At 40.8% G+C, this 72,089-nt stretch overlaps 1 long non-coding RNA gene across 2 annotated transcripts; it reads right to left on the reverse strand.

Moving 5' to 3' along the window:
* Positions 1-734: 734 nt before the first annotated feature.
* On the reverse strand, positions 735-54,349 carry LOC140730367 (uncharacterized). Of its 2 annotated transcripts, none has more exons than XR_012099573.1 (3): positions 54,250-54,349; positions 18,948-19,099; positions 735-898 (listed from the first exon to the last, which is right to left on the reverse strand). It is a non-coding gene; the product is annotated as an uncharacterized lncRNA (long non-coding RNA). The 2 variants fall into 2 exon arrangements; XR_012099572.1 differs by lacking the exon at positions 735-898 and adding an exon at positions 14,585-14,810.
* Positions 54,350-72,089: the final 17,740 nt, after the last annotated feature.

The following is a 72,089-nucleotide window of genomic DNA, read 5'->3' on the forward strand; positions in this document are numbered from 1 at the left end:
TGAAATAGGGAATAAATGATCACAGGCACGGTGTATCATTATCAGGATATTACAATAGACAATAGACAGTAGGTGCAGGAGTAGGCCATTCGGCCCTTCTAGCCAGCACCACCATTCACTGTGATCATGGCTGATCATACACAATCAGTACCCTGTTCCTGCCCTCCCCCCATATCCCTTGACCCCGCTACCTATAAGAGCTCTATCTAACTGTCTCTTGAATGCATCCAGAGACTTGGCCTCCACTGCCTTCTGGGGCAGAGCATTCCACATATCCACCACTCTCTGGGTGAAAAAGTTTTCCCGCATCTCAGTTCTAAATGGCCTACCCCTTATTCTTAAACTGTGGCCTCTAGTTTTGGACTCACCCATCAGCGGGAACATGCTTCCTGCCTCCAGTGTGTCCACTCACTTAATAATCTTATATGTTTCAATCAGATCCCCTCTCATCCTTCTAAATTCCAGTGTATACAAGCCCAATCTTTCAATTACTAGTTATTGTACTGGGACTGTCTCAATTCATTTGTGACAAATCCTCCTTACTTTGCAGAGGGCATTCCAAGTTTCTTTGTGCTTGTAAATAAAAGAGCTCTCAAGGGCTAAGTAAATCAAAAGACTTGGAGTCCAACACGTTCACCATGTAAAAGATTAATTGAACATTGTATGATTGATTGGATATTTAAGGACATTTTTTGGAGGAGTATAATATTTGTCTGAGCTCTTTGTCGACAGAGAGGTTGTAAGTATTAGACCCTGCTATTCTGGGTGCTGGATGTGCATTTATTGCATGCAGTGCATGATCTTCTTTGGATTCTTTGGAAGTCAGAATGTGTCAGGGCAGCAGAGTCACTCCTTCATCCCATATGTCCAATTGGAATCCATTCCAGTTATTTCTCTCCTGAAAGAGATGGTGATAAAAATGAAAATAGCCAGTTTCTGAACACAAATTGCCACTGAGATTTGTACTTGAAATCAAGTGATGAATAGTATTAACGACCCAGTATTTGGCTTTAATGGCAGTCAGCTCAGATAAATTGCTGCAGACTTTATGTAAATTGCTTCTATTTTTGCTGATTATACTTCGGAAATAACATATGTTAACAAATACTCTTCCTTTTGAAGTTTCCATCCATTCTTAGGGATGCTAACAGAGCTAATGAAACCATAAGCTTTACCAGGGAAGCAACTGTGACAGGAGTATCTTATTAACATTTTAATATCATAAAATCATTCAAAAGAGATCAAAGCCCTAATAGAAAAGAGTTGAGCTGTGCCACCTATGGTGCTGGAGTTCAGAAGTCCTTCACCAGCAAGTCATTTGGGCTGCTATGTCAGATGACCTTATCCAGAATGATTGCCCAGTGGTGTACTTGACTGGGGAGTGTAAAATGCATTGTTCTAAGAAGCATACAACTTGGCTTCACAGAGGAAAGTTTAGGACCATTTTAATGGCTGCACTATTATTGTGTTGGCTGATGGGGGAAGAGAGAGCTAGTGGCATCCATCATTAAGGACCCTCACCATCTTTGGGAAGGAGGCAAAGGAGCCTGAAGAAGACACTCACTGATTTAGAAAGAGCTTTTTGCCCCTGCCATCAGATATCTGAATGGTTCATAAACCCATGAACACTATGTCACTATTCTCCTTCTGTATTATTTCTTTACTGATGTATTTATTTATTGTAACATAGGAGTTTTTATGTTTTGCACTGTGCTGTGGGCACATGTCTGTGATGTCTGTCAAGGAGGGGGCAAAGAGGAGTGCAGTAGTGATAGGGGATTCCATAGTTAGAGGAGCAGACAGGAGATTCTCTGGCTGTAAAAGTGATGTCTGGATGGTACGTTGCCTCCCAGGTGCCAGGGTCAGGGATGTCCTGGATGAGGTCCATTGCATTCTAAGCAGGGAGAGTCAGCAGCCAGAAATCATGGTGCCTATTGGTACCAATGCTACAGTTAGGAAAAGGGTGGAGGTGCTGAAGAGAGAATAAAGAGAATTAGGTAGAATGTTGAAAAGCAGGACCTCCATGGTGGTAATCTCTGGATTTCTGCCTGTGCCACATGCCAGTGAGGATAAGAATAGAGTGACTTGGCAGATGAATGCGTGGCTGAGTAATTGGTGCAGCAGGCAGGGGTTCAGATTGCTGGATAATTGGGATCTCTTCTGGGAAAGGTATTATCTGTAGAGAGCATAAGACAAAGGAATTCTTAGGATGCAGTGATCATAATATGGTAGAATTCACTCTGCAGTTTGAGAGAGAGATGATCAAGTCAGATCTATCAGTATTACAGTGGGATAAAGCTGTTATGCCTGTGGCCCCCTCCTTTTGAGAATCGCAGGATCACTATTGATTTGAGTCAGGAGACCCAGGAAATGAGAGAGACACACAGATTCCTCAATGTTTGGAATGTTTCCTGGGCCTCCGAGATACAAAGCCACGGAACAGGTCATTGTCTTTTGGAGACGGAATTGTGTATTGAATGCTGTACGATTCATCGAAGCCCCCCCAGGCAATGAACCGAGGGGGGTTGGTGGAGGGATTGCATCATCCCAACCTGATTGACATCTGAGACCCTGTGAGTCAGGATAAAAGAGGGTCTGTGGGAACAGCCCCTCAGACGCACCAGAAGAAACGCTAGAACTCCTGTAACAGCGTACTAGCGAAAGCTGGTGGAAACAGCCCACGAGCGTCCTTTTCCATTTGCCTCGGAATTGGTGGGTCTTGCCACGGAAGAACGGTTTTAGCTAACAACGAAAGAAAATTCAGCCCCCACCGACTCTCGAAGGATTGACCTCATAAAAGGAATGGGCAAGTTTAACTCTCTCTCTTGACTCCAACCAAAGGCTGCAGCCTACAGCTTGAATGAACTAAAGTGACTTTTATATTTCCATCGGACAATACATTATCCCCTAGACAATGATAGAGCTATTTCTTATTGATTATTATTATACCCGCGCTTTTAGATTTAGTATTGATGACGTATATTATCTGTATGTTTGCATTGATATTATTTTTGTGTATTTTATCAATAAATACTGTTAAAAATAGTACCATCAGACTTCAATGGACCTCTCTATCTTTGCTGGTAAGTGACCCAGTTAAGGGGTACGTAACAATTGGGGTTCTCGTCTCAGGATTTAACACCAAATTGGGAGGCCAGTGAATCGGGCTTGTAAGTCCAAACTTGGATCTGGTTACGCGGGTAGCCAGACGGGAAAACAGCAAAGATGGACGTGGGTGAATTTATAGAAAACCCGACTCTGGAGGCGCTAGAGGCGGCCACCAAATCAGACTTGATAAATTTGGCGAAGGGGTTAAACCTCGCAGAGGTGAGGTTGTCAATGAAAAAGCAGGAGGTGCGAAGGGCAATAACTCAGTATTATATTGGGAAGAATGTGTTTGCAGCTGAGGTATTGGAAAATATCCCTGAAAAGGTACCAGCTAGTGGGACGGCTCAGTTAGAGTTGGAGAAATTAAGGTTGGAACATGCAATTAAGTTAAAGCAGCTGGAAGCAGCCGAGAAAGAAAAGGAAAGAGCCGGGAAGGAGAGGGAGGCAGAGAAACAGAGGAAACATGACTTGGAGATGGAGAAGTTAAGGCAGAGCAACGAGTTCAGGGGTCAGACCGAGAGGAGCGGTTTAATGTTAGTTGGGAGTTGAGGTTAGTACCTCCGTTTGAGGAGATGGATGTTGATAGTTATTTCTTGCTTTTTGAGAAGGTGGCAGTGAATCAGAAATGGCCCAAAGAGCAGTGGGTGGCGCTGTTACAAAGTGTGTTAAAAGGGAAGGCACAACGAGCATATGCGGCGTTGTCCATGGAGGAGGAAGAGGCGGAGAGTTATGACAAAGTAAAAGTGGCCATTCTCCGGAGTTACGAATTAGTACCTGAAGCGTATAGACAAAAGTTCAGAAATTTAAAGAAAGGGTGGAATCAGACGTATACCGAGTTTGCCTATGAGAAGGGTGTGCTCTTGCACAGCAGAGATAGTGGAAGAGGATTCTTGGCGTCTCAGGGAGTTAATTCTGATTGAGGAATTTAAAAGTGGTGTTTCGGAGGATATCCGGACGTATTTGAATGAGAAGCCGAATAAGTCCATCTCCGAATTTGCTAGGTTCGCAGATGAATATGCCCTAACCCACAAGACAAAGTTTTCCTCGAATAAAAGTTCCCAGAGAGACCGTGGGAACGATAGAGAAAGCCCGCCGGCTGAGGCAGAGGTCCCGCCGGGAGCTAGTGGTAAGATTGGGGAGGAGAGGCAAGACGGCCAGAGATTTCCGGGCTTGACCTGTTTTAATTGTGGAAAGGGGGGACATATTGCATCTAGGTGCTTTGCTCCGAGGAAGGAGACACGAAAAGGGAAAGCAGCGGTCCCTAAATCAGTAAATCGACAAGAAATCCCTGGGTAGACAGAGTACGAGAAGGGTCTGAGACTTGTATGTCAAATAGAACCGTGTCTGTGAGGGAGGGAGGTACACCAGTTCCAGTACGGATCTGGAGAGACATGGGAGCTGAACTGTCATTGATTAGCAGTAAGGTACTAGATTTTGGTTGCAAGACGGGAATGGTAGCTGTGAAAGGAATAGGCAAAGGGACAGAAACGGTGCCCTTGCATAGGATCATTATGAATTGTGAGCTGGTATCTGGACCAGTTGAAATGGGGGTGCGATCAGAATTCCCGAGAACTGACACGGATGTCCTTCTGGGTAATGATTTAGCCAGTGGTAAGGTTTGGTCAGCAATGAAGCTGACGAGACAGCCGGTGGAGGCCCCGCCCCTAGATTCCAAGATCTATCCCGCATGTGCAATCACTCACAGCATGTCGAGAAAGGCAGCTGAGACAGAGAGCAGTTTAAATCTGGCCAGTATCGATTTGGCCGAGACGTTTTTACCGACCCTGTACCATGAGGGTTTGGAGGGTGGTAAAACAGAGAGTAGTAAAGTGAAAGAGAGTAAGGGAGAGGAGATAGACCTGCCCTTAGCGAGGAATGAAGTGCTAGAGGCACGAAATGAAGATGAGAAACAGGTAAAGCTGTTAAAAGGCCCAGGGTTGGACATGGATGATCTGTCTGGCTTGGCAGAACTGTTAGAAGAAGTGGAAAGTTCTAAAGGTGTTCCCGATAATGAAATGAGGGCAGTCCTAGATGAAAAGGAATCCCTTACCTTGAAGAAGTCTGCTGGGTTGGCAGATGAGGTTGTTTCAGCCCGCGGGGTTGAGTTTACTCCGGAAGGGAGTTGCCCAGAGAGTAGCTGGGAGAATCAGGGGAATTTAGAATTTGGACCGGGTACGGGTATTGAAAGCCTGGACGAGGCAAATGTCCCGTTTGAGTGTGTCCAAGGTGTGGATGCACGTGGTACTGAACCTAGTAATGGAGCTCAGAAAAAGTCTGAGGTATTTGATTCAGTCGAAAAGGAATGCAGTCCTTGTGGGTCAGATAGACTTGGTTCAGTGAAGAAAGGGTTAACCTCGGTAATAGTGGGAAGTGAGAGTTCCCAGGTGTTTGTGCTCGAAGAGGTGTTAAAGGTTCGCGAGGAGATAGCGGGTGGTGAAGTGATCATTATTATTGCAGGAAAAGGGAAAAGTGCGGTTTCCAAATCGAATGAAGAAAATTTAAAGTCTGTATTGATATTAGAAGCAGCCACCAGGCTACAGGGACAAAGGCTTGGTACCGCGGCACCTGTGGATCAATTACAGGTTGAGTTGGAAGGTAAAGGGGCCCCACACGCTATTGTTATTCCAGAGTGTGGTGTGAAACCGCAGAATTCGAAATGCTGTTTGAACAAAGAGGGATCGCTGGTATCGAGACCCAATAGCCTCAGGGGTCCTGAAGAGAAAACTAGCAACTTAAGTAAAATTAGAGAATTGGGTGGAAATTCGGGAAATGGTCTAAGTTTGGAACACATTGTTGATAACATCACTCCTATGGAAGGAACGGACGAAAGCCTGTTTCACCAGGGTGCGCCAGCTTCCCACATTGGAACTAACCGGAAAAGAGGCGAGGGTTAATGGGGACGCCATTTTTAAATAGCAGAAGCTGGTTTTAAGGGATTTCGACAAAGCATGTGAATAATAAAGACAACCCCCATGGAAGCTTGCCTGTTAAGTTTGAAAGTAACATGAAGATTAGTATTTGCATGAACTTTTGTAGTATACACGTAAGCTTAAGATCACAACTCTTTAGTTTTGTTTGCTGAAGGAAAGAAATAAAAAAAAAGGTGGTTACTAAATTGGAGTCTGATGCTACAAGACTTTAGTAAGGTACAAGATGTTAAGATATAAAAGGAAGTGACAATGTAATCGTTACCCATTCAGATGCCGAATTGAATGTATAACTGTATTACTCTGTAGTGAAAAGAAAAGCTTTTGTATTGTGTTAGATTCTAAAATCCTGTAAGACTCTGTATTACTTCATTTTTACCGATGGTAAAAACGCGTTGAAGAAAGGGGGTGTTACGCCTGTGGCCCCCTCCTTTTTGAGAATCGCAGGATTGCTATTGATTCGAGTCAGGAGACCCAGGAAATGAGAGAGAGACACACAGATTCCTCAATGTTTAGAATGTTTCCTGGGCCTCCGAGATACAAAGCCACGGAACAGGTCATTGTCTTTTGGAGACGGAATTGTGTATTGAATGCTGTACGATTCATCGAAGCCCCCCCCCCCCCAGGCAATGAACCGAGGGGGGGTTGGTGGAGGGATTGCATCATCCCAACCTGATTGACATCTGAGACCCTGTGAGTCAGGATAAAAGAGGGTCTGTGGGAACAGCCCCTCAGACGCACCAGAAGAAACGCTAGAACTCCTGTAACAGCGTAATAGCGAAAGCCGGTGGAAACAGCCCACGTGCGTCCTTTTCCACTTGCCTCGGAATTGGTGGGTCTTGCCACGGAAGAACGGTTTTAGCTAACAACAAAGGAAAATTCAGCCCCCACCGGCTCTCGAAGGATTGACCTCATAAAAGGAATAGGCAAGTTTAACTCTCTCTCTTGACTCCAACCAAAGGCTGCAGCCTACAGCTTGAATGAACTAAAGTGACTTTTATATTTCCATCGGACAATACATTATCCCCTAGACAACGATAGAGCTATTTCTTATTGATTATTATTATACCCGCGCTTTTAGATTTAGTATTGACGACGTATATTATCTGTATGTTTGCATTGATATTATTTTTGTGTATTTTATCAATAAATACTGTTAAAAATAGTACCATCAGACTTCCACGGACCTCTCTATCTTTGCTGGTAAGTGACCCAGTTACGGGGTACGTAACAAAGCAAATTACAGAGCCATGAGAGAGGAGCTGCCCAAAGTTGATTGGAAGGGGATACTAGCAGGGATGACAGCAGATCAGCAATGGCTGGAGTTTCCGTGGGCAATTTGGAAGTCGTAGGATAGATATATGCTAAAGATGAACGTGTATTCTAAATGGAGGAGTCGATATTTAAGACTGAGGCTTCGGGGTACGTGGAGGCACATGATAAAATAATCCACAGTCAGCAATGTTTCCTTAAGAGGAATGCTTGCCTGACAAATCCATTGGGATTCTTTGAGAAAATAAGAAGTTGGATAGACAAATGAGAATTGGTGGATGTTGCATACTTGAATTTTGAAAAAGGTGCCACACATAAGAGCTCATGGTATTGGAGGGTGATACTAGAATGGACAAGAAGCAAAGAGTGGGAATAAAGGGGACCTTTTCTGGCTGGCTGCTGCTGACTATAGTGGTGTTCCACAGGGGTCAGTTTTGGGACCACTTCTTTTCATGATACATGTCAATGATTTGGATGATGGAATTGTTGGCTTTGTGGCCAAGTTTGTGGATGAAATGAAGATAGGTAGAGGGACAAGTAGTTTTGAAGAAGCAGAGAGTCTGCAGAATGACTTAGATAAAGGTTCAAAGGTTCATTTTATTGTGAAAGAATGCATGTACAATACAAGTCTGATACTTGTCTTTTCCAGATAGCCATGAAATACAGGAAGATCATGGGAGCTGATGAAAGAACTCATAGTTCATGCTCTAGGTGGCATCAGCTGCCATACTCCCTGTTTCTGCAAGAAACAGAACTCACAGACCCCAAAATCCCCCATCCCTCCCCCGCAGAAAAAAACTGCAACAATGGCATCAAACCCTGCAGAGGAGAACAACATATTGGGAGAATGGGAGAATAAAGGGCAGGCTTCCCTGGTCATGCACTTTGGTAGAAGAATAAAGGCATAGAGGATTTTTCTAAACAGGGAGACAATTAAAAAATCAGAGGTGCAATTAGACTTGGAAACTTGTGCAGGATTCCCTAAAGGTTAACTTGGAGGATGACTGATGGTAAGGAAGGCAAATCCAATGTTAGCATTCATTTCAATAGGACTAGAAAATAAAAGTAAGGATGTAATGCTGAGGCTTTATAAGGCAACAGTCAGACTACATGGAGTATTTGAGCAGTTTTGGACCCCTTATCTAAGAAAGATCTGCTGGTATTGGAGTGGGTCCACAGGAGGCTCACAAGAATGATTCGATGAAAAAAGGGTTTAGATATGAGGAGTGTTTGATGTCTCTGGGCCTGTAGTCACTGGAGACAAGAAGAATGAGAGGGGACCTCATTGAAATCTATCAAATATTGACAAGCCAAGATGGTGTGGATGTAGAGAGGATGGTTCCTATAGTGCGGGAGTCTCACACCAGAGAGTATAGCCACAGAATAGAGGGACACATCCATTTAGAACAGAGATGAGGAGGAATTTCTTTAGCCAGAGGGTGATGAATCTGTGAAATTCATTGCCACAGATGGCTGTGGAGGCCAAGTCATTGTGTATATTTAAAGCAGAGGTTGATAGGTTATTGATTAGTGAGGTTATCAAAGCTTACAGGTAAAAGGCAGGAGAATGGGTTTAGGAGGAGTAATAAATCAGCCATGATGGAATGTAGACACAATCGATTGAATGGCCTAATTCTGCTCCTTTGTCTTATAATAAACCGGAATCTGATCCTTATGGTTTTACAGCAGGGCAATCTTGCTGCAACAAACAACCTGTTGGACTAATGTCGACCACCCCCCCCACACTGTCCCCACCTCAGATGGCCTGAACACTCTGAGTTCGCCCAGCAGAAAATTTGTTTCTCTTCAGATTCCAGTAACTGCAGTCTCTTGTGTCGCCATTGCATAGTTCATGCTCTAGGTGGCAGGCATGAGCCGCATTCAGACCAGGAGATGACAGCAGCTTCGGTGCCTGCAACAGAATTCCTGCTGAAGCCTATCTGCCTGTTGCAGATGGAAGTGGATTTCCAGTATGTCCACAATTAAACACAAGGAAATTCTTTTTTTTAAAATATTTTTTTATTAGTTTTTCTATACATTTTACAAATTAAAACCCCAAATCCCAATGAGGAACATTAATACAGTGCAAAATTAAGCATACAATGACAATATGCTACAGAGGAAGAGAATTTAACAAAAAAGCACCTAAATTGAAGACAAGTAAACTTAGTATCCTCCCCAAGCCCCACAACACAAGAAAAAACAACAACAACTCCAGACCAACCACAACACAATATAGAGAGTATAAATCAGGACAATCAAACTCCCAGACTGTGAATACATTTAGCAACAGAGGATAATAATGCCTACTACCAGAAAAAAAAAGGGAGCTGAAAGCAAGGGACCAAAAAGAAAAAAAAACAAACCCTAGTCAAGAGGAAGGTTATGAAAGTACTCGATAAAAGGTCCCCAGACCTTATGGAACTTTAGATCCGAATTAAGAACTGAATAATGAATTTTTTCGAGGTCCAAGCAAGCCATGATGTCGTTAAGCCATTGAGCATGAGTGGGCGGGGCAACATCTCTCCATCTAAGGAGGATCAAGCGTCTAGCCAGGAGAGAGGCAAAGGATAATATTCGGCATTTGGTCGGACTCAGACGTAAATCTGTCTCGCCCCAGAAACCGAACAAAGCAATTAAGGGGTTTGGTTCTAGGTGCTGATTCAGAATACATGATAACGTAGTGAAGACATCTTTCCAAAATTTCTCCAAGCTAGGACAGAACCAATACATATGGATGAGAGAGGCCACACCCCTCTTGCATTTATCACAGAGCGGACTAATGTTAGGGTAGAATCGAGATAGTTTAGATTTAGACATATGGGCTCTATGAACAATCTTAAACTGTAAAAGGCAATGGCGAACACAAAGAGAGGTTGAGAGGTCCCAGCTCTCATTGGATAAGGAGGTATTTAAATCCTGCTCCCAGGCCATTTTAATTTTATCCACAGGGGCCCGTTGTAAGGCTGCTAATTTATCTCGAATAATTGATATTAAACCTTTACCTAGTGGATTAATGGAAAGAAATAAGTCCATAGCATTTTTCGCAGGCATGTCAGGAAAGTTAGGAATTAAAGGAGCAATAAAGTGTCTAATTTGGAGATATCTAAAAAAATGAGCATTGGGCAGATTGAACTTAACAGAGAGCTGCTGAAAAGAAGCGAAGCGATTATCAATGAAAAGATCTTCAAAATGTCTAATGCCCTTCCTATACCAAACATGGAATGCTGAATCGTACGTAGTAGGTAGAAAAAGGTGATTATGTGCGACAGGGCTGGAAACGGAAAAACCATGGAAACCATAGCATTTCCTAAACTGAGCCCATATACGCAAAGTGTGTCTAACAAGAGGATTAGCTATTAATCTGGACAGACTACTAGGGAGTGCAGAGCCAAGAAGTGCAGAGATAGATAATTCTTTAGTGGAACTCAACTCCATTGCCACCCAATTAGGGCACTCGGGTTGGCCGTGGAAGAAAGACCAAAAGGTAGCACAACGTATATTAGCTGCCCAATAATATAAACGAAAGTTAGGTAAAGCCATGCCACCCTCTTTTTTAGATTTTTGGAGATGGATTTTATTAATTCTAGAGCGCTTATTCTTCCACAGATATGACAAGATAATAGAGTCTAAGGAATCAGAAAAAGATTTAGGAATAAAAATTGGGATAGATTGAAATAAGTATAAAAATTTGGGGAGAACATACATTTTAACAACATTAATATGACCTATCAAAGACATAGATAGAGGTGACCATTGTACCAGACTCTGTTTTATAGTATATGAAAGATTGGCAAAGTTTTCACGAAAGAGATCTTTAAACTTCCTTGTGACTGTAATTCCAAGATAAGTAAATTGATTATGGACTACTTTAAAAGGGAGATCACGAAATGTTAGTTCTTGTGCTTCTTTATTAATTGGGAAAAGTTCACTCTTATGTAAATTAAGTTTATAGCCAGAGATCTGGCTAAACTGGTCAAGAAGTGAAAACATTAGAGGTAAGGATGTAGACGGATTTGAGAGAAAGAGTAATAAGTCATTAGCATAAAGAGAAACTTTATGCTCAACACCCCCTCTCCAAATCCCGGTCAGTTCAGGACATTTTCGAAATGCTATCGCCAGAGGTTCTATAGCCAAATCAAAGAGAAAGGGACTTAAGGGGCATCCCTGATGGGTGCCACGTTTGAGATTAAATACCTGGGATTTCTGAAAATTAGTTAAAACAGAAGCAGTAGGACACAGGTACAGCAATTTGATCCAAGAGATGAAACTTTGACCGAGGTCAAATTTTTCTAAGACTGCAAAAAGGTAGTTCCACTCTATACGATCAAATGCTTTCTCCGCATTGAGGGAAATAACACATTCAGGAATCCCAGTTGGAGGTGAGTATAAGATATTGAATAAACGCTGAATGTTAAAAAAAGGGAGATGGTTTTTAATAAAACCTGATTGGTCATCAGAGATAATGGAGGGAATAACGGTTTCTAATCTATGAGCCAAAACTTTAGCTAAGATCTTTACATCAACATTGAGCAAAGAAATCGGCCTATACGAGGAGCACTCTGTTGGGTCTTTGCCCTTTTTTAATAGAAGAATAATAGATGCCTCATTGAAAGAGGGTGGCAATTTGCCATAATTAAACGAGTCAGATAATACTGAAAGTAACTGAGGAGAAAGAAGTGAGGAGAATGATTTATAAAATTCTACAGGGAACCCATCAGGTCCAGGAGATTTCCCTGAGGAACAGAAGGAAATTCTACAGCAGGTGTGGACCATTGAAAGGAATATCATTGCTATTAGCAGAAAAGGAAGGAATTGTGTATAGGAGTAAAGAGGTCCTTCTGCAGCTGTACAGGGCCCTGGTGAGACCCCACCTGGAATATTGTGTGCAGTTTTGGTCTCCAAATTTGAGGAAGGATATTCTTGCTATTGAGGGAGTGTAGCGTAGGTTCACAAGGTTAATTCCCGGAATGGCAGGACTGTCATATGTTGAAAGATTGGAGCGACTGGGCTTGTATACACTGGAATTTAGAAGGATGAGAGGGGATCTGATTGAAACATATAAGATTATTAAGGGATTGGACACGCTGGAGGTAGGAAGCATGTTCCCGCTGATGGGTGAGTCCAGAACTAGACGCCACAGTTTAGGAATAAGGGGTAGGCCATTTAGAACAGAGATGCGGAAAAACTTTTTCACACAGAGAGTGGTGGATATGTGGAATGCTCTGCCCCAGAAGGCAGTGGAGGCCAAGTCTCTGGATGCATTCAAGAGAGAGTTAGATAGAGCTCTTATAGATAGCGGGGTCAAGGGATATGGGGAGAGGGCAGGAACAGGGTACTGATTGTGTATGATCAGCCATGATCACAGTGAATGGCGGTGCTGGCTAGAAGGGCCGAATGGCCTACTCCTGCACCTACTGTCTATTGTCTATTGTCATATTCGTACATTGGGCTCACCAAACAAGTCCATGTCATTCTTTGCCCCCCAAAAATTTGCAAGTACAGTACTTAAATAGCAGAGATGGTAGACAAGCCTCTCACTTTTGCATATATTTTTTAAGGTTTCCTTGCTTTAAGCCTTGGGTTAAAATAATTACACACTCAGTCATGTTCTAGTAAAATAACTCCCATTCACCTGTCCATCGACCTCCTCCCTCACCTCCACTTAGGGACCGAACCCGTGACTGATGAATATAGAAGACTCTCTCTGATACTGATACAGTCCTTCCAGGTGAGGCAACACTTCACCCGTGAATCTGCTAGGGTCACCTACTGTGTCCAGTTCTCCCAACTTGCCCTCCTTTTCTCTCTCTCTCTCTCTCTCTCTCTCGAAGTGTGATGAATTTTCAGGGCCACTTTTTATCTGATTTGAAAGCACTTCTTCAAACAAAAGAATTAGCCATGGTTACTCGCATGGGTCACACCTATGCCTGCCTTTTTGTTGGTTACGTGAACAGTCAATGTTCCAAGCCTACACTGGTAGCACTCCCTAACTTTTCCTACACTACATTGATGACTGCATTAATGCTGCTTTCTTCAGCCACGTGGAGCTCATTAACTTCATTAACCTTACCTCCATCTTCCACCCTGCCCTCAAATTTACCTGGTCAATTTCCGACACCTCCCTCCCTTTACTCAATCTTTCTGTCTCTGTCTCTGCAGACAGCTTATCTACTGATGTCTTAATAAACCCACTGATTCTCACAGCTACTTGGACTACACCTCTTCCCATCCTATTACTTGTAAAACTGCCATCCCCTTCTCTCAATTCCTCCACCTCCGACACATCTGCTCTCAGGATGCTATTCATTCCAGAACTAGGGAGATGTCCTCCTTCTTCAAAGAAAGGTGCTTCCCTTCCTCGACCATCAATGTTGCCCTCAACTGCATCTCTTCCATTTTGTGCACATGTGCCCTCACCCCATCCACGCGCCGCTCCCCCAGGGATAGTGTTCCTCTTGTTCTCACCTACCACCCTACTAGCCTCCATGTCCAGCACATAATTCTCCGTAACTTCCGTCATCCCCAACAGGATCCCACCACCAAGCACATTTTTTCCCTCCCCCCACCCACTTTCCGCTTTCTGCAGGGATCGCTCCCTACTTGACTCCCTTGTCCATTCGTCCCTCCCCACTGATTTCCCTCCTGGCACTTAACTTTGCAAGCGGAAGAAGTGCTAGACCTGCCCCCTCACCATCATTCAGGAGTCTGATGGGGTCATATACCATGTCCGGTCGGTGCTCCTGGTTTGGGCTCCAGCACACTGGTGAGACCTGACTTAGATTGGGAGACTGCTCCGCTGAGCTCCGTCTGCCAGAAAAAGCAGGATCTCCCAGTGGCCACCCATTTTAATTTCACTTCTCATTCCCACTCCGACATGTCAGTCCTTGGCCTCCCCTACCACTGTGATGGGTCCACACTCTAGTTGGAGGGGAAACACCTTATATTTCATTTGGGTAGCCTCCAACCTGATGGCATGAACACTGATTTCTCAAACCTCCGGTAATGGCCTCTCCCCCTCACTATTTCCCATTCCCATTTCCCCTTCTCACCTTACCTGCTTACCTGCCCATCACCTCCCTCAACTGCTCCTCCAGTTTCCCTCTTCCATGACTTTCTGCCCTCTTCTATCAGATTCCCCCCTTTCCATCCCTTTATCTCTTTCACCAATCATCTTCCCAGCTCTTTACTTCACCCCACCCCTCCCAGTTTCAGCTATCACCTACTAACTTGTATTTCTTCCTCCCCTCCCTCCCACTTTCTTACTCTGACTTCTCATCCTTTGTCTCAAGTTCTGATGAAGGGTCTCGGCCCGAAATGTCGACTGTACTTTTTTCCATAGATGCTGCCTGGCCTGCTGAGTTCCTCAGCATTTTATGTGTGCTGCTTGGATTTCCAGCATCTGCAGATTGTCTCCTGTTTGTTTCTCTTGTTGAAGTCCTGATTGATGAATCCCTGAAACTTCAAGAGCTCCATCCATAAATATGAGGTTGTCTGGGCAATCTGTCAGGGAACAGAAATTCTATGATCTCACTATTTAGTATCTTTTTCCCTTTGGCTAGAATAAAAATATTTCCCTTACAATAAAATGTCAATCATTTTTAAAAAAAAACACAAACAAGCTTATCTGACAGGAGCACTCTGCTGAGATTTGACAAGATCTTGTTGCTAAGAAGCTGATTGACCTTCACAGCAATTATAGCTTTTATTACTATGTACTGCAATGTACTGCTGCTGTAGAACAGCAAATTTCATGACATATGCCAGTGATTCTTGATTTTGACTCTGATTCAACAATGGGAAGAGACAACTCAGTCTGTAAATCAGCCAGCAGCTGGGGAAATAATTAAGTAAGGAGTACACAGAGAGTCAATATGGTTAGAATTCAAAGACAAAGTAAGGGAGGAGGCCCTGAAAAGAGAATATAGGGAGATACGATAGGTAGAAAACTGAAAAGTGAAACCTCCAGGTTAGTAATCCCTGGATTGCTGCCTGCGCCATGTGCCAGTGAGAGTAAGAATAGGATGATTTTGCAGATGAACGTGTGGCTGAGGAATTGGCACAGGGGGCAGGATCTCAGATTTCTGGATCGTTGTGATCTCTTCCGTGGAAGGTATGACCTCCAAGGATACACATTGTATCAAAAGGACAGGCAGGTAGGCAGAAGGTTTGGGGTGGCTCTGTTGGGGAAAAAAAAATGAAATTATATCCTTAGAAAGTGGTGACATAGGATTGGAAGATGTATAATCATTGTGGGATGCTGGGTAAAAAGATGCTGATGGGAGTTATATACAGGCCTCTGAAAATCAGCCTGGATGTGAGATACAAATTATACTGGGAAATAGAAAAGGCATTTTAGGGCAATATTGCGATAGTCATGGGCATTTTAATACGCAGGTGGATTTGCAAAATTGGGTTGGTGCTGAATCCCAAAAGTTACCAGAAGTTTTTTCAGATATATAAAAAGTAACAGAAAGATGAGAGTGGATCTCGGACCATTGGAAAATGATACTGAAGAGGTTGTAATGGAGGACAAAGAATGTGTCGTTCTTCACTGTTGAAAACACTAACAGTTTTTCAGAAAGTCAAGAGTGTCAGGGGATAGAAATGAGTGTAGTTACTATTACTATGGAGAAGGTACTTGGAAAACTGAGAAGTCTGAGGGTAAATAAATCACCTGGACCAGATGGACAACACCCCAGGATTCTGAATGAAGTAGCTGAAGAGATTGTTGAGTCAATAGGAATGATCAAAATCGCAAATGTCACTCCACTCTTGAAGAAGGGAGGGAGGCACAAGAAAGAAAATTATAGGCCATTTACCCTGGCTCAGTGTTTGGGAAACACTGGAGTCCATTAGTAAGGACAACATTTTGGGGTATTTTTTGGGGTAGCTTCCAGTAGAAGTGGTAGAGGCAGGTTTGGTATTGTCATTTAAAGTAAAATTGGATAGGTATATGGACAGGAAAGGAATGGAGGGTTATGGGCTGAGTGCGGGCCACTGGGACTAGGTGAGTGTAAGCGTCGGCACGGACTAGAAGGGCCGAGATGGCCTGTTTCCGTGCTGTAATTGTTATATGGTTATATGGTTACTTGGGAGCACATGGTGAAATAGGCCAGACTCAGTACGGTTTCCTTAAGGAGAATTTTTGCCAGACAAATCAGTTGGAATTATTTGAGGAATAACAGGCAAAATTGAAAAAAGAACTGTTTTTGTCAATCAGGTCAGTGGATGTTATGTACTTGGATTTTCAGAAGGCCTTTTACAAGGTCCCACAGATGAGCCTGCATAACAAGATAAGAAATCACTGTATTACTGTAAAGATACAAGTACAGATCGAAGTCTGGCTGACTGGCATGAGGGAAACTGTGGGAATAAAAGGACCTTTTCTGGTTGGTTGCCGGTGATCCCTGATGCTCCACAGGGGTTGGTGTTGGGAGAACTTCTTTTTACGTTATATGCCAATGGATGACAGAATTGATGGCTTTGTGGCCAAGTTTGCAGATGATACAAAGGTAAGTGGAGGGACAGGTAGTATTGAGGAAGCACGGAGTTTGCAGAAAGCTTACCAGATTAGGAGAATGAGCAAAGATCTGGCAGATACAATATAGTGTAGGGAACTGTATGTTCATGCACTTTGGCAGAAGAAATAAAGGTGTTGACTGTTTTCCATATGAGGAGAAAATTCAAAATTTGGAGGTGCAAAGGGACTTGGGAGTCCTTTTGCATGATTCCCTAAAGGTTAACTTGCAGTTGGAGTCAGTGGTAAAGAAGGCAAATGCAATGTTGGCATTCCTTTTGAGAGGACTAGAATATAAGAGCAAGGATGTCATACTGAGGCCCTATAAGGCATTGATTAGATTGCACTTGGACTATTGTGAACAGTTTTGGGCCCCACCTCGAAGAAAAGATGTGCTGACATTGAAGAGTGTCCAAAGGTGATTCATGAGAATGAAAGGGTTAATATTTGAGAGCTCTGAGCTTGTACATGCTGGAGTTTTGAAGAATGAGGGAAGATCTCATTGAAATCTATCAAATATTGAAAGGCCTAGACAGAGTGGAGGTAAGTCTCCACCACAGGCACTACTTTCCTCGGTTAGCCTGCAAGTCACCCTTGGGCAAGGTTTAGGTTTTGCTTAGTCCCCAGATCAGTGTCACATGAAGCCATGGGAGCAGGTGGAGAATGGTTGTATGAGCAGCTGGTGCATATCACAAGTTCTGGTTATGGGACCACTGACGCCAGGCAGACAATCTCTGAACAGTATTGATAATGGCTGAGGTCACCCATCTTGTGAAGATACTGTCCAAAAGAAAGCAATTGTAAACCACTTCTGTAGAAAAATTTGCCAAGAACAATCATGGTCATGGAGGCCATGATCGCCCATGCCTTACAACATGGTTCACGATGATGATGATGATGATGTGTAAGAATAATTAAATGATTATTTCCAGAGATTTTAATTATCTGCTAGTTGGCAGGCACAGAATGTGAATGAATGGAGAAAGGAGAACTGAATTCCTCAATGTAGTAGGCCTGATATCTTGGATTAAGTCCATATAAATCTGAGCAATCCAAGTTGAAAGTGTCAAAAAGGTCCTATTAAGCCTGTGAACATCAGAATAGGTCAGTAAAATTCTGGAAGGATGCGGAGCAAGGTGCCTGAGCTGAAATAAAGTGGGAAATCAGTATAAATCAGAGGAATGATGGGACATTTTTCACACTGAAAATGACAGCCCACAAGGACTATAAGTATATTAATGAAAATGAAAATACTTCAGCAAATGAAAAACTGAGAGGTTGTCTGGAATAAGAAAGGCTGAGGTAGTCTGGGCGAAATCAAGAAACATTAAACGATACCGTGAAAAGGATTTGTGTTCAGTTTTGGTCAGCCTGCTATAGGAAAGATGTTATTAAACTGGAAATAGTGCACAAATCATTTACAAAGCTGTTGCCAGATGCCGAGGCACTGAGATACAGGGGAAAGTCGAACTTGGAGCATAGCAGATTGAGAAACGATATTACAGAGGTGTGCAAAATCAAGAGGGGCAGGGGTAGATAGATGAATGCACTCTGTCCTTTTCCGAGGGTTGGGAATCCAAGATGGTCTCAGGTGAGAGGGGAAAGATTTAGTGAAAAGTTTGAGGGGCTGTTCTTTTACACAAAGGGTTGTACCTATGTGGAATGAGCTGCCAGAGGAAGTGGGTGAGGTCGGTACATCAACAACTTTTAAAAACACATGTACAGGTACATGGATTGGTAAGTTTTAGAAGCTTATGAGCTAAATGCTGGTAAATGAGACTGTCTTATGTAGCGCTCTCACCGGGGCTCGTACTTGGCTCTGCTGACTCAGCCGTTAAGAGGCTGCCTTGCATTAGCAATATACATCTAGGGTTGGTATTATTTGGCATTCAATCAAACAGGAGCATGGGTATGGTCTGAGTGAAAGAACCTCAATTTGAACAAACGCTGTGTAAATACTGCCCATACACAGTTATCAGTAGCCCAGAAGCGACAGACCATACAACAGCATGAAGTTTGCCAATTTTCAACTTTATCAAACGGTTAACAGAGAAAGAAAAGATAAAAGGGCCAATTGCAGTTAAACTAGTCTAAATGTGTACATAATATTTGGAGCTCACCTCTGTAGTAGCTGGGTGTATCTCATCACCAACCACAGGTAGAACTTCCGTTCTTGGAATCCTCTATCTTGTGAAACACTCCTTGCAATAGGGTCTCCCCTTCGGATGGCATCCTCCAGATGTCTCCCCTGCTGCTCTTCTTCCTGCACCTCCTTCCAAAAGACCCCAAGTCAGACTACTGTCCTTCAGAAATCCCTTCCCACCCAATTCTCTAGACCTTTCTCACACATCCCACAATCTTGATTGGCTGACACAGCACCCTGAGTTGGACAACATGGCTCCTTATCTTTAGCCGAAGCCAAAACACTCTTACCAGTAGGACACACTGCTTTTAGAGAAATTGCTAAAATAAAATATCTCACAGCTTGGCGGTAGAAATCTTAACCACAGCATTACTCTAGGATGGGGCATCTTTGTCTGCATGGGTAGAAGGGCTTGTTTCCCTGTAACATAACTCATGATTCTATAAAACAAATTATTCACAGCAATCAACAAGCAGAGTTAATGACAACTATTAACAAAGGGAGTTAGGCCTAGGCAAGAGTTGATTACACATGTTTAAAGCATGATCAAAAATTGTATTTGATTTTTACTCAATTAAATATCAGAGTGCTCTTCTGGTACACTTGGTATCAACTTTACAGCCCAGCTACAGCTCTAATTGTACAGTATTCTTCCATTGTATCACCAGTTTAATCTTACTGTAATTTATATGCATTGGATATGATCCTCGAATTAACACTGAAAGTATCAATCTGATCTCTCAGATGACACATATTTACAATTGAATAACAGTGTGATCATACAAGCAATTATATCAAATTTAAGTATGATATTACTGTAAACATTATATAAGATACCAATGTTTTCATACAATACAATTGAGTTTTGACAAATATCAATGTGATCTCACAGTCCACCCAGTTATTACAGCTGGTAGTGTGATTTACAGTACTCAGCATATCAAATATCTGCAAAATATCCCTGTGATCCTACAATCACAGGGTTAAGCCAGTGATCAGTGTTATTTTGCAGTGCACAGAAAAAAAACCTAAATAGTTTTATAGCCCAGCTATTTATTGGAGAGGCATTATGTTGTGTCCAGCTCTGGTTATATTAGAAATCTGTGTGATCTTGCAGAACAAGATTAGAACAAAAACTTGCGTTATTTTTCAGTATTCTACTTACATTCTCTATTGCAAGGACAGCATGATCTTACAATCTTACAATACACATTCAGAATTATAACAATTGTACAGCAGAGAAGCAGGCCTCTTGTTCCACCAAGTCCACAGTAGCCACCCCACTTTCCTATTAATTCCATCCATGTTATATCACTCACTTACATACTGTTGATAAGTTACAATGGACAATTAACCTACTATCACATTTCTTCTTTGAAATATGGGAGGAAACCCAAGTATGTGGAGGAAACACGGGGTTACAGAGAAAATGTGTAATCTCCACATAGATTGATGACAGATTTAGACTGAGCTCAGTTAACCGGAATCAGAATCAGAATTAGGTTTATTGTTATGAAAAGTGTTGTCTTGTAGCAGCTGTAGAGTGCAATGCATAAAAATTGCTATAAATTACAATAAGAATTCATTAAAAATAAATAAATATTGCAAAAAGAGAGCAAAATGGTGAGTCTGTCCTCATGAGTTCAAGGACTGCTCAGGAATCTGATCGTGTAGGGAAGGAATCTGTTACTAAAAAATTGAGTGTGCACTTTCAGGCTCTTGGACCTCTTCCCAATGGTCATGATGAGAAAAAGCATGTCCTGGATGGTGTGACCTGAGCTGTGAGCTAATAGCCCAACTATCTGTGCCATTCGGAAGTTGCACAATACAATGAGTCTAATGCTACAGTACACAAGTCAATCAAGTACTTGTGTTACATAACATCCATGCATGATCAACATAATGTTATGGTGCTTTCATATCAGATATTGATGTGATCATGTGACAGATGGGTCAGATACCAGTATGACTTTACAGTAGATACCCTTTCAACTAATTAATGTAATAACAGTAAATGTAGACCCTGAACAAAACAACCCTCTGCATTTTTAGTATGTTTAATCAAACGTTTAGATTGAACACTGCTTGGCCATACCTTTGTCCTGTTTCTTTTCATCTCCTTCTATGTTATCATATATCTAGTAAACTTATTCAAAGTTTTGGTGAAATGAACCTGGCATTTGCTTGTACAAGATGTAAATTATAAGGTTAAAGACTTGAATCTATTGCAGAAAAAACTTTCCACAGCTGATGTAGGCGTAATATATTCTGTTTGGCACAAGCTGGCAGTAGATCTGCACAATGAGCATCTATGTTCATTATTTATTAATCCTGATGAGAATATGAGCACTGATCAGAAATAGATAACTAAGGTATTCATAAGTGGTATATTATAAATATAACATCAAATTTGGGCCTTGGATTGCTGGTGACCTTAATTTCTTTAAAGGATGGTACTTTGAATGACATTTTCTGGGCATCTTTAATCAGTTAAGACTTCGATAAAAATAATGGATAAAAATATAATTCACATCCTTTATACAAAAATTTCATTGGTCCTCTGGAAATTCAGAACATTACTCCATGTGTGGAGCCAAAAGAGATGGGGGAGATCTTAACTGGATTTTTTGCACCTGAATTTATTTCAGGAGGCAGACGCAGAGTCTATAGAATTGAGGCAAAGCAGCATCAAATTCATGGACACCATACAGATTAAAGGGAAGGAGGTGCTTGCTGTCTCGAGGCAAATTAGGATTCCCTCAGACCTTGTGGGAGGCAAGAGCAGAAATTGCAGGGCCTCTAGCAGAGATATTTAAATCATCCTTAGCGACAGTTGAGGAACAGGAGGATTGGGGGATAGCCAGTGTCGTTCTGCTGTTTAAGAAAAGCTCTAAAAATAAACAAGTAAATTATAGTCTGGTAAGCCTGCCATCAGTTGTAGGAAAGTTATTGGAAGGTATTCTAAGGGACTGGATCTATGAGTATTTGGATAGACATGGACTGGTTAAGGACAGTCAGCATAGTAGGTTGTGTGCAACCAATCTTAAAGAGTTTTTCAAGGAAGTTACCAAGAAAGTTGATGAAGGCAAGGCAGTGGATGTGGTAGATGTTGTGAAAGGATTGGTGCTGGGTCCGTTGTTGTTTGTCATCTATATCAATGATCTAGATGATACTGTGGTTAACTAGGTCAGCAAATTTCTGGATGACACCAGGCTTGTGGGTGCAGTGGACAGTGAGGAAGACTATCCGAGCTTGTAGTGAGATCGGGGCCAGATAGAAAAATGGCAGATGGAATTTAATACAGACAAATGTGAGTTGTTGGACTTTAGTAGGACCAACAAGCATAAATCTTACATGGTGAATGGTAGGGCACTGAGGAGTGCGGTAGAACATTGGGAATCTGGGAGTATGGGTTCATACTTCATTGAAAGTGATATCACAGGTAGATAGAGTCGTAAAGAAAGCTTTTGGCACATTAGCCTTCATATGTCGAAGTACTGAGTACAGGAGATAGGATGTTATGTTGAAGTTGAGGCCTAATTTGAAGTATTGTGTTCAGTTTTGGTCACCTACCCACAGGAAGGATGTACATAAGGTTGAAAGAGTACAGAGAAAATTTACAACAATATTTTCAAGAGTGGAGGACCTGAATTATAAGGAAAGATTGATAGGACTTTTTTTACTTGAAACATTGAAGATTGAGGGGACATTTGATAGAGGTACACAAAATTATGAGGGTATAGATAGGGTAAATGCAAGCAGGCTTTTTCCACTGAGATTGGGTGGGACTACAACTGGAGGTCATGGATTAAAGGGGAAAGGTGAAAAGAGGGCTGTGAGAGTGTAGAATGGCCTACCAGTGCAAGTGGTGCATCCAAGTTCCATTTCAACATTTAAGGAAGTTTGGGTAAGTAAGAGTGTGTAAGTAAGAGATGGTAAGAGTGTGGAGGGCTACGGTCCTGGAGCAGGTGGATGGAGGTAGGCAGCTTAAATGGTTTGTCATGGACTAGATGGGCTGAAGCGACTATTTCTGTGTTGTACTTTTCTATGACTCCATGACCTTCCTGTTACTGACCATTTTAATTCCCCATTTTTATTTAATTGTGTATTACAACAGTGCCTCTTTCACCTCAGACAGTTGAGGAAGTTTGGTATGGGCCCCCAAATCCTAAGAACTTTCTACAGGGGCACAATTGAGAGCATCCTGACTGGCTGCATCACTGCCTGGTATGGGAACTGTACTTCCCTTAATCGCAGGATTCTGCAGAGTGATGTGGACAGCCCAGCGCATTTATAGTTGTGAACCTCCCATGATTCAGGACATTTACAAAGACAGCTGTGAAAAAAGGGCCCAGAGGATCATTGGGGACCTGAGTCATCCCAATCATGGTCTATTCCAGCTGCTACCATCCGGAAAACGGTACCACAGCATAAAAGCCAGGACCAACAGGCTCCAGGATAGCTTCTTCCACAAGGCCATCAGACTGATTAACTCACGCTGATTTGAATGTATTTCTATGTTACATTGGCTTTATTAAGTCAATGAGTTAATTTATTATAAATTGCTATTATAATAAATTATTAATATAAATTACTATGATTGCACATTGCAGATTTAGATGGAGACGTAATGTAATGATCTTTATTCCTCATGTATGTGAAGGATGTAAGAAATAAAGTCAATTCAATTCAATTACAAATTCACTGTAGTGGACTGATATATATATATATATATATATATATACCAGCAATAAGCATGACAAGAATAGAAAAATAGAGAGTCTAACAACCTGAAAATTATTCTTTTGTTGTGTATTAGTGAGAATGACCTTTGACTTATGTGTCAAAAACAAAGATTGCTTCCGAAGTACTTACTGAACTGATGTCACACAATTGAACGGCTGGTAGGTGATTATAGCCAAAGGGTAAGGCATAATGAAATATTGACTGAATTTGTCTGGCTATAATTCTTAAAATCTGAGCAGAGGATTAGAAAAGTATCCCTGAGTGCACAATAAGAACCTTGGTCTTTTGGCTTTAGGCCCACAAGATACTCTCAATCACCTCTGCAATTCTCAGAGCTTCACCACACCAGCCTACCGTTAGATAATCTTGTTTAGCAATAAGGTAAAATGAAAGTATTGTCCGTTGTCAAGGATATTAGCAGAGTTAATGAAACCTGATCCCTCTGACTCTGACAAAGGCTGTAGGGTTCACCAGTACACATTGGCTTAAACAGGTGGAACATTCAGTTTGTTCAGAGGGATATAAACATGCTGTGGGATTATGGAAGCTATAGTTTTTGAAGTTCCTTTGAACTTTATAATGCCTTAGTAAATAATTAATAATTAAAGCTCTATTCACTGACTCTTCTAAAAAACCCTAAACTTAAATGTAACATTAATCATCAATAATGAATACAATTCTACATCTTTAGAATAAGAGGGCTGCATTATCATATGAGCATAAGATATTGGTGTTGAAATAAGCATCCAACCCTTAGAGCCTGCCCCTTCATTCATTATGGCTGATAATCTACCTCAGCACCATTTTGGTTTATTATTATCACAAGTACTGAGATACAGAGAAAAACTTTGTTTTGTACACCACCCACATAGATCATCTGTGCATTGAGCTAGTGTGAGGGCAAAGGAATGACAGAATACAGAATAGAGTGTTATGGTTACCAAGAAAGTGCAGTGCAGGAAGTCAATAAGGTGGAAGACCATGATGAGGTAGATTGTGAGGTCAAGAGTTCATCTAGAACTAGTTTTCCAGAACTATCCCAAACCTTTTGATTGCCTTAATCTCCAGAACTCTACTGAGCTCTGTTTTTGAAAATACACAATTCCAAGCCTTCCAAAGTAAAGAATTTCAAAGGTTCCCCTTGAATGAAGAAATTTTTCCTCAATTTAGCTCTAAAGAATCAACATCTAATTCTGAAGCCCTGTCCCTGCTTTGACTCACAGCCTCTGAAAATATCCTCCCTACATCTTCCTCATCTTTGACCTCCTCCATAAGCCACACACTCCTCTCACTAGCTCTCATCTCCACCTCCCTTCCTTTATTCCATGCTCCATTTTTCTCTCATTATCAGATTCCATTACCTTCCGTTCTTTGTCACTTCCTCCATTATAACCATATAACCATATAACAATTACAGCATGGAAACAGGCCATCTCGGCCCTTCTAGTCCATGCCAAACACTTACTCTCACCTAGTCCCACTGACCCACACCCAGCCCACAACCCTCCATTCCTTTCCTGTCCATATACCTATCCAATTTTACTTTAACTGACAATACCGAACCTGCTTCTACCACTTCTACTGGAAGCTCGTTCCACACAGCTACCACTCTCTGAGTAAAGAAATTCCCCCTCGTGTTACCCCTAAACTTTTGCCCCCTAACTCTCAACTCATGTCCTCTTGTTTGAATCTCCCCACTCTCAATGGAAAAAGCCTATCCACGTTAACTCTATCCATCCCCCTCATAATTTTAAATACCTATATCAAGTCTCCCTTCAACCTTCAACACTCCAAGGAATAAAGACTTAACTTGTTCAATCTTTCCCTGTAACTTAGGTGATGAAACCCAGGTAACATTCTAGTAAATCTTCTCTGTACTCTCTCTATTTTGTTGACATCTTTCCTATAATTCAGTGACCAGAACTGTACACAATACTCCAAATTTGGCCTTACCAATGCCTTGTACAATTTTAACATTACATCCCAACTCCTATACTCAATGCTCTGACTTATAAAGGCCAACATACCAAAAGCTTTCTTCACCACCCTATCCACATGAGATTTCACCTTCAGGGAACTATGCACCATTATTCCTAGATCACTCTGTTCTACTGCATTCTTCAATGCCCTACCATTTACCATGTATGTCCTATTTGAATTATTCCTACCAAAATGTAGCACCTCACACTTACCAGCATTAAACTCCATCTGCCATCATTCAGCCCACTCTTCTAACTGGCCTAAATCTCTCTGCAAACTTTGAAAACCTACTTCATTATCCACAACGTCACCTACCTTAGTATCATCTGCATACTTACTAATCCAATTTACCACCCCATCATCCAGATCATTAATGTATATGACAAACAACATTGGACCCAGTACAGATCCCTGAGGCACACCACTAGTCACCGGCCTCCAACCTGACAAACAGTTATCCACCACTACTCTCTGGCATCTCCCATCCAGCCACTGTTGAATTCATTTTACTACTTCAATATTAATACCTAACGATTGAACCTTCCTAACTAACCTTCCGTGTGGAACCTTGTCAAAGGCCTTACTGAAGTCCATATAGACAACATCCACTGCTTTACCCTTGCCAACTTTCATCGAAACCTCTTCAAAAAATTCAATAAGATTTGTCAAACATGACCTTCCACGCACAAATCCATGTTGACTGTTCCTAATCGGAACCCGTCAATCCAGATAATTATATATACCATCTCTAAGAATACTTTCCATTAATTTACCCACCACTGACGTCAAACTGACAGGCCTATAATTGCTAGGTTCCATTTTTAAACAATGGAACCACATGAACAATACGCCAATCCTCCGGCACCATCCCCGTTTCTAATGACATTTGAAATATTTCTGTCAGAGCCCCTGCTATTTCCATTCACCTAAATTCCATTCACCTCCCATCTTCTGGTATCATTCTCAATCTCCCCCTCCATTATCTGCCTATTATTCCCCAGCCTTGCCCCCCATCATCTGGATCCAGCTATCACCTGCCAGCTCTTGCTCACCCCTGCACTTTGCATTTTTATTGTGGCTATCTCGCTATCTCCCCTCTTTCTTTCAATCCAAATGAATGTTCTCAACCTGTCTTTTTCCCTCCATAGATACTACCTGTCCCGCTGAGTTCCTCCAGCACATTGTTGATTTAGCCCATCAAGCCTTCTGAGAATTTTGTATGTCCCATTGACGTTTCTTTGCACTTTCTAAACTCTGGCATATACAGTCCCAGTCTCAGGATCTAGAAGGTCCTTGCTATATTCCTATGGCAAATACATCCATTTTTAATGAAGAGATCTAAATCTCACACAATACCACTGCAGCATCTCAACAAGGCCCTATGCAAACACAGTAAGAACTACATTCAAATCCTTTTGTAATAAAGGCTAGCATTCTATTTGCTGTCATTAATCATTGCCTTTAAGAACAGCCCAGCTCATTCAAGCTTCCAGGTATATCATTGGTTCATTTTCTAGAGAATGGCATTGTTTGTTGACCAGCATTTTCCAACATCAAACTATATTCCCTGCCACAGCTCAGAATGAACTGCAAAGCAAAACATAGGAAATTGGTGAATTGTGAAGTCACCTTTTAACCAAAAGTTTTCGTGTTGCAGTTCTCAGACTTTTCTGTAGGTTATATTGTCTATAGAACTCCTATTTTTAGAAATTGAATTGCTGCATCATCGAGCTGTCAATGACCTTGTTTGTCTAGTTGGCAAGCCTCCACTTGGTGAAGCAAACTTGATCCCGAGGCAGCTTAGCAATGTGGTGTGTTAAAATACTTTCTGGTTATACTGCAGAACAGCAGTACCAGGGTCTTTTTCCATGTGTGCTCATTTAAGAAGTGTGATATCTAGTCTGAACTCTCCAGTGTAACCCAAATCTGGGGTAGATAGTGGACGACAAGTAACTGGGTATATTTAAAGCAGAGGTTGCTAGATTCTTAATCAGTAAGACTATTAGAGGCTAAGGGGAGAAGGCAGGAGAATGGGTTTGAGAGGGAAAATAAACCAGTCATGATCAAATGGCAGAATTGTCTCAATGGACTGAAAGGCCTAGTTCTGCTCCTACGTCTTATCATTTATGTCTTATGAAAAGATCTCAATCTGAGCTAGATAAGGCACCCGAAGAAAATAGCTTCTCTTGTGTTATGAGAGGGAAATGTGGGGTAAATGAATGCTTGTTTCACTTATGAACTCCTTTTGTCTGATGCAAGTACATGATTGCCAGTGGGTTTTATGACTGTCTCCTCTTTTATGGAATGCGGTGCAATGGGAGGAGGCAAAGTGGAAGACAAAGGCCAAAATGTCAAATGGAGGTCACACTTTAGTTCCGGGAATATGAGCCAAGTTGTATAACTACTTTTGAAATATGAGCAGAACTGATATCAGCAACTACTTTGACATTGCCCAAGGCAAAAATAGTATTACTGTCAAAAGCAATGACATGTAACAAAACTGCAGTCAGGATTTAATCTCTGGGGAGGAATGAACTTTACTTGTAACCTCTTCAGCATGCTGTGATTCAACATAAAATCTTACAGTTAAGCACTGAGTTTTAGCTGAAGCAATATTTTCTTTAATACCTTATTTTCTAATTCATTGTCATAGAATCATCCAATTCCATGGAAAGATTAGACCTATTGCATCAATTTGCCCTTGGCAGAGAGTAGAAAGCGTTTATTATTCATAGGATAAGAACGTCACTAACTTAATCACCACCCCAAACTGCCCTTGAAAATGTGGTAGTGAGGACATCCAATATGCTCACTTAACTACCACCTTCTTATCTTGCTACAAAGTGCTGGAGGTTGGAAGCTGTATGTGCAATTCTGAGAGTCTGGGACCAAGGACTGGAGATCAGAGGTCTGGACACAACCTGTCTTGGGGTTGGAGCTTGTCTGTGTGTGAGAAATGATTTATGGGTTGGGGATGGGGGTTTGGGAAAAGGGCTTACAGGTGCCCCCCCCCTTTACAAAGGTAGAGCGTTCCTATGAAACCTTTCTTAAGCCGAAATGATGTAAAGCGAAGAACCATTAATTAATATGGGAAAAATTCTCGTAAAAGTGACAATCCTCTTTTTAATGCGAAAACAGTTTACTAATGTAGGTCTTTTGTAAAAGCGAAGTGGCGTAAATCGAACATTTGTAAAGCAGGGGACACCTGTATTTTGCTGATGTTTTGTTGCACGTGTTGTTCTGTTGAACATAATGGGAATGTGTGGCAACACCTGTGGGCTACCTCCTACACATCCTTAGGTTGCATTGTTTGCTAACACAAATGACGCATTTCTCTGTAAGTTTCAATGTCCACATGATAAATAAATCTGATTCAATGTTACTGGATAGGGAGTTCCAGGATTTAGACCCTGTGATGATGAAGGCCCGGCAATGTATTTCCAAATCAGGATGATGTGTGACTGATGAACTTGTGCATATGTGTGGTAGAGGCTGCATGCTTTGTAGATGCTGACAGAAGAGCCTGGGCTGCCTTACAAAGAAATGTTTAGCCTTTTCAGTGAAGGTATGTCCACCACCCTGTTGGGAAGGGAATCGGAGATTTTAAAAAAGGTCCAGAGGTTAATTTTATTGTCAAAGTGTGCATGTGCAATACAACTCTGATATTTGTCTTCCTTCGATAGCCATAGAATACAGAAAGACCATGGGGGTCGTTGAAAGAAAAGACATTGATTTCTCTCCCACCCACATGAAAAATAATCAAAACTCGCAAACTCCAAATACCCCAGACCCCAAAACCATGAAAGAATGGCAATATTTCAGTGAGGTAAAGTACTTTTGGCAGTGTGCAATACAGCCACAATGCACTAATGAACACTGAGAAAATAAACGTTTAGGGCAATGGATATGGTGCCAGCTGCTATGGAATTGAGATTCCTGCAAACAGCTAAAGTGCCAAAGGAAATTATTTCATCATTCTCTTGACTTGGAGATGGTTGAGAGGAAAGTGTATCAGTATTTGAGTCACTCTTTGCAGTATGCCAAGTGCCTAACCTGGTGATGAAGCCATTGTATTTGAAGAGTTGTTACATGGGGATTGTACATGTGCAAAACACAACTGAGTGGGGTTAGGATCTTGGCAGCGTTTGAAACATAGAAGCATAGAAAACCTACAGCACAATACAGGCCCTTTGGCCCACAATGCTGTGCCAAAAATGTACTTACTTTAGAAATTACCAAGGGATACCCATAGCCCTCTATTTCTCTAAGCTCCGTGTACCTATCCAGGAGTCTCTTAAAAGAATCTATCGTATCCGCCTCCTCCGCCATCGTTGGCAGCCCATTCCATGCACTCACCACTCTCTGCGTTAAAAACTTACCCCGACATCTCCTCTGTACCTACTTCCAAGCACCTTAAAACTGTTAGCCATTTCAGCCCTGGGAAAAAGCCTCTGACTATCCACACGATCAATGCCTCTCATAATCTTATACACTTCTATCAGGTCACCTCTCATCCTCCGTTGCTCCAAGTTAAAAAGGCCGAGTTCACTCAACTTATTCTCATAAGGCATGCTCGCCAATCCAGGCAACATTCTTGTAAATCTCCTCTGCACCCTTTCTATGGTTTCCACATCCTTCCTGTAGTGAGGTGACTAGAACTGAGCACAGTGCTCCAAATGAGGTCTGACAGACAGACTTACTTTATTGATCCTGAGGGAAATTGGGTTTCGTTACAGCCGCACCAACCAAGAATAGTGAAGAAATATAGCAATATAAAACCATAAATAATTAAATAATAATAATAAGTTAATCATGCCAAGTGGAAAAATAAGTCCAGGACCAGCCTATTGGCTCAGGGCGTCTGACACTCCGAGGGAGGAGTTGTAAAGTTTGATGGCCACAGGTAGGAATGGCTTCCTATGACGCTCAGTGTTACATCTCAGTGGAATGAGTCTCTGGCTGAATGTACTCCTGTGCCTAACCAGTACGTTATGGAGTGGATGGGAGACATTGTCCAAGATGGCATGCAACTTGGACAGCATCCTTTTTTCAGACACCACCGTCAGAGAATCCAGTTCCACCCCCACAACATCACTAGCCTTACGAATGAGATTGATGATTCTGTTGGTGTCTGCTACCCTCAGCCTGTTGCCCCAGCACACAACAGCAGACATGATAGCACTGGCCACCACAGACTCGTAGAACATCCTTAGCATCGTCCAGCAGATGTTAAAAGACCTCAGTCTCCTCAAGAAATAGAGACTGCTCTGACCATTCTTGTAGACAGCCTCAGTGTTCTTTGACCAGTCCAGTTTATTGTATCCCCAGGTAATTGTAATCCTCCACCATGTCCACACTGACCCCTTGGATGGAAACAGGGGTCACCAGTGCCTTAGCCCTCCTCAGGTCCACCACCAGCTCCTTAGTCTTTTTCACATTAAGCTGCAGATAATTCTGCTCGCACCATGTGACAAAGTTTCCCACCGTAGCCCTGTACTCAGCCTCATCTCCCTTGCTGATGCATCCAACTATGGCAGAGTCATCAGAAAACTTCTGAAGATGGCAAGACTCTGTGTTGAGTTGAAGTCTGAGGTGTACATGGTGAAGAGACCTGGGCCCTATATAGCTGTAACATTAACTCTCGGCTCCTAAACTCAATTCCATGGTTGACAAAGACCAATGCACCATATGCTTTCTTAACCACAGAGTCAACCTGCGCAGCAGCTTTGAGTGTCCTATGGACTCGGACCCCAAGATCCCTCTGATCCTCCACACTGCCAAGAGTCTTACCATTAATATTATATTCCGCCATCATATTTGACCCACCAAAATGAACCACTGACAGATGATGTAGGCGTGGAGGAGTAAATCACACAGTGTTCACACAAACTGGGGCAGACATCCCAACCTCATGGATCTGGCAGGACCAAAGTTGTATTCATCCTAGACGTATGAAGCCTGAGAAAGGCGAGATTCTCGCCGCGGAGTCCAATGGCTGTTAACGAGGGGCTAACGAGCTGCATTTCCAGAGACTCCCAGTAAAAAGGAGTTTCACAGCTGAATCTCAGACACAGTCCTGAAAAACTAATGCTGTGATGTCCCGAGGTTTGGAACACATTTTCTTCTGTGTGAGTTATGACTCCATTTACAGCAGTTTCCCCTCAATTCTCAGGGACTTCAGTGTTACCAGCGTTCCTGGAGCCACAATTGGTCAGAACCTACCTCTGCAAGTCACTTTCCGGCTTGGGAACTTAGTTCTTTCCATAAATCTGTGATGAGGTGTGGTTTGATAGTGGTGCCACCCAGTATATGGAAGGTGTTCTCAGTGTGAAGACGGGACTTTATCTTCATGGGCTTTATGTCTTATGAAGAGATCTCAATCCGAGCTAGATAAAGCACCCTAAGAAAACAACTGCTCTTGTGAAATACAGTGTGGGGGTCAATTCTACCAATGTTATCACTGGAGAAATGGAGGAGGATGAGGGACCAAGTAGGCTTATCCTTATGCTGATTCACTCACAACCTGCATCAGTCTCTGTCAAACCTCAAATCAGTGGTGATAAACATCGAATTCTCCCACCCAAAATATATTCTGTGCCTCTTCAGCTTTTATATTTTCTATACTGTAATCTGACAGGGAGAAGCATAACTCACATATACCAGTATCTCAATAGAATAAAGGGAATCATGGAGGTATGAGAGAGGAGCTTGCCCAGGTGGATTGGAGGAGGATCTGGCAGGGATGATAGGAGAGCAGATATGGCTGAAGTTTCTGGAAATAGTTCACAAGGCATGGGATAGATGTGTCCCACAGAGGAAGAAGTTCTGAAATGGCAGGGGTAGACAACCATGAGGAAAAGAAGTTAAGGACTGCATAAACGCCAAGGAAAAGGCACAGAGGTAGCCAACGTGAGCGGGAAGTTGGATGATTGGGAAACTTTTAAAATCCAACAAAAGACTACTAAAAAAGCTTTAAGAAGGGAAAAGATGAAATATGATGGCAGACTAGAATAGTATAAAGCAGGATACCAGAAGTTTTTTCAGTTATATAAAGAGTAAAAGGGAGGTGAGAGTTGATATTGGACCACTGGAGTACTTTGCATCTGTCTTCACCGTGGAGGACACTAGTAGTCAGCTAGAGGTCCGTGAGTGTCAGGGAGCAGGAGTGAGTGCCATTGCTATTAAAAAGGAAAAAGTGCTTGGAAAACTCAAAGGTCTTAAGGCGGATAAGTCACCTGGACCAGGTGGACTACACCCCAGAGTCCTGAGAGAGGTTGCTCTTTCAATATTTGTATTAGTTTCTGCATAGAGGAATACAGAGTACAAGAAGATATATAAAGAAAAAATAAAATAGTACCAAATACATTGTATTAAAAATACAGTTACAATCACAAAACCCTGTATTCATTAAAATTAAATTAAATCGTAATATTGAAATATAATAATTTTGTTATACAGAAAAAAATCTAAACCTACTACCAAAGTCAGAGCTGTTAGGAAAAGCAAGAAAAAAGGGGGAAAACACTTATCATATAATAAAATATATTAGCCACCATCTGTACTTTTACAACCAATCAAAGGTTTTGAAAATAACTCAAAAATGGTCCCCACAATGTATAAAAGTCCTGGCTAGATTCAAAAACTGAACAATGGATCTTCTCTAAACTTAAGCCTAACATTCTGTAACCATTGAGCATGAGTAGGTGGAACAGCATCCTTCCATTTAAGCAAGAGCACCCTCCTAACTATAAGAGAACTGAGAGAGGTTGCTGAAGAGATAACGGATGCATTGGTCATATCTTTCAAGAATCACTTGATATTAGCATGGTCCTGGAAGAATGCAAATATATCTCCACTCTTTAAGAAGGGAGGAAGGAAAAAGAAATGAAATTATAGGCCAGTCAGCCTAATCTCAGTGGTTGGGAAAGTGCTGGGATCTATTTTTAAGGATGAAGTTTCGAAGTACTTGGAGGCTAATGATAAGTCAAAATGAGCATGGTTTTTACAAAGCGAGATCTTCTTTGACAAATCTGTTAGAGTTCTTTGAGGAAGTAACAAGGAGGGAGGACAAAGGAGAGGCAGTGGATGTCATCTACTTGAATTTCCAGAAGGCATTTGATAAGGTGCCACACAGGAGGCTGCCTAACAAGATAAAATCCGATAGCAATACAGGAAAGATACTGGCATGGATAGCAGAATGGCTGGCAGACCGGAGGCAGTGACTGGGAATAAAGGGGGCCTTTTCTGCTTGGTTGCCGGTGACTAGTTGTGTTCCTCAGGGGTCAGTGTTGGGACTGCTGCTTTTCACATTGTCAGTGATTTGGATAATGGAATTGATGGCTTTGTGGCAAAGTTTGTGGATGATACTAAAATAGGTGGAAGAGTAGGTTTTTTGCTACAACAAGTGTATGGGACATTGGAAAAAAAATGTTGAATTTCCCCATGGGGATGAATAAAGTATCTATCTATCTATCTATCTATCTATCTAATGCTGAGGAAGCAATGCCATTGCAGCAGGACTTAGACAAATTGGAAGAATGGGCAGAAAAGGGGTGAATGGAATACAGTGTGAAATGTACGATAATGCATTTTGGTAAAAGGAACAATAGTGCAGACTATTATCTAAATGGGGAAAAGGTACAAACATCAGAGGTGCAGAGTCCTCGTACAAGACTCCCAGAATGTTAGTTCACAGGTTGAGTCTGGGGTAAAGAAGGCAAAAGCAATGTTAGCATATATTTTAAGGGGAGTAGAATATAAAAGCAAGGAGATCATGCTGAGCCTTTATAAGGCACTAGTCAGGCCACACTTGGAGTATTGTCAACAGTTTTGGGCTTCATATCTCAGAAAGGATGTGTTATCATTGGAGAGAATCCAGAGGAGGTTCACGAGGATGACTCTGGGAATTAAGGGGTTAACACATGAGAAACATTTGCCAGCTTTGGGCCTGTACTCACTGGAAGTTAGACAAATGTAGGTGGTGGGGGGGGGGGGGGGGATCTCATTGAAACCTACCAAATATTGAAAGGACTAGATAAGGTGGATGTGAAGAGGATGTTTCCTATGGTGGAGATATCCAGAACTAGAGGGCACATCCTCAAATTTGAGAGGCAACCCCTTTGAACAGAGGTAAGGAGGAATTTTTTTAGCTAGAGAGTTGTGAATCTGTGGAATGCTCTGCCACAGACAGTGGTGGAGACCAAAATCCATGGGTATATATAAAGCAGAAGATGATTGTTTCCTGATTGGTCAGGGCATCAAAGGATATGGTGAGAAGGCGGGTGTATGGGCTTGAGTGGGATCCAGGATTAGCTATGATGGAATGGCGGAGGAGGCTCGATGGGCTGAATGGCCTAATTCTGCTCCTGTGTCTAATGGTCTTATCTAAATGTTATTTGTTTTGGGAAAGCACTCATTCATCAGCTGAGGGTGAAGAATGGAATCATTATGGGATTTGGATTCCATGTTGAGGACTCCATGTACATTTTTTCACTTTATACCAACCCTTTCCAGGGGTCTGCCTGCCAGTTGGAAAGGATGTACAGTACATAGCAATTGTGATGTAACCTAGTACTTTGTCCACAAATCTGAATATGTTACTTGCCTAGTCTGTGGAACAACTTTCCCAACTTAGACACTTGGTGTATGTGAGGAGGATTGTGCGATGCTGATGCCAGGTGAACAACTGGGTTATGTTCATTTTTTGTTTCAGCACGATGGTTCTGGTAGAACTGAGTGGGTTGACGGTTTTGGAATCCCACAAAAGGCAGTCCAGGTAATGATGGCAGATGTCCTACTTTGGAGAGAGAACCAGATTTCCTTTTACAATGACTTAGTGGCTTTGTGATTATTGACATTAATAACTAAATTTTCCCTCTCTTCACCAACATCCCTCGCCCCATCATCCTTAATGTTCTATACAGGAGCCTCAGGACTCATACCACCAGGTTCAGGAATAGTTATTACCCCTCAACCATCAGGCTCTTGAATCAGAGGGGATAACCACTCAACTTCACTTGCTTTACCCTTGAACCGTTCCCACAACCTATGGACTCGCTTTCAAGGACTCTTCATCTCATGCTTTCAATATTATTGTTTATTTATTTATTATCATTTTTCTCTCTTATCGTATTTGCACAATTTGTTGTCTTTTGCACATTGATTGTTTGTCTATCCTGTTGCCAACTGTCTTTTATTAATTCTATTGTTTTCCTTGTACTCACTAAAAATCCCTGCAAGAAAATGAATCTCAGGGTTGTATGTGATAACATATACCAGGGTGATTGATAAGTTCGTGGCCCAAGATAGAAGGAGTCAATTTTAGAAAACCTAGCACATTTATTTTTCAAGATAGTCCCCTCCTACATGTACACACTTAGTCCAGTGGTCATGGAGCATATGGATCTCTTCTTTGTAGAAGTGGTCCACAGCAGGGGTGATTGATAAGTTTGTGGCCTAAGGTAGAAGGAGATGAGTTATACAGCTCTCATTACAGGCACGTGCAGTTCAACTCCTTGAGTGAAAATGCAGAAAGTTTTAAGAATAACTCATCTCCTTCTATCCTAGGCCATGAACTTATCAATCACCCCTGCTGTGGACCACTTCTGGAGGTCCAAGACGCCGACTCTACAAAGAAGGGATCCGTATGCTCCACAACTGCTGGACTACGTGTGTAAATGTAGGAAAGATAAATGTGCTAGGTTTTCTAAAATTGACTCCTTCTACCTTAGGCCATGAACTTATCAATCACCACTCGTATGTACATTGGTAATAAATTTACTTTGTATTTTGAACTTTGGGATTTGATTTCATTCCTGGATTATCAGTCCAGATCTCTAGATTACTGATGCTGTGAGTCAGAGGCCTGGACCTGGCCTCTAGATTACTGCAGTGCAGCACCTCCTGGGCATGGGTTAATTAGATACGGCGATGAATCGTTTGGAACAGGTTCAATGGTTCCATTTAATATCAGCGAATGTTTACAATATACAACTTGAATTTCTTACTCTCCGCAGACATCCGTGAAACAGAAGAAAACCCCAAAGAATGAATGACAGAAAAAAAGAACCCCAAAGCTCCCTACCTCCTCTCAAGCACAAGCAGCAGCAATCAGTGTCAACCCTCCTTCCTGCCACTTATTCTAGCAGAAAGCGTCAGCATTCCCATCACCCACCATGCAAGCAACAGCAAAGCCCCAAAGCCAGCCCACGGTCTACAGTATATCAAAACTGACTATTCATCTCAACAGTTTGACATCCCTCAAGCTCTCTCTCTCACTAACAAAGGAAGATAAACATTTGCTGCTTTTGTGTTACAGTCTGTCTGTCATCTGTCTGCTTTTATTTCAAGCTTCCCGAACTCAAGAATCGCCTGCGAGCGAGAGAGAGCGAGAGATCACTCGAGTGCGGGGGCTTCCAACAGATGCACTTGCTGTCTTGATGTTCCGGCTCAATTACACTACGACATTGTAATTTCTTTTGGGATCAATAAAGTTTCTATCTATCTTCTGGCGAGAGGTCAGGTCCACAGAGCAGCATTCGGCGCATCTTCTGAAGGGACCCATCTTCAGGATGCTCCTGGTGATATCAAAACCACAACTGATTGGTCAGCTCCAAGAACCGGAACATGCTGCATGCAGAACCGCAGTTTGAGTGCAGCTGTAGATCAGGGACTCTGACAGGGACCCCAGTCACCTTGAAACAGAAAATAGAAATATTTGAAAAAGAAGAATTTAAACTGTTTCGCTGATGGGCTGGGAGAAGTCACCCTCTGGTGTCATCTTTAGCTCCACCCCCTTAAATGAAAGGGGGAAGTGTTAATGTTGGATCAGACTAATATTGGATCTGAGTAACCTTAAACATTTACATTTGATCCATCTCAAAGGAGTACGTGCTGAGGGACGCACTCAAACTCGGTACAGCCACCGCAAGGGCCCGGTGGGGAAGGACCACAGTCTAGGGTCCTTCTCCCGTGGGAGTTGAGGGGTGGGGAGTTGGGGGTATACCCCCTGAATGTAAATATGAAAGAACAAAGTGCCACGTGGGTGGCAAAACATTAGAACTTTGAAAATGTAAAGACAGTAATGGTACCAACTGTAAAGAATTGAAAGTCTTTGAATGGTTATTGTATATAATTTTATTTTAGAATAAAGTATATTTTGTTTAATAAAAAAAATTAAGTGTTAAAAGTTATCCCCTGATTGCCTGTTTGACAAAAAAGCAACTTTGAAAGTATGGGATGGACTTGGCATCCTCTTTATTTTTACACTCTTGGAAGAAGTGTTGGACAAAAAAGAGCTGAAACAAATATGGTGGAGCCTTAAAGCTGGGGTTGAGCAGCACAAGGGCCTGATAGAAGACAGCAGATGATGTGTTACTCAAAGAAAGCCTTGCTCAGCCAGAGGTTATGTACCCTTGAAGGTCAATGTTATTCTCTTGGATATGACTGAAGAGCACTACATGAGGAAACTGTGGATCACCAAGTTGGTCATCACCTCTCTGTGAAAATACGTCAAAGCCAGCAATTCCCAGGGATACACAGATGAAGATCTACTCCTTGAAAGTTTTGACATCTTGCTAATCTCCATCCCTGGTTGCCCAATTGACACTGAATGATATTTAAAAATTAAATATTCAAGCAGTGATATTTAAATATTTAAGTAATTCTAAATGATAATTTAAAAAATGAAATTAATAAAATGTTCTAAAACATTTAACTCATAAATATTTTTATTCACTCATTTTTTCTTGCAGCCTTGGCAGCATTGACAAGGACAATAGCTGTTACTCATTTCTAATTGCATTTGAAAAATAGGTGGTGAGTCACCTTCTTGAAGCAATGCTGTTTACACATAGCAGTCATGGTACAACTGAGTCACTTGGTATGCTACTTCGGAGACAACCATTGTCACAATTTTGGCGAGAGCAAATTAAAGAATGAAGCTTATCACCAGAACAATATTTTTGTATCAGGTTGTTTTTAGCAATGGACTGTTACTTTTGTGTTGTTATTATTAATGAGGCGTATGGAGTGTCTAGGGAGGGCTAGCATCTCTGGTGAAGAGGCTTGATGTGTCTATTCCGGGGCAGCTCACTCACATTTGGTCCCCACCGGACACTCAGGTCTCACCTGTGGCTCCAAATAGCTGTTTGCATGTGGCAGCGGCCACACCATGGCACACCGTTCAGCAAGTGGGCTAAACCAGGAGAGTGTGGCTTGCGGCCTCATACCCCTGTGAGATAGTGACATGCCGGTCCTAGCATGCAAAGTCACCTCTGGCGGACTGGGCGAATGAGATCTATAGCAAGATCCAACAAATAGGAAGGTATTACTGCAATGTTCCATGGACAGTGAAGGCCATAACAAGGCATAGTAGACAACTTGGTCATCCACTGCAACCAAGGAAAATCCCAGCTTGTTATACCTGTTCATACCACTCAACCCAGACTTCTGCGGTTGAGAGAGTGGAACTGCCCAGTGCAATGGATTTTCTGCTTAAAAAACTCTGCCGCACAGGTTTCGTGTCATTGTCATACAATGGACAACCACCATTAATATTAATAAGTAATATATTTTTGGGTCCAAATTTTATCTGAATCTTAACTTCCACAGGGCTCTGGAAGTTTAATCACTGTGACAACAGCCTGATCATTGTTTTCTTCTGCACAGCCTTACTTTCTAGCCAGAATTCAAGGGCTGTATGCAGAACAATTTGCCACAGGGACCTGCAGAGACAGGTACAATTACAATGTTTAAAATACATTTGAACAGGTACATAGATAGAAGTCATCCAGAGGGATACTGGCAATGCAGGTAAATGGAACTAACTCGGGTAGATCAACACACAAAATATGCCAGACGAACTCTCTATCTAGGTCAGGCAGCATCAATGGAAGGAAATGGACAGTTGACATTTCAGGCCAAGACCCTTCATCAGGACTGGAAAGAAAGGGGAGAGAAACCAGAAGCCACTCTGTCATTTGCAAGCATACTATTCCCTTCTCTCAGTTCCTTCTCTCTGCCATATGATGAGTCTTCCGGTATATCTGAAATGTCTTCTTTTGACAGAAAATGGGGATTCCCCTCCAATGCTATCAATGCAGCGATCACCCGCATCTCTTCCTTTTCCATACATCTTCCCCATTCCCCCCTGACATACCAGAAATGGGATTCCCTTTGTCATTGCCTACCACCCCCAAAGATCTGCCTCCAGGCACTTGTCCTTGTAACCGTCCCAGAAGTTACACCTCCCCCTACACCTCCTGCCTCACTCTAAACAGTCCTTCTAGGAGAGAGAGCACTTCACCCGTGGTATCATTTATTACATCTGGTGCTCTCAAAGTGGCCTCCTCTACATTGGTGACACCCAACTCTGACTGGGGGAATTATTTCATTAACCAGAATCCCCCACTGGCCAAGATTTTAATTCCACCACTGATATATTTGCCCACGAACTCCTTTACAACAAAGTTGTGGCTAAACACAGAGTAAAGGGACAAAACCTAATAAGACCATCAGGCATAGGAGCAGAATTAGGCCATTTGGCCCACTGAGTCTGCTCCACCATTTCATCATGGCTGAACTAATTTTCTTCACTGCCCCAATCTCCTGCCTTTTCCCTGCATCCTCTCATGCTCCAACTAATCAAGATCCTATCGCCCTCTGCCTTAAATGTACATACAGACTTGGCCTCCACAGCTGCCTGTGACAAAGAATTCCACAGATTCGCCACTCACTGGCTAAAGAAATTCCTCCTCATCTCTATTCTAAAAGGATGCTCCTATGCTCTGAGGCTGTGTCCTCTGCTCTTAGACTCTCCCACCATAGGAATCATTCTCTCCACATCTACTTTATCAAAGCCTTTCACCAGTCGATAGGTTTCAATGAGGTCACCCCTCATTTTTCTGAATTCTGGTGAATACAGGCCCAGAGCCATCAAATGCTGTTCATATGACAAGCTATTCAATCCTGGGCTGGAATCATTTTCGTGAACGTTCCTTGAACCATCTCCAGTTTCAGAGCAGCCTTTCTAAGATAAGGGGGCCAAAACTGCTCACTATATTCCAAGTGAGGCCTCTCCAGTGTTTTATAAAGTCTCAACATTACATCCTTACTTTTATATTCTAGTCCTCTTGAAATGAATTCTGACATTAGATTTGCCTTCTGCACCACAGACTCAACCTGCAAATTAACCTCTTAGAAATCTTGCACAAGGACTCCCAAGTCCCTTTACACCTCAGTTTTTTGTACTTTCTCTCCATTTAGAAATTAGTCAACCCTTTCGTTTTTTCCACCAAAGTGCAGGACCATACCATTCCTGACACTGTACTTCATCTTCCACTTCTTTGCCCATTCTCCTAATCTATCTAAGTTCTTCTGCAGCCTCTCTACTTCCTCAAAACCACCTGCCCCTCCACCTATCTTCATATTATCTACAAACTTTGCAAAAAAAAAAGCCATCAACTCATTATCCAAATCATTGACATATCATGTAAAAAGAATCGGTCCTAACACAGACACCTGTGGAACACCACTAGTCACCAGCAGCCAACCAGAAATTGCTCCCTTTATTCCTACTCTTTGCCCCCTGCCAATCAGTCACTGCTTTATCTATAGCTTTATCTATAGTCTATAGTTTCCCTTCTTCTGCCTTGCTCCCTTCTTGAAGAGTGGAGTGACATTTACAATTTTCCATTCTTCAGGAACCATTCCAGAATCTCGTGATTCTTGAAAGATCACTACTAATGCCTTCATGATCTCTTCAGCCACATTTTTTTAGAAATCTGGGGTGTCAACCATCTGGTCCAGGTGACTATCTACCTTCAGACCTTTTAATTTCCCAAGAACCTTCTCTCTAGTAAAGGTAACCACACACTTCATAACCCCTGACACCTGGAACTTCCACCATACTGATGCAAAATATTTATTCAATTTATCCGCCATTTCCTTATTCCCCATTATTACCTCTCCAAAATTATTTTCCAGTGGTCCAATATCCACTCTTGCCTATTTTTTATACTTTATGTATCTGAAGAAACTTTTGGTATCCTCTTTAGCATTATTGGCTAGCTTACTTTTGCATTCCATTTTTGTCTTCTTAATGACTTTCTAGTTGCCTTCTGTTGGTACTTAAAAGCTTCCCAATCCCCTAACCTCCCACTAATTTTTGCTCTATTATATGCCCTCTCTTTTGCTTTTATGTTGGCTTTGACTTCTCTTGTTTGCCATGGTTGTGTCATCTGACCTTTAGAATAGTTCTTCCTCTTTTGGATATACATATCCTGTGCCTTCTGAACTGTTTCCAGAAAATCCGGCTATTGCCGCTCTGCTGTCATCTTTGCCAGTGTTCTTTTCCAATCAATTCTGGGCAACTCCACTCTCATGCCTCTGTAATTTCCTTTGCTCCACTGTAATACTGTAATACTTTAGCTTCTCTTTCTCTAATTTCAGGGTGAATTTGATCATATTATGATCACTTGCCCTTAAGGGTTCTTTTACCTGTGATCAATTCTGGTTCATTGCACATACTCAATCCAGAATAGCTGATCCTCTAGTGGGCTCAACTATCAGCTGCTCTGAAAAGCCATCCTGTAAGCATTCTAGAAACTACCCCTCTTGGAATCCCGCACCAACCTGACTTTCCCAATCAACCTGCATTTTGAAATCCCCCCCATGACTACTGTAACATTTTGGCATGCATTTTCTATCTCCCTTTGCAACTTGTAGATCACATCCTCACTGCTGTTTGGGGATCTGTATATAACTCCCATCAGGATCTTTTTACCCTTGCAGTTCCTTAACTCCATCCACAATGATTCAACATCTTCCTACCCTATGTCACTGCTTTCTAATGATTTAATTTCAGTTTTTTTACCAACAGAGCTAAGCCACTTCCTTTGCCTTTCTGGCTGTTCTTTCAATACAATGTGTATCCTTGGACATTAAGCTCCCAGCTATAATCTTCCGTCAGCCATGATTCAGTGATGTCTACAACACCATAATGCCAATCTGTAACTGTGCTACAAGTTCATCTACCTTATTCCACATACTGTGTGTATTCATATATAACATCTTTAGTCCTGTATTCACATCTTTCAATTTTGTCTGCCTTTTAAGTTGAAACTCATCCTGTTGACTGCAATTCCACCCTTTCAACAGTCTCTCCTTGCTAGGAGTCTCACTATACATTACCTTTGTTTGTAAACCAATTACTTCATCTTCAGTACTCTCACTCCAGTTCCCACCCCTCTGCCAAATTAGTTTAAACACACCAGAACAACTCTAGTCAACTTGCCTGCAAGGATATTGAACACCACCACCCCCCCCCCCACCAACCTTGGGTTCAGGTGTAACCTGTCCCATTTGTACAGGTCATATTCGATCCTGGTAGTCTGCAACTTTACAGGGAAGTTGCCTGGATTGGGGAGCATGCCTTATGAGAATAGGTTGAGTGAACTCGGCCTTTTCTCCTTGGAGTGATAGAGGATGAGAGGTGACCTGATAGAGATGTATAAGATGATGAGAGACATTGATCGTGTGGATAGTCAGAGGCTTTTTCCCTGGGGCTGAAATGGCTGGCATGAGAGGGCATAGTTTTAAGGTGCTTGGAAGTAGGTACAGAGGAGATGTCAGGGGTAAGGTTTTAACGCAGAGAGTGGTGAGTGCGTGGAATGGGTTGCCAGCGGCGGTGGTGGAGGCAGAAATGATAGGGTCTTTTAAGAAACTCCTGGATGGCTACATGGAGCTTAGAAAAATAGAGGGCTACGGATAGAGCCTAGGTAGTTCTAAGGTAGGAACATGTTTGGCACAGCTTTGTGGGCCAAAGGGCCTGTATTGTGCTATATGTTTTCCATGTTTCTAAGTTGATGGCATTAATATTGCTATCTCTAACCACTCCCACCAACCACACGCCCACCCCATCCATATACTTTGTTTTCTCTTTTTCTTCTGTCTTCAATAACCCTTCTCTTTGCTGTGTCCCACCTTCAAAGCCTGCCCATCACCCACACCATCCTTTCCCTGGTTCCCACTTCCTTCTTTCCTCTCTTATAATATTCTTTCTTCAGCCTTTTGCCATTCCAACTATCACTTCTAAGCTTCACACATCATTCCCACTTTCACTCCCCGCCCACCGATCTCCCCCCTCTCCCGGATTCAACTATACTGGATTAGAATTTAAATTGTCACTTTTATTGCAGTTTAACTTTCTTTATGTTTGTTTATGTATTTCTCTAATCACCTATTTGTCTGCAAACATTCAGTGGATTTTCAGTAATTTGCTGTAGAGCTGGTTCTGTATTTTTAGTTTATTTGTCTGCAGCCTGCCTCGAGCCTCTATGAATTGAACTGTCTTATAGGCTGCTCTTATCAAAGGAATATTCCTACCCTGTCTAGTTTGAGCTAGTTTTCAATATAAAGTCAACCATGAGTCAAGATTCTTTGTCTGTCTTCTTTCCTTGTTTGTTCTTACTTACAGTGGAGTGAGTTGGTAATTGTTCCTTGTAATGAACATTTAATAAAACAGCTAGAAGCTTTATGCCTCATTCTTGACTTCCAAAGAACCTCCTGGACAATATCATCCAGATCCACCACATATCACCCACTAGGTCATGCTCCTCCTCTTCATCTCATCTTTTACTTATAGTTTCTACCATCTTTTTCTTCTAATCTTAATGAAGTGTCTCAGTCCAAACTGTTGACTGTCCATTTCCCTCCATAGATGCTGAGTTCCTCAGGAGCTTTTTTTTTGTTTGTTGCTTCATTTCAGTGTCTGCAGTCTTTCTTCATCGCCAGGGATGAATTAGATTGTAGGGCCTGTTTCTAAGCTATATAACTCCATGGCTCTATGACTATTATGAACCAAGCACATTGTAACCAAGGTAGAGTGTCCCTCCATGCCATTTTTGTTATCTGTGTGTAGCTATCACTGGTAGCCTGAGAGACAGTAGCAACATCATTTAATCATCCCCACACCCCCATCCACCACCCCCAGCACCCTACTGCTGTATTTATACTGGTTCATGACTCAGTTTTATCACTGACCAGGAGGAGAGAACATCAATTGTAGTAATCTCATTACTGAAGCTTGAGGGCTGATTTTCTGTAAAGCTTTAAAGCTTCTAGAGAGAGCCCTTGTTAATCCGCCATCCCAAGCATTAATCATTGCCATCTGAGCATCTGTGTCAGATCTAAGAATGCTGCTGGGTTTCTTTTAGTCTGATACTTAAGGCAATAGGGTGATTAACACCTGTGCTGGCCGTGTGTGACAGAGAAGCTCCAGGCTCCCCTCTCTGACTCTTGCTGCATGAACAGCGAGGGAAGGACAGGCAGCTTAGATGTGAGCATCGATGGGAATCCAATTCAACTCCTGCTGAATTCCAGAAGGAACGGCATGAAGGTTTATTTATGTGTTTGGATGACATGTATGTGTACTGCATAAATTAATAGGACAAAAGATTATTAAAGCTATGCCCGTTATGCAGTTCAAAGGCTTCCTTGGGTACAATTCGAAACTATATTCTGAAGACATTCTCACAAGTTGAGGTTTTCAGATCTAGAAAATAAAACATAGAATAGTGCAGCACAGAAATACTCCCTTTGGCCTATACTGTTATGCTGAATTAATTAAATTGATAACCAAATGCTCAACTAATCCTTTTTCCCTTCTGCAGCTAGGTCAGCATCAGTAAGACAAAGGAGATGGTGATGGACTTTAGGAAGACTAAGCCTAATCCTGTTATTAGTCATGGAGAGGACATGGATGAGGCGAGGACTTACAAGTACCTCAGATGGATGACAGGCTTGAGTGGAGCACCAACACAGATGCTGTGTACAAGAAGGGTCAGAGTCACCTTTACTTTCTGAGGAGACTGAGGTCCTTAGGAGTATGCAGGCCTCTACTTCACATGTTCTACCAGTGTGCGGTAGTGTGCGGGGGCAATGGCATCAAAAGGCTATTATATGAGTCAAACTGGACACACTGGAGGCTGTGGTAGAACAAACCCTATGGAAAATCCTGGCAATTCTGGACAATGTTTCTCACCCTCTGCATGCCATCTAGGCTGAACAGAGGACCACTTTCAGTAATAGACTAAGACAACTGTTGTGTTTCAAAGAGCGCTGGATGAAGTTATTCTTTCCCCAGCCATTAGGCTCCGTAATGAGTCAACCTATAGCTGGGGAATTGATGACCTCCTCCTGTTAGACTGTTTGAGGTAACATTTTTTATTCTTTCTTACTTCTTATCTAATATTTGTATATCTGTGCACTTGTAATGTTACTGTGACACTGTAATTTCCTTTGGAATCAATAAAGTATCTATCTAACTGTGCAAAATCTATATCCTCTATTTCCTGCCATTTGAGATTTTACCAACAACAGTGTTACCATCTTTGAATTTATAGAAGGAATTCCTTGTCTATCTAATACCTGCTCAAATTATTCTGTGTTACCTGCTTGCTCCACCAACCCAGGCATTCACCACACTGTGTGGAAAAAAAACTGATTGTAAGGGTCCTTAATGATGGATACCAGCTTCCTGAGGCACCATAGTTTGAAGATGTTGTTGAGGAAGGGGAGGGTTGTGCCCATGATGGAGCTGCATCCTCTTTCAATCTTGCACATTGGAGTCTCCATATCTGGTAGTATTTCAATTAGTCAAACTGCTCTCCACCTGTAGAGATTTGCTAGAGGCTTTGGTCACATACCAAATCTCATCAAACTCAAAATAGACTATAGTTGGTGGTGTGCCTTCGTCATGATGGCATCAATCTGTTGGGCCCAGGATAGACCCTCTGAAATGTTGATGCCAGGAACTTGACTATGATCAAGCACTTCAGATACTGCATGATGCCATCAGCAAACAGGAAGCAATCTAATGACCACTTTGCAGTAGCACTTACATCCAGGGAGGTTGGTACTGAAACATATCAACACCTGCCTGAGAAGCAACTTGGATCTGCTTCAGTTTGCCTGCTAGCACAACAGGTCCACAGCACATGCCATTTTATTGGACTTCACTCAACCCTGGAATATCTGGACATCAAAATTCTCTTTATTGACTATAGCTTGGCATGCAATACTATCATCCCTTCAAAACTACTCAATAAGGCTTCAAGAACTTGGCCTCACTACCTCTTTGTGCAACTGGATCCTTGATTTCCTCACTTGTAGACTCCAGTCACTTTGGATTGGCAACAACATCTCCTCAACTATCTCCATCAGCACAGGTGCACCACAAGGCTGTGTGCTTAGCCCCCTTCTCTACTCTTTACACTTATGACTATGTGGCTAAGCACAGCTCCAATACCATATTTAAATTTGCTGATGACACCGCTGTCATACACTGAATCTAAGGTGGAAACAAATCAGCATATAGGAGGGAGATTGAATTTCTGTCTGAGTGGTGCCATAACAACAACCTCTTCCTCAATGTCAGCAAGACCAAGGAACTGATTGTTGACCTCAGGAGGAGGAAACCAAAGGTCCATGAGTTAGTCCTCCTTGTGGATCAGAGTTGGAGAGGGTCAGCAACTTTAAATTCCTCAGTGTATCATTTCAGGGGACCTTTCTGGGCCCAGCACATAAGGGCAATTACAAAGAAAATATAGCAGCACCTCTTCTTCCTTAGGAGTTTGAAAGATTTGGCAAGATATCAAAAATTTTGTCAAACTTCTATATCTATATGGTGGAGAAAATATTGGCTGTCTATATCATAGCCTGGTATGGAAACACCACTGCTCTTGAATGAAAAATCCTACAAAAAGTAGAGCACATCTGCATGGAGTGTTGCTGCAGGAAAGCAGCATTCATCATCAGACACCCCCACCATCCAGGTCATGCTCTCTACTGCCATCAGGAAGAAAGGACAGGAGCCCCAGAACGCATGCCACCAGGTTCAGGAACAGTTATTACCCCTCAACCATCAGGATCTTGAACCAAAGGGGATAACTTCACTCAACTTGAGAGTAGGGGAGATTCAAACAAGAGGACATGAGTTGAGTGTTAGGGGGCAAAAGTTTAGGGGTAACATGAGGGGGAACTTCTTTACTCAGAGAGTGGTAGCTGTGTGGAATGAGCTTCCAGTAGAAGTGGTAGAGGCAGGTTCGATATTGTCTTTTAAAAAAAATTGGATAGGTAAATGGACAGGAAAGGAATGGAGGGTTATGGGCTGAGTGCAGGTCGGTGGGACTAGATGAGACTAGAAGGGCCGAGATGGCCTGTTTCCGTGCTGTAATTGTTATATGGTTATGGTTAACTTCACTTGCCCCATCACTGAACAACTCACTCAGCCTATGGACTCACTTTCAAGGACTCTTTGTCTTATGAGCTTGATATTTATTTATTATTATTATTATTATTTTCTTTTTGTATTTGCCCAGTTTGTTGTCTTTTGCACACTGGTTGTCTGCCCTGTTGGTGTGGTCTTCCATTGATTCTATTATGGTTATTGGATTTATTGAGTATGGCCAAATGAAAACAAATCTCAGGGTTGTATATAGTAACATATATAAGTACTTTGATAATAAATTTACTCTGAACTTCGAAGCTGCACACTCTTTTCCACCCCCAACCCCTTGATGAGGACTAGTGTGTATTCTCACGAGTTCCTCTTCCACAAACATTTCCTTCATCTAGCTGATGTTGAGTACAAGATTGTTGTTATAACTCCACTCGGGCAGCTGATCTATCTCACTCCTGTATGTCTATTTGTTGCCATTTGAGATTTTACCAACACCAGTGTTGTTATCTTTGAATTTATAGATGGCATTCGAGCTGTGCTTAGCCATGCAATCATGACTGTTGAGCAGAGCAGTGGGCTAAGCATGCACCTGTGCTGACTGTCAGCGAGGATGGTCTCCCAATGATCCTTTTGCACAGGGAGGAAGAGAGCCCAGATTTTGAGGCTTGTTTATTATTACTCATTTTTATTTTATTGACTCCACAAAAAACTACTGATGTCTTCCAAGACGCCTTTATTAATATTGACACTTGCCCTGTGAGTGCCTCTTTCAATCAAGCATTTGAAATCAAAAGACACGAACTGATGCTCAGCTGATGTTGAAATCTTTCTAACAAACAATAGGTGGAGCTGCTGCTTCACTTCTTTCCTATGTTTTTATTTCTGGCAGAAGGTGTGAGGAAGAGGAATAATGAAAGAAATCCAAACACAGAACAGAAAAGATTTTGTTATTAAGTCACATTAAACAAAATACACAAATTGTAAATGACTGAGAGTTAGAGCGAAAACTGTCATGAATACGTGGAAGGATAAATCATACCTTTCCTCAGTTGCTTACCATCAATTATCTATCATGCACAATTCTGTTTTATAATAACATCATGTGCACTGCTTTGTATAAAACAATAAAAAATAGCAATCTCTTCCTTTATCTACATGCAGAATAGTTTCCAGGTGAAACATCCACTCACCTGTAGATATTTCTTCATGGTTTATATTATTTATTGCTTAATTAAATGTACAATTTTGATATTGAATACAAATATTAAGTGGAAAAGGTAGTGAGTGATTACTTAAGGACAAAAATTAGAGGCAGGTCTAGGCTTGCAGGCTCTTCAAGCCTGCGTCACCATTTATCAAGGTTGTGGCTGATATTGCACCTCATCCATTTTGTCACACTACCCCTTGATTCCAGCAATAACCAGGAATCAATCAATTTGTGTTTTGAATGAACTCACTGACTTAACCTCTCATCTAAAATCTTTCTGTCAGATTCCCTTCTAAGCTCCTCCTCAGCTTAAAACCATGTCTTCTCGATTTTGAAGATTCAACCATGTGAAAAGATTCTATCAGTAATCTTCCTATCAAAGTTCAAAGTTACAGTAAATTTATTATCAAAATACATATATGTCACCATATATAACCCTGATGTTTGTTTTCTTATAGGCAAAATACAAGAGACACAATAGAATCAATGAAAGGCAACACCCAACAAGACAGAAACAAGCAATGTACAAAAAACAAACAAACTGCAAATATAAAAAGAAAGAAAAATATATATAAATAAATAAGAAATAAATAATCAGAACACAGGATGAAGAGCCTTGAAAGTGAGTCCATAGGTTGTGGGAAAAGTTTAGTGATGGGCAAGTGAAGTTATCCATTCTGGTTCAAGAACCTGATGGTTGAGAGGTAATAACTGTTGCTGAACCTGGAGGTGTGGGTCCTGAGGCTCCTAAACCTTCTTCCCGATAACAGCAGTGGGAAGAGAGCATGGTCTGGCTCCTGTGACAACACTCTGTGTAGATGTGCTCAGTGGTGGGGAGGGTTTTACCTGTGAGCAATTGGGACATATCCACTACTTCTTGTAGGCCTTCTATACAAGAGCATTAGTGTTTTCATAGCAGGCCGTGATGCTACCAGCCAATCTTTCTATGACTCTCATAATTTTATATACTTATCTAGTCACCTTCAGCCTCTTCCAGTCCAAGGAAAACAAGCCCACCCTGTCCAATCTCTGCTCAAAACTAAAGAACTCCAATCCAAGCAAATCCCAGTGAACCTCCTCTGCACCTTCTTCAGTACAATGACATGCCTCTTAGTGTGTTGACCAGAATTGCACACTATACTCCAAGTGTGGCCTAACAGGGTTTTGTAATGTTGTAACATGATGTCCAACTCTACTATTCTTCATCCTGACTGATGAAGGCAAGTTTCCCATATGACATCTTCACCGCTCTACCTACTGATGTTGCCACCTTTGGGGAACTATGCCATTTCAATGGGACTCAGAGATATTCTTGTTCAACCGGCATTCAACAATTTTCTTCCCATCACCCTTCCCTATTCATCAAAACATAAAAAGTATCTGACCATGGTTTCAGGACCATCAAACTGTCTTTTCCCCCAAACCTTTAATTCCTCTTCCATGCAAAAATCTATCTGACTTAAAATATTTAATGAGACAGCCTCTACTACTTCCTTAGATAGAGAATTCCACAGATTCACTACTCTCTATGAAAAGCAGTTTCTCCATATCTCCATCCTAAACCTATTTCCGCAAATCTTGAGGCTGTGTCCCCTAATACTATGCTCAGTTGCCAGTGAAAACATCTTTACTGGTACAGGCAGAATACTAAATTACTTGTATTGCTTTTAACTTAGTGAACTATATTTGAAACTCAGAATACTCCTTTTCATTGGTGGAACCAACATACATTGCAGAAGATCTTATCACAACTTACAAGCTTGCCTCTAAGCCTTGGATCACCTCTTGATACTGTTTTTCTTCACTCCTACTCTGAGATCTCTGTTAATGGCTTCACACTCTCCTCCAGACAATCTTAACATATGTTCAATATTGTTGAATCCTAGAAGCTGCATCACTACGGAAGACTGAGTTCAACAGCTTGAACTGGTAATTCTGTTACTTCCATGTACTCTTTGTGTCTTTGTTGTGCTATTAGCACCAACAGTTTCCCTTGTACCTACACCACCCCAATACAAACACCCACTTTCCCCTCATCTGGTCTCACCTATCATCGGTCAGCTTGTACTCCTTCCCGGTTCCCCCCCCTGCCACCCCAGCACCTACCCATTATCTTATTCTACCTGACTTGATAAGTTCCTCCAGCACTTTGTGTGTTGCTCAAGGTTCCTCAGCATCCTCAGATCTGCTTGTGTCTCTCAACATTAAATCTACTAGGCCGTGCACCTTATCACTGATATGTGTTATTTTCATCTCATTCACTCTGGGAATAAACCTTTGTGTCTTTAAACTTGTTTCACCTCTAACTGTTCCTGTTTCAGATGTAAAGGTTTATTGACTGTGTAGCTGCTTTTCAGCTATTTATACTTCTATTTAAAATAAGGTTAGAATCTGCAACCCCCACATAAAGTGGTAAATAAATGGATAAAAAAAAATTCTGCCTGGTAACAACACATTAATCCTTTTGGATGTTATATTAGCCAAGATTTGTTAACCTCAATATTAAACTGAGGCATAAAAATAATCCCCAGGAAACATTATAAATTGTAAATCACTTTAAAATAGAAACATAGAAACATAGAAAACCTACAGCACAATACAGGCCCTTCAGCCCACAAAGTAGTGCCGAGCATGTCCCTACCTTAGAAATTACTAGGCTTACCCATAGCCCTCTATTTTACTAAGCTCCATGTACCTATCCAAAAGTCTCTTAGAAGACCCTATTGTATCCGCCTCCACCACCGTTGCCAGCAGCCCATTCCACGCACTCACCACTCTCTGAGTAAAAAACTTACCCCTGGCATCTCCTCTGTACCTGCTCCCCAGCACCTTAAACCTGTGTCCTCTTGTGGCAACCAATTCAGCCCTGGGAAAAACCCTCTGACTATACACACGATCAATGCCTCTCATCATCTTATACACCTCTATCAGGTCCCCTCTCATCCTCTGTTGCTCCAAGGAGAAAAAGCCGAGTTCACTCAACCTATTCTCATAAGGCATGCTCCCCAATCCAGGCAACATCCTTATAAATCTCCTCTGCACCCTTTCTATGGCTTCCACATCCTTCCTGTAGTGAGGTGACCAGAACTGAGCACAGTACTCCAAGTGGGGTCTGACCAGGGTCTTATATAGCTGCAACATTACTGCAAATAGGCAAATGTGTGAACATACTGCCTATTATGCATATCATAGATATTACCCATGAACATTACCTTAGTATTATTTTCCCCTCTCTTTTGTATTTCTTAATTTATTTTTATATATACTTCTTATATATTTTATATACTGAGTATATACTTCTATATATATTTTTATTGTTATATATTTCAAAGTTTGCAATTGCAAAACAAACAAATTTCACAACATTTATCATTGATAATCAAACCTGATTTGGATTCGGATTGCCGATGCACTCTATTTATTATTTAAGATATATTTACTGTTGATCAAACTTCAGTAACATTTTATTAATACATTACAGCATTAAAATGTTCTTATTCTGGCAGTAAAATTATTCTCCCTATTGTCTCAATCATGGCTTATTCCCTTTGCTGGGTATAATTATTTGAATTTAACTTTGTGTCCATTGTGTCAGCTTAATTCTCCACCTTTTTGATGCAACTCAAATAACAAAATATTGGCAGAAAGAAAGTTTTATTGCTGTCTTCATTCCTGCAGATACCAACAATGTTAATGATGCAAAGGACAATGTATTCTGTGATACTGTTTCATTTAGACTCTATATATTAATTGCTTTTGCTTGCCTATTTCTATGGCCTTGCTTATTAAAAAAAATCAATGATAAACATTCTGCAATTGCTTTCATTTTCTAATATATGGAATTCCGAATTATTTAGACGACCTAAAACCAGCAGTGATAGTTTTCCCTTCTCTGAATGCCTATTGCCTGTGAGACGAGAAAATCAAATCTCTCAAGCGGTTTCTACAAAACGATTCTTCGTTCAGCTCGCCCCAGCGCTACATATTTTAATATTCTATTAATGGTCATTGATGGATTGCAGAATAGTTCTTAGTTCTATATCAATATTCTCCAGTACTCTGCTATACAATATATATTTATAGATGCGGACACCCTTCAGGATAATAATTGGACAGAACAAAAGTTTATAAATTGTTCTTGATGGTATATCTATTGTCTCTCTTTCTGTCAAAATAAGATTAACACTTCCTTATTTGAACAATTGCAGAATGGCGTTCGTTCCTATCCAGCCACTGCATTTTTATAGCACCTTCAGCTTAATAACGCGTGGAAAGGTGGGCAGACTGATACATGCGCGCACAAACACACACACAAAATAAATTGGGACCGATATTAACGAGCATCTTAATGCGTGAAAGTAGAGAAAAAAATCCGCGGAATCAGATCACAGCTAGACAATAACTGGATAGGATTTTAAAAAGCTAATCTTGTTCGCGCCGGTTAATAATACTCGATCTCAGTCGATTTTGTTTCATTAATTTGTCCCACTTCCAAAAAAAAAATCCCATGCAATTCTAACCTCTGATATTTCAAGAGGGCAATTTTCTGAATTCCTTGCTCGACAGTGGAAGACGGTTCAGTCTCTGCACATTCCCCATCCCCAACACTAATTTCCTCAAAATCTCTCTTAGTCACTTCACTTTTGTTGACACGGTTGAGCGCGTACAAAAGTCGGAGCAATGAAATCTACAAGGACACTGTACATAATATAGATGATTTGGCCCCTGGACACATAACCATGGTGATTGCTGGCACGCTTTGGAAGTACCGGTCTCTTCGTTACACAGTAAGAAAAAATTTCTTTTTATCTCACTCGTACAATTGACTGCTAAAACCCACTCACTGACAAAAGAGACCTCCACAACGCATTTATTCAAATAATGTATTAATTATTATAGAAGCAATTATCAATGTCTTCGTCTGAACGTGATTTTATCGGCACTAATCAGAAGTATATAAAATTCCAAAACAAATTTATTTGAGGAAAAACGCATCCACGTTAATTTCTGACTCCACCCTTTTACTCACAAATTACTGTGCAATTGCAAGCACTTGACAATTCGTACTAACGGCAGTTAAAATGACAGATCTTGTAATTATGTTACCTGAAGCGCCAAAATATAGATGCACGGATCCCGTCGTGCTCTCTGTTTGTCGTTGTCACGCAGCCAGTGGAGTGACAATCACACCCGACTCGTAGAGTTCATCTTGATAGTACCCAGATCATGTGATATCAATAAGAATTTACAGTCCGGTCTCACCGTGCGTATTCTAGTTTAGAATGTTGCGAAAATAAAATTGACATCTTTTTCCGCGAGAGAATGTTTAAACAGATCACGGATTTTCTATTGCAATGGCATTGTGAAATATTTTCTAAACCTAAATGTGAATGGTGTTATTTTTAAAAAAAAACCCAAGGTGTGATTTAGTGTATGTTGCAATTGAAGTAAGTATTTATATATGCACAGGAGGTCCGTGTTTCAAATTAATGCCGCCTATTAAACAAAGTTGGTCAGGATCAGCGGCGCCATTAATTGAGCATAGGGTTTTATAGCGCAATTGTATAAGCGTGCACGTAGGAAAAGTTGATTCAATTGAACAAGATGTATAATTGTATTGATTGGTTAAAACGAACGTGAAATTGTAATTAGGGTGAGATTTTCGGCCCGTAGATCATAGACTATAGAAGAGTACAACACAGTCCCCGCCCTTCGGCCCGTAATGTGGCGCTCTCCTTTACAAACCGACTCCACGATCAATCGAACCTAATTGAATTTCGTGATGTAATTCACCATGGCAATTCCTTATCGTTTCATTTTATATGTTAACGAAGGGAAATCGAATGATACAACCAAATTCAGTATTCCCACATAGGTCGGAAAATGCAGGAGAGGTAACGGTTAGTAGTAATCATTGTTGTGCTACTTTCCTTACGGTAATGCTACGGTAATGCTTCACAGTTTGCGAAGATGTGGCAAAAAATGTCCAAACACGAGAAAACCCGCAGATGATGAAAATCTCAGCAACACACACAAAATGCTGGAGGAACCCTGAGGGTAAGGCAGCATCTATGGAGAAGCGCATATAATCGATGTTTTGGGACAACACCCTTCATCTGGGCCTTCAGCAGTCAGTTCTTTATTCTTGTCCCTAGATGCTGCCTGGCCTGCTGAATTCCTCCAGCATTTCGTGCGTGTTGCTTCCAAGAAATGTGGACTTAAATATTTATCAGCAGAAATTGTTCTTGTTATCTCCAGGTTATCCCGAAGAACTTGAATCGACAGGCAGTGATTTGTGCAAGTCGTTAAGCCCTTGTTAAAAATTAACACTGAGAAATGCTGTTATCGTGGGACTGACTCTATACATAAATCTGTGAATGTTTCTTGTCGAGATATGTAATGAAATTAATATAAATCTAATCTGAATATTTCTTCTGTACACAATAAAAGATTAACCAGCACAATCGGAAACAATCCCATTGTAGTGGGAATTAATACAAAGATTGACTCAGATAGCAAAATCAAATTTAATATTAACGTTTTGATAATTTAGTGTTGGCGAAAGTAATATTAGCAAATAATCTTCCAGTGCAAGTCGGGGGTGGGAGGGGTTGAAAGATTACATCACACTTTTTAAACTAGGGATACGGCATCTGATTTATTATATAGCATATTGATTGCCAGAAATCATATCGCCTCAGGTGAGACAAGGACCACCTCAAATCAGATAGTGTATGGCATGGCACGCTTGCAGTTCGTATTTTTTCCACAACAGTTCCCAACTCCTTACGATAATTAACCAGACAGATAAATCTTCTATTTTATACAAAGCTCTGCTTGCTCGGTTACGCCCATCTTCAAAATCCACCCATCAGTTTACTGCTCAACAAAACAAGGATTAATATGTCAGCTTCATGGCCCCCAGCCACACAGAAATTTGAATCGAATTTTAATTTTAAATTAAAAAAACCCAAAATGAACTATGTGTGTTAGATGTCTGCAATGAACTGTTCTCTCTCCACAGACGCTGCCTGCTCTGGTAAATATTTACATTTTCCATTTTAATTTTAAATTCGTGATACATGTCAGTGTCCATAAGACATAGGAGCCGAATTAGGCCATTCGTACCATCGAGTCTGCTCCGCCATTCCACCATGGGTGATTTACTATCCCTCTCAATCAAGTGTCATGGGACACTAAAGGCTTGTTATTAATTCACTTGGGAACTACGTAAAATTACGAACCCAAAAAAAAACCATAATTTGCCATAAATCACCTCGGCATTATTGGGCGTCGAATGAAAATAATAAAACAAAACTACAGATGCTGGACATCTGAAATTTAAAACAGAAAATACTAGTGACACACTGCAGGTCAGGCAGCATTTGTGGAAAGAGTAAACAGCAAATGTTTCGGATCTTGGCTCTTCGACCGCTGTACCACAGATCTGAGTGGAAGTTGCAAAAAGGAAATGTCTGGATCTGTGGTGCATTTGCTGAAACTGCATTACAGCAATGGAAAGGTAGATAAGCCAGCTTTGGGAAATTATATCTCCTGCAAACTTGATGCCCGATAGTGATTGTGCAAAATCAGGTTTGACTCAGCTAACGCCCGGAAGGTACAAACTACCGAAGGATCGCTCTCACCTGCAAGAACAATTACAATTTTTTTTCGGATTGTACTTTGAGAGAACCGAGCAACAAATGGCTGCAGTGTCATTACGGAGATATAACACTGCAAAGTAGGTCTAAATCTTGCACTGGGCTTCTTGAAAACACGGTCCTCATCTTCACCCACTGACTCACACACAGACACACAGACACACACACACACACACACACACACACACACACACACACACACACACACACACACACACACACACACACACACACACACACACACACCACCACCACCACCACCACCACCACCACCACCACCACCACCACCACCACCACCACCACCATTTACTGGATTACGACAGGAAGTTGTGATAATGAAACTAATTATTTTGGACCCCACAATCAAAGCACGACTTTGTGCTCTGGCTATTATTTATTATCGATATAGTACATACGTTAAAATACATATTTCAGTATATTTATTTTAAATTTTAGTACACCATTTTGTTGTAATTGTAAGGAACTGTTAGGCAACACGCGCGAAACTGGATTCTTCTGTTTCGAAAAGGGCAATAAAGCTGGTGTGGGTTGCGCCGCCAGGCGTACTCCTGTTTTCTGAAGCCAGATAACTTCCAGAACCCCAGCTATTAACGAAAAACAAAGCAGTTGACTCAAGGAAATGCTTTCATTTAAAGCATATATATACTTTCCATTGAGCAGAAAAAGTAAACTCGTTCGCCCGTCTTTAATTTGACAATGGCTTAATTCTATGGTTGAAAACCGTTTCAACGTGAACTTTGGTAATATAGCCAAGGGGCCTTTGAACATGAGAGATGGACAAATAGACTTAGAATATGAGAAGCAATATCTGTCATCGCGGTCCGTCGGGTTATCTTCAGTCAAGGTATTTCACACGGGTTACTGCAAAGTAACATTGCGGCGGCACTTTCTGTCTCTGTGCGGCTTTAGAAAATGGAGAAATTGTCCATTCAGTGCTACTTCTGAATCTTTTTCAAATCTTTTTTTAACTCCCCTCTCTTTTCCCTGTGGGAACATAACGTGGAAAGATTGGAAAAACAGAGATGGTTCCGCAGCAGAAGCTACCGAATATGTAATCTGTATTTGGAGCTAGCGCTAAATGCATTGAATCACAATGATTCAAACTACAATCATATGACAATACCTTTTCATCAGAATCCTCTTCCACCCAAAATACAGACATCTCCAAGATTACATCGAATTTATTTTTAAGCGAACTTAAGTGAGCTATCCTTCTGGATTTGAATACATGCTCACTGTTCAAAGCAATCAGTTACAACAGAACTAACCTCAATACAAGAATTGTATATTAAGCGTACTTATCATAGTTACTAAAACTCTATACGAAAACTAAATGCAGTTTGTGGGAAGCGCGTCTGTTAATTAGCCCCGCTGTACATCACTAGGTGAAATTCTTGGCGATATTGAGTTTCTCAGAATGGGTGTGCTGATGTTAAATTTGCTTAAAAGCTTTTATTTAGTTTGCAAGCATCAACCCCCAACCGATCACAGATGCATTCCCAATTTGTTTCCTATGTAGATCGTGGCTCTATCGTTCTCTGGAGCTTTTGGTCACCCTGAGGCCGCGAATGACGTTGTATAAAGTTCAGGACGGAGTTTTGCACCTTGCGGGAATAACTTTATGCTCAACTTTAATCTTCAGTAATAAGCAAGTGGACTCTTCTAATAATATTCACCTGTTTGTCTAATTGTTTTTTAAATACTGTAACATGAAAGCATATTTCATTTACAATGAATAACTTCATTTCAAACCCGCAAAGCGTTAGCTAGCAGCACGTGAAACAGTGCCTTTCGCTTCTTGTACTCAAGTGGCTTAATGCATTAAGTTACTTTTTGTTTCCTGGCAAAGGACGAGTCGCAGACTGAGCTCGGACACGTTAGAATATTTATTTAAAATTGAAAATCTCATTGATGGAGAGGGGGCCAGGGTCCCGAATCTCGGCTGGTTTGTTCAGCGATTGTTCCCCGCTTGTAACACCTTTTCCCACGGGCACCTTTCAGAGCGAGCCCAGAAGCTGCCTCTCTTTTGTCCGCTTTCAGGCGAGCATACAATGTGGAGAGGTAGAGTTACACCAGTTAGCCTGTAATAGATATTTGCCTCTGAACCGGCAGAATTCCTGGAGACCAAAACAGTACTTACACAGCTCGTTCTACCTGTTTAGCTCGAATTGAAACAAATGAAAGTTTTCCCCACCCCTCAGAGAGAACAGCGAGAGTTCTTTGTTCTTGCCCTAAATTGTGCGAGAGTAGAAGTAACTGCCTTTTCCGTGCGTGAGACACGAGGTGACCTGATCTTTCTGGGAAAAGTAGATCTTCAAAATGCCTTGATTCTAGTGCTAGAAGGTGCAAAAAAGGGGCAGACAAAATGCGAGTCAGCCTCATCAGAGCAAACGGAGAATTCCGGAGTCAGCCAAAACATTAGAAAATCGCTTTGTTCATTTTAATGTTCACTTTACTGGCCACCTTTATAGGGCCATTATTATAATTGTTACTGTGTCAAAAACTCGCGCGGTAGTGTCGTCTGCTCCGAGGAGAGCACAGGCGTGGAGGCGAGATTAAATAGCTTTTTACATAAAATACACACTCACGCGGAGTGGAAAGGCTTCTAACCACTTTCAAGAATGATTGCTCTGACATTTAGTGAGGACTTCCTGACAAGGGCTGATTCTCTTGGCGCAAAGGCCACTATCGGGAGGCGACCAAGGACCGGGGGAAGCACTGAATATATTGCTCTTTTGCCGTGAATTGGGTGTATGCTGAGGAGTTAGCTTCATCACGAAATACCAGGATTTATAGTTCGCCTTCTTTTCAAATGTGTGTATGGAGATCGTTTACACACTATGGCTAATTTCCGACAGAGAAATCCACTCTTGTTATCCGTTGAGTATGTTTTATCAATTACCGGGACTTCTCACCGCTCACCATAATCTGTTCGGCTAAAATATCCAGAAGTATTTTTAGGAGTTGCCAGCAACAGTTTAAGGTTACGGCTGCAAGGAGTTTAGCAGGTGAAAAGTGTCAAAAATTTCACAAAGCAGACTCCGGAAATGATTGGAGTGTGATGCTACAGAATAAACCCTTTTACATCTGGTCTGTTAATCTGTTGAATGCATGCAAAAAAAGAAACACTGAAAGGTGCGGTTTATGTTGTATTCTTTATGACCATAGCGCGGTTCAACCTTGGATAATTCGCTCGACATTTTGGACGAGTCCCCATTTCTTTATTAAAAGAACAAGTGTCCCATTCTGTCAGTTTCTGTTATAAATTTGTCATGCCACCGCAATGAAATCATTGTCTGGATTTAAAAATATCATTTTGCCTCAAGGGTATCTTCGAAAGCGAAATGAAAAAAAAATAACAGGCACGTACGTGAACAGGATAAGTTTGGTGGCGGTGTGTGTTTGCACGGTGTGTACGTGTGTGACTGAGAAATGGGACTTGTGAAAGAAAGTGAATGGAAATGTAAGAGCGGTGGACGCGACAATGTGTATCGTTAAGAATCACAGTATATGTATAAGAGAGTTTAGTACGAGGGATAAACCGGCGAGAGTACATCAGAATGCATGCGCCTGACAGTAAGCTGTATGTGAAATGGACTATTGGTATGAACACAATCAGTCTGAGTGTGTGAAACTGATGACTGCGCAAATAACAGGAGCGCCATAAGCAAATGTACAGGAATATTTAAATACATATGATAATGTAACCTCATATGTTTAAGTCAGTAATAGTAAGATGCTTGCTTAAGTCATTCTAGCTAACCAGGTTAAGTTGAGTTTATGATCCACTTTTGACATTTCTGATTCTCATTTGTTAACATTTTTAAACTATCAAGGTTTCTTATTCTCCTATAGGAAACTGACTTTTCATTTAAAAAAAACCTCCTGAATTCTCCATCTTCTTCTATTATACTCATTTTGTTAAAATAATTCCTGGTGTTTAAATTCTGTATATGGCAGAGAAAAGTTCCTGGGATGTAATTTCTTTTGACCATTTATGATACATCTGCTTATTTCTCAAGCCACATCCCATTCAGGTCCACTTCCCTTCAATTCCATTACCAGAGGACAGTCAAATTTTATCTCTCAAATCATACCCTTAAATTTGGGATCAGTTGTGCCTCAGTACTGTATTCAATAACCAAGTATGCTTTTTTTTGAAAAGGAGAGATTAAAACTGAATTGCAGTATTCCAGATGTGGTCCTATCAGGGCCAAATATTCTTTCATAATGAAATCTCTGTCTCAATCTGCTTGTCCTTCCCTAGGCATCTCAACACTCTGCTGCATTTTTAAATGTCTAAGATCAATGCGTGGGTGGATTTGTTGAGCAGTAAATTTACTCCAAATAACTTTCATCTGCTCCGATTGCATTTATATAGTGCCGGTACAGCAGTTAAGACAGAGGTGCAAGCTAAAAATCTCAATCCAAATCCCGATATGGTAGCTGAGGTATATTTGGAGCATTTGCTTCTATCCCCACAAACACTGATTGATTGGCTAATTATTCAGCATTTTCTGAATTTTTAAAAATATATAATACAATTTCCAACATCTATAGGTTAAATTTTTTTTATTGTTTCCTTTACTTTGGTCTTCTCAAACACTATCAAGGTAGCTTTAACAAGGCTAATGTTTGTAATTTAATGGCAGGTCCTTTTAAAAGATTGGAATTACATTTGCCATTTCCCAATCCTCTGCTACTTGGCAAGAGTCCAGTGAATTGCAAAATCTATTTATAAGAGGATTTTCAATAATGTGAGACAACTTTCCTCAGAATCTTGGAATTAAGGTTATTTCTACAGGAACTATGTGTATTTTCAGCTTCAACAAACAATGTTTTTTTTTACACTCCAGATTTATTTTTCACTGTTTTTCCATCTCTACCCTATTTCTTCTATTGACACTGTTGAAGTTGAACTTCCAATTTAGAAATTTCTGTATTTTATGGGAAGCTAAAGGAAAAGGAGAACAAACCCACCTCATATAAAAGTGAAATTATAAAGTTTTCTACTGCCTTAGAGAAACAAAAGTGGAAGCCTCTCCCACAAAATCTGTAAGGCAATAAAAAGGCCAAAATAGTCAGGATTTTTGTCAGGTGAAACATCAAAGACTGTAAAGCAAATCAAGCTTAACATGAGGTAGCTGATACAGCAGTTTAAGTGCTTGCTTAGGTCTAGATCTTTGTTTCAATGAGCCACTTAACCTAGGTTGGACACTGCACTGTGCAGCATGATGCCCTACATGGAAACGTAGTAAAGATTACAGTTGGAGGCAGAAAAGGCCTTATGGGGAGGAAATGAGGGAGAAGCAGAACAAACTACAACGCAGTGCTTTGCAGCCAGAAAAGACAAAGGTCAATTATTAGACCATCATTTTCCATGACTAGTTCAATCCCCTTCTCTGAAAACTGAAACATAACTCTTTATACTAAAAGAGCATTCCCTTAGCTCTACATTAAAGAATGCTAAAATAATTTAGCCAAATTCTTCTTTGAAAAACAGACTTAAAATGCAAGCTTTCAACATGATCTGAAATAGCACACATTGCCAAATGTGCTAAAGGTGATTAAGTTAATGCCAAACAAAATAATTGCCTTAAGTTCATTTATAGCTCAGCGTCAATAGAAGCAGGTTTCAATAGATATCCAAAAGCAATAAAATGCATATGCTGCAGTTTAAGATAAAAACAGAAAATGCTGTAAATGCTCATCAGGTCAAACAGCAACTATGGAGAGAGAAACAGTGACCTTTTCAACAATGTAGTTCTGACCAAAACTCTGATGAAATGTCATTGACCTGAAGTATGTAACCACACAGAAAAAAATACTGGAAACACAATTTTTGGGATAGAAATAGAGTTACTGTTTTGGTTTGAATGCCTTTTGTCAGAAATGAAGAGGGGAGAAAAGAAGCTTGATAAGCTGCAGTGCGAATGGGGAAAGGGGGTGTCACTGAAAGGGTCAGAGAATGGACGACCATGGAGTAAGTTGCAGTGCGAGTGGGGAAGGGGTTATCACTGAAAGGGTCAAAGAATGGATGACTATGGGATAAGCTGGCAATAAAGTTAGCTGGTCAATGAGTGAATGGATGTTGTTAGACAGAACAGAGAGAGAGAGAATAGAGAGAAAAAGAGAGAGGGGGCAGAGAGAGAGAGAGAGAGAGAGAGAGAGAGAGAGAGGAGAGAGAGAGTGAGAAGGGAAAGAGAGGGAGAGAGGCAGGGGGAGATAGGAGAAAGGGGGTGAGAGAGAGAGGACAAACATAGGCAGGAGCATGTAGGTGTCACTGAATGCAAAGCATGATAATGTGCCTATCAAGTCAGGGCTGGGCCTCTCTTCCACTTCCAAAGGTAAAGAAGGCAAAAGAAAGCAAACAAACTGAGCTAATATCACCACAGAATAACATACACAGAGAGAGAAATCAAGTTTCCTGTAGTTGTAGAATTCAATATTGAGTCTGGAAGTCTGCACCTGCTCAGAAAGAATTGAAGTTCTGTTCCTCAAACTTAGATTGGATCTCATTGGGATTGTACATAAGTTACAGTCAGAGTGATAGGTCAGAGTGAGAAGGGTTGGAGAATAGAAGCTCAGTGTAATCTCTGAGCACTGAGTGCAGGAGCTCCACAATGCAGCACCCAATTTATATTTAGTTTCTCCAAGCTTGGATTGCTTTCTCTGCAGTATCGGAGGCTGAGGGGTTACCTGACAGAAGTATGTGAAATTATGAGAGGTAGATAAAATGCAGTTGGTTGGAGTCTTTTCTCTAAGGAGGAATTCCCAAATACATTGGGGCGTAGGTTTAAGGTGAGAGAAGGCAAATTTAATGAAGATTTGGGATGCAAGTTGCTCCATACAGAGCTGCAGGTGCCTGGAATGCAGTGCCAGGGGAGGTGGCAGAAACAGATATGATCGTAATGTTTATGAGCCCTTTGACAGACACATGAACAGGCAGGGAAAAGAGGGATACAGATCACATGCTGGCTGTCAAGATTAATTTAGATTGGCATTATGGTTGACGTGAATATCATGAGCCAATAAGGTGGTGCTTTGCTCTACTGCTCTCATCTATTTTCTGATATAGAGGAGAACAAAAACAGTATACTAGATTGGGAAAAGTGTAAATGAATCACACCTTGATAAAAGCAGGGAGATTATGCTAGAACTGAAAGCAAGAACAGTTTGAGCACTGCATGAAGTTCTGACCAGTTCATTATAAGAAAGATGTGACTGAGATGGAAAGATTTTACAAGGGTGCATCAGCACTGGGAAGTGTTAGCCATCACTAACCATATTGTTAGCCATATTGAAAAAAGTTCAATAAGCCTGGACTGTTTCCTCAGGATGAAACTGGGGTAAATTAATTCAGATGTTTAAAAGGATAGAAAGTAATTGACAGAATTGTTAGAGAAGAGGTTAGGAGAGAAAAAAACACCTGGAGCATGGAAAATTACAAAGACAGAAAAGCTCTTCAGGGTTCGTAAGTGGTTGAATGTGTCCTTGAAGTGCTGTGACCTGGATGGCTATAGGCAACTGTGGGAAGGAAGGACTTGATTAACTCTTTTTGATCTGGGTCAGATAAAATGGAACAAATTGCCTTCTTCTTTATTTTATGCTTTCATTATCCATTCAAAGAAGAAAATATGAGACTACTGTAATCTTGACAGTAACTCTGTTAATGAACTGTGAGATCATTTTTCCAGTGCATTTACCGGAGGAAGATAAATTAAGAAAAGGAAATTGCAGCTGGAAAGTAAAGTAAGTCTGTGTTGGTCTTATGTGCGACTGACATGTGTACAGTATATGCTCACAGAAATAACAGAACAGAATATAGGCATGGAATGCCTGTAAAATGAGAAAGGAACATTTAATAGGATAGAAATTGGAGGACAGGAGGCTGAGAACTCAATGGAAAGAGACCACAATGAGGGTAAATGGAGATTTAATTCAATAAGATTGCAAAAGCCATCTTAGTGTGAATCTGAAGATGGATTTTAAACAAGAGTTTTGAGAAGGACAGGATGAGCATGCCTGGATTTAGTCACATACTGGTCAGCAGTCTGCAGAATGGTGATGCCATTCAAAAATGTGTTTGACATTTGACTCCTCCATACTTTGAGCTACAGTGCTTGCACATCTTAGCTATCCTTCCAATACCTGGTGCAGTGATGAGAACAACTCATTTTCATCATTGGCCTCCTGAAATCTCCATTGCGTCTTCTTCAACAAATCTAGCAGGGTATCGCTCACCCTGCTGGGCTGCTTGTGCCTCTTGCTTGTACTGCTGACTTAGGCTGGGTGGTTCACTCCTTGTAGCTATTTGTAACTCACTCTCTGGTCTACCAGTGTATCGCTTTCTTTACTAATAGTTTAGAAGGCTGGAATGCCAAACTTTACATCTTCAAAAGGGTTGTCCTCCCCTTGCTCGTCTTCAACCAAAAGTTCTCAATTGCTGAAAATAATACAGGAGAAAGATAATAGTTGGCCTGGCCTAACAATATTAAAGAAAGATGAATAGCCTTTTTCTAGGCACAGTAACAACACCACAAAAAAAAAAAATTCCTAAAGGATTGTCTTTGCAGTTCATTAGAAGATACCACAATATAGCAACTGAGGCTGGTACAGATTATGCCATGGGAATGTTTGAAAATCAGTAGCCACACTTCTAATTGTGAGCTATTTGATAGATTGTTTACTCAAAATTGTTAACTTCTCAGTTCTTAATCTCAATAATTTATATTTTTAGAGTTTGGACACTGCTGTATTGTCAATCAACATTTGTTTGTGGTGATTTACTGTTTAATCACTGCCACAACTTCACTTGAGCAACACCATAAATCAATTTTGTCATTCACAACTTTTAGGTAATTAGTTGTTTGCATAGCAGCTTCTAATTTTTACTTTGTTCTTCAAAACTGTTGCATGGATAGGAATGTGGCTTAAAAAAGGAAGAGAATGAGAAGTGATAAGAAATTATTTATCAGATTATGGACTGAGGTGTTTACCTGTAATCGGTGCTGGGTTTACTATTATCTGAAGAATGTTTATAATTTCGACATGGATAGAAAGGGTAAAAGTTCCAAGTTTGCTCAATGGTGAAAAGGATATCAATAGACCTGAAGTAAATGGGCAAGACTGCTGAATGGGTGGAGAAGTGGTAGGTGAAATTTAACACAGAGAAACATGAAGTGACACATATTGGCAAAATGTCAAAGAAAAATCAATATAGACTAAATGACAGCTCCGAGTGATGTATGTGTATAAACTGAGTGATGTCTATATACATGAATGGCAGGGTATGTCTTAAGTTCATAATAAGTTACATGAGATTTTGAGGTTCGTAAATGGAGGTAGTGAGTACAAAACACAACAGGAGATATGTAACTATGAACCAAAAGAGGAGTATATAGTCCAATGTTAATAATCACCCTCAGAAACTACTAGGCAGTGAACAAATAGCTTAAGAGATAATGGATTTCAGATGTGGTAAATTGGAGAAGCTGTGGTTGCTCTTTTTGGAAGGTTGAATGAAGATTTTCTGGAGAAATGCAAGATTATGTCTGCTTTAGATCAGCTTAACAGAAAGAAGTTCTCCCCCTCATTTGTGGATGGTCCGAGAGCCAGGGTGGCTGCATGATAAGGAGTCCAAAATAAAAGAGAAATGTCGATGCAATACCTACAGACACAGAAACAGTGAATGGGGCAGGCAAAAATAAATATTCTTCTTGTAGCCAATGGTTGGAGATAATTTTAGTGAGAAATATTCCTACTGTATCTTTCAGCAACAGACCTTTTCTTATTTGCCAGCTTTTCCTGAAGAAAATATTGTTAGTGCATTCATACACTGATGTGAGACGTCTGCTTATTGAGAATGAGCCCAGAGGAAAGATGCGGCTAAATGCAAACAAAATAGGGAGGTACCAAGTGCAAAAGTATGATGTGAGGAGAACACCTTCATTAGAGTTCTTCAACTTATAAAAATGCAAAATTATAGAACTTGTCCTGGTAGAGTATAAAAAGCAGTGAAGGCAAGCCAAGGGCAATTAATTGCTCACATAGAGACTTGTAAGTTTTACCTTGCCCTTTGCCTGTGGCTGTTGCCATTGCAAACAAAAACAGGAGAGAAAGTGGGTAATCAGACCTGTAAAAATGGTTAAAGAAATAAAACATACAAAGGGCATCAAATTCTGCGGAAAATAATAGCAAATCATATTAGAGAAAATAGTGATTAGAATTGATATTTATTTAACTGAAACCAATTATGTTGACATTACGGAATGAAATAAGGGAACTGTGGATGTGCTTCTTTGCACCAGCTGTCACGCTAGAAGAGACATGCTGGATACTGAATCAGGTACAGTGATTCAATTAAACTCTATAAGCAAACTAACAGTAACGAGAGAGGTAATGAAACCAGGAATAGCAAGTTCCTAGCACCAGATGGTTTGTACCCATGGGGTTTAAAGACAGCAGGTGAGAAAATTGTAAATGCCCTAGGTATAACTTCTTTTAGAATGGACAATTGTACATCACTTTTAAAGAAATGTGATGAGGGGAAGTGAAATTATAAACCACTTAGCCTGACATCAATTATATCAAGGATAGAGTGACAGAATATCTTGGAAATATTAACTGACCAGGAAGCATGGATATCTAAAGGGTAGGTTGTACTTAATAATAAAATTAGAAGTTTCTTGGAGAGTTGACCATGAAAGTTGCCAGGAAAATGCCTGTGGATCTTATTCATATGGACTTCTACAGGATAAGCAATAAGTCCATCAGACCAAGCTGTTAGCTAAATTCACAATTTATGAAAATGAGGGAAATTAATGATTAGATTAGGAAATTATCTAAGTGAAATGAGATGGAGCGTGCGGGGTAATGGGCAGCTAGATTAATTGGCAGAGTGATGAATAGTGTTCCAAAGAAAATTGTGTCCCTGTCTTGACGATACAACTATCTGCTCTTCTGTCAGAAAGATCATTAATGAGCATTCTGATGAAAGTTCATCAGCTAGAAGAGTCATAGAGACAGAAAATGCAGCAAATCCTCAGCAGGTCAGGCTGTTTCTGTGGAAAGAAAAGCAGAATCAATCTTTCAGGTCAATGATCCTTTGTCAGATTTATTGTGATGAAAGGTCTTCAATTGAAATGTTAACTTATTTTTTCTCTTTCCATAGATGCTGCCTGATCTGCTGAGTGTTTCCTGTTTATTCTGATCAGACTCTGTTTTTATATTAATAGACTTAGTGATTGAGATAATGTATCAAATGGATTTTGGTGTAGACAAATGAAAATAGAACCTGTTGCAAACGCTCAGCAGGGCCGGTAGAATCAGTAGAGACAGAAACCGAGTTAACATTCATCAACAATTTCTGATTTTATTTCAAATTTCCAACATCTTCAACTTTGTTGACTTTCAAGCAAGTATGAGGTCATCAATCTTGGATTGAGAAAGTATAGTAGAAATAAAATACTGCAAGTACTGGAGATGTGAACTAAAAACAAAATGTACTGTAATACTCAATGGATCAAGTGGCATGTGTGGGGAGAGAAAGGTTTAATGTTTCATTTCTATTGATTACCAGTCTCAAATTTGTCATTCTGAAATGTTTGATTCCATTTTACTCTTTACTGATGCTGTCTGATCTGCTGAATATTTCTGCCATTTTCTATTTATATAAATTAAAAGACCACTTTTGAAATACTGCATGCAATCTGATCAGTACACAACAGAAAGGATTCTAAAATATTACAGAAGATGCTGAGGAGTTTTATACTGTTGCCATGGCTGGAATGTTTAGGTATGAGCAAAGGCAATCTTGTTTGGAACAAAAGATATTGAGAAGATTTGAGTGGTGTGTAGACATTTATGGGAATACTTGCAAGGTAAATATGAAGGGCCTGCTGCCTTAGCAGATTAGTTGATAATCACAAGACATAGATAACACTGATAAAATCATTGTTTTTTACCCAAGTCTGGAATTCTGCCTGAAATGCTGGTGGAAGCAGAAACCTTCCACATGTTTAAAAATACATTGATGAATGTTTGGAGAATTGAAACCTACAAGACCATAGGGGGCTGGAAATTTAATACATCAAAAATGCTATTCTTTGATATAATGGCTACTTTCATATACCAGAATTTTATACTATACTGTGAATTGCTAATTTCAAATCTGAGGCTGATGGATTTCAGTTAACCAAAGATATTAAAATGTACAAAGGAAAGATCACAGATTTAGGTCACAGATCAGACAAAGTCTCATTGAAAGTTGAAACTGGTCTTCCTGGCTAAGCAGAAAGTCCCTGTCCCTTTATTCCATCTGAATGCAGCTAGTGCTGATGCAGGAGAGAAGTTCATAAGTACAAGAGAATAAGAGATCACAAACAAGAGAAGATCGGCAGAAGCTGAAAATCTGAGTAGCACACACAAAACACAGGAGAAACTCAGCAGGCCAGGCAGCATCTATGGAAAAAAGTACAGTTGACGTTTCAGCCCAAAACATCGATAATACTCATTTCCATAGATGTTGCCTGGGCTGCTGAGTTCCTCCAGCATTTTTTGAGAGAAGAAGAGGTGTGCCAAGTGAGGAATAGTGAAGGATATCATTTACCTTGTTGGAATAACCACTGCTTAGAGCTACTGGGACATCAAGAGTTGATTTCACTTTAACTGTGAGTTGTGCTCCTGGAGCTAATAAGTTTGGCTATATCTCTTTATGCCCATGAGCATTACTTTTGAAATGTTAAAGCCATTTGTGGGAGGAAGTATTTTATTTCATGGTGTCACCTTTTTGTCTGCAGAAGCTTCATAAAATCTGCCTGGAAACTTCCCCTTCATTATTGTAGAACTTGTGACAGAAATGAATGCAACTTTCATTGGAGAGATGTTTTCCTGATTTAATTGCACCTGAAGGCCAATTTTAATTTAAATTATGTTAGTCTTTGATTTCTTGAAGTAAATGGTTGTGCCAGATAAATTTAAATGGGATGCAAAAGTTAAAATGTCCTGGATGTGAGATTTGTTTCCTTATATAGTTTAGCTTAATCCTGGTTTCTGTCCACCTAATCAACTCTAACATGCATGTGAGTGAAAAATAAAATTAATATATGAGAATGGATGCATGTATAAAATACAAGTAAAAGATGACATATTTATAAAGGAGAAAGGAAAACTTGCATGTGAGAAAGCAGGAGAAAGTGCTGGATTGAGAGAAAGGAAGTCGTAGAAACCTGAAATTATACAATGAAGTAAAAGTCCATGACTAGTCTTTGAAATGGTTATCTCCTTTTTCACACTCTGTAGCTCTTTGCTTACCCCCTAGTATATTTCCTGCTGTTTAAGCATTTATCAGATTCTCCTTTGAAAGTTATTATTGATCATATTTCTAAAACACCTGGATCACAACAACTTATGTGATGAAATTTCAGTATTCATATTGACTCTTTCTTCTAAAAATTCTCTTACATTTTCCTTTCTTTCTTCTCATGTACGCAATCAACATCCTTCAAATTATTCTACCTGAACTTTGACTTGTCTAAGTAGAACGGAATTATTTTATTGTTGTTTAGTCGTTAAGTCGAGTCTGACTCCTCATGACCTCATTTCATGGCAAGATACGGAAGTAGATAGCAAGTATCTGTGCAGATTCCCAGGTTGGGACCCAGCTGGGTTGGAACTCAGGACCATCTGCCTTGAAGTCCAGAGCTGATGCCACTACACCACCAGCCAGCCCTTTATTCTCAATACCTTCTACTAATTATAGCTTGTACTCTTTCAAACACCATAACATTTTTCCCAAAATGTTGTACTCAGAATTGGTTTTAATCTTCTATCTGAAGCCTAACTAGTGATTTGGTAATGTTTCAATAAAATCCTTGCTTTTAACTAGATATTTAAATTTACAAAGACTAGGCCGAACTTGCTTCCGTAACATCAAACATTTCTGCTCATGGACCCTTGTTCCATCTCCCCAATAGAACTGTGCTCTAGAATTTGTTGTTTTTCTTTATTTTGTCAAAGTAAAAAAGTCTACACTGCTTCATATTAAATTTCACTGCGTATTTGTCTAAGCCCTTATGAGATCTGTTGTTACCATCTTCGCATTGGACTGCAAATTTGAAATTATGCTCAAAATGCCTAAAAAAATAAAAAAAATTCCCTGCATCAAATAAACAACCATTTGTCACAGCTCATTATTTGCTGTGTTTTAGCCAATTTGCTGTCATTTCAAATATTTCCTCTTTAGTTATAGGATGCTACAAAAATAGTAAATAATACTTGGAATTTATTTTCTGCCAAGCGAATGCCCATTTTTGGATGACAATTGTTTCAAGTTACATTGTAACAAAATACACCTCTCATATAGCCAGCGAGTTCATTTCAGTGCAAAGTTGCATAATTAATTGTAAGCACTAAACTGTAAATCACAAAAGCCCAACAATGCACGCACAGTTGAGATTCTCTAGCTTTATCAGAGTCGTTATTATATAGTAATACATTTTCTCATAAATTACCACAGCCAATAGGTAATCAGATACTTGTTGAATTCTGACTAAGGTCATCTTAATTAAATCGTAACGTTCCAGTGATTAATACGCTGAATATTTATAGATCCTGAAATTTTCAGTGAACTTTATGAATCTCAATTACTTGAACTGCTCCTGACTCGCAAGGATGTGGGAGGACATCTATCCAACGGTTGCTTCTCAACAGTGAAACGTCATTCTGGGATCTAGTGCGTAAGCAAAGCGAGGTACCGCGCCGAGGCTCTTCTTCACGATAAATTTTACAGCGTGTTTTTAGAAACTTGCCGACACCCTCAGCAAAATAGTAAAGCGTATCCAGTTATTCACAGGAAACCAGGCGGGGACGGATAAATTCCACCATGTAAAGTTAAGGTTTACCTCGCTTTTTTCAAAAGGATTCGTTTGTAGTCTGATACCTGACATTTGACATCTGCACTTCAGTGAACTGATTCTCCTTTATTTGGACGTGGATGGGAAGGTATAAATTAATGGATATAGAACACACACCAAATTGTTGCAAAAGAATGTGTTGACGGACACAGTATTAGATAACAAAGGTAATGACACACTGTTTACCATTATACAGGCGATGCTGGTTAACACTGGTGTTGTTGTATTATAAAACTATTTTATCACACGAGATAATGTTACTGATCATATTGGTAATATAATCGTACCATATTAGTGTAGCATTCTATTAACAAATAAGAGTTGACTCAGTTACTGCTGTTCTAGCTTA

Source organism: Hemitrygon akajei, chromosome 7 (genome assembly GCF_048418815.1).
Source record: "Hemitrygon akajei chromosome 7, sHemAka1.3, whole genome shotgun sequence".
NCBI lineage: Eukaryota > Metazoa > Chordata > Chondrichthyes > Myliobatiformes > Dasyatidae > Hemitrygon > Hemitrygon akajei.